Source organism: Lathamus discolor, chromosome 3 (genome assembly GCF_037157495.1).
Source record: "Lathamus discolor isolate bLatDis1 chromosome 3, bLatDis1.hap1, whole genome shotgun sequence".
Lineage (NCBI taxonomy): Eukaryota > Metazoa > Chordata > Aves > Psittaciformes > Psittacidae > Lathamus > Lathamus discolor.
The window spans coordinates 100,624,123-100,696,211 of NC_088886.1; the positions used below are offsets into that span (position 1 = coordinate 100,624,123).

Here is a 72,089-nt window from a genome sequence, read left to right on the forward strand (position 1 = left end):
GGAGCGGGACACGCGGCCACGCCATGGGCGTCACCCACTCCCGGCACTCAGGAGGCCCCGCTGCGGCCAAGGTGGAGGCTTTAAAGAGCCCACGTCCCTTCCGGGCGCCTCCGCCGCGGGTGGGCGTGACGTGCCAGGGGCGCCGGTGCCCACCGGGAGCCGCCAGCGTCGCGCTGCCGGGAGGCCGTCTGTCAGCCAGCGGGGCGGCGGCTTCCCCGGCTTGCCGCGAGGGGGCGCCAGGTGGGCGAGGTAGAGCGCTTGGGGGCTTGTCGCCATGGGCGGTTGTGGAGTGAGCGTTAACCGAGAAACCGTTATTTGCGGCGGCCGAACACTTCTGAACAGATCCGTTTCTGAACGGAGATCACCTCTTGGCCTTGGTGGCAGAGCAGGAAGGTGACAAAGTTGTAGGAGCGGTTCGGCTGAGCGCCGGGGGAGCAGGTATTCGGGGGGCCCCGGGCGTTACGCATCTGGGTGCCCTCAGGGAAGAAATGGCGGCGGCGGCAGCGGGAAGGGAGGCCGGGGAAGGGCTGTGCCCTCCGGAGGGACCTGGAACGTTCCGGAAGGCGGAGCGGGAGGTGGGTGATGCCCCGGCTTCCCGGCACTCCTCACAGGGGGCGCTGGGTTCCTCGAGTGCCGGTGGTCGGGAGAGGTAGGCAGGAAACTGGTGATGTGCCCAAGCTCAGGGAAAGCTCTTAAGCATGTGCGTAAATGCTTTGCGGGCTTGGATCCTGAAGCTTTCACCTCCACTTACTCACCGCCAGAACACGTAAAATTTGTTTTACCCTTAGGAAAAGTGGAAGAGACTTCTTTTCTCCTCCAGTGGTTCACTGGTGTTGATAGGCAGTGGTCGTTTCAATTGAGCGGTAAACTTAAAAGGACAGCCTAAGAGAAGCCAAAGGATTTGGAAGAGCATTTTCCAAAAGTACAGAATAAAAAGGTAATTGCCCACCTGAATTAAAAATACTTAGCCTTGTGGCCGCTTTGTATGACTGCGCTTTGTCAAGATCCAAGCTACCTGCTACATACATTCCTCTATTCAGTGTTATTACATTTACGTGATTTTCTTTAAATATGCCCCCAAAGGTATCTTCCGGAAAGACGGCTGTTTTCTCAGTGCCATGAGTAAGCCACTGCTTTACGAGTTTGTTAAAGAGAACAACCAACAACAAACCTCAAAACTGAAACAGCACACCCAGTTCTCAAGCACATAGCCACTCGAACCTGACCCATCCGTGTTGCCTGGGACTTGCACAGGAGCACGAACCCCCTGGGCAGGGGAAGCTCGCCGCCCAGGCTCCTCCTGTAACGGGGGCTGCCGCCCTGGCGAGAGGGCTGTGGAGGGCACGCGTGCATTCCCGGGGCCGCGCTTGCGGCTGCCCGACGAGCGGTTCCCCGCTGCCGGTGCGCGGCCCCGTCAGCACCAGGGACAGGCGCCGCTCCCTGGAGCGCGCCTCAGCCGGTAGTGGCCGCGACGCTCTGCGGGGCGCGCAGCCGCCAGCGCTCCTCGGCCTGTGCGGAGCGCAGTGGCAAGATAGCCTTCCTTACTCGGGGTCTCGGGTGGTGGCGCTTAACAAAACCTTTGTCGTGTAAGAGTCCGTCTCAAGAGTAAACCCAACCACTGTGAACACTTCCTCAGCGCACTTAAAAGACTCTTAGTTGAGGTTTAGTATTTATTGCCTTAAGGAAACTAGTCTTTTTATGCCACATGTACACCGTGATGCACATTAAGTGGGCTCTTTTGATCTGATACACAGGATGCACAGACCAGGCCAGGAAATCATAATCTAAATTATCTCTGTGTTTATACTTGGCCAAAGTTCATATTCAAATGGATTGTGACTTAATGGTAGTTACAGAAATATTCCACTGACAAGTCAGCTTACATCCCCAGAGAAAACATTTTGCATCTTGTGAAATGCCTGCATACATTGCTTTTCATGGAGCATTGAAGTTATCAATGTTACCACAAGAAGAATGCAGTTTACATGACAGGTTTGTTACATCTAAGGCAATGCACAAATAGAGCAGATCAGCTTTACCATGGATTATAAAACCAAAATCCTTGCAACTGTTGTTGGGTTTTGGAGGGGTGGAGTGTTTGTGGGGTTTTGTAGGTTTTTTTGACTTGTTGTTGGTTGGTTGTGTTTTTTTTCCCAAAAAACCATCACAAAACAGAAAATAAGGGATGGTTGTAGTGGAAGAAAAGCATACCATAGTATGTGCATACTCAGTTTTACAGATCACTTACTTTTTAACAGCATATTAGATACTACTTTTCTCAAAATCGTTCATAGATAAAATTATACATGTCATTAGGGAAAAAAGTGATTATGCTGACAGCAGTATATTTAGTTTGGTTTTTAATAAAGCAATTAGAAAATTGATTTTAAAGTGGCTGTTTGTGGCCACTGGTGCCTTGAGCCATGGAAATACCAAAGGATTTTTTTAGAATTGCTTCTTACTATACCATTTCCAGAACTATGAACAATTGCCTGTTAGATCAGTCCTGAGACAGCAGTGAAATTGTGTGGTTAAGAAATTTACTCAAATCAATTTATCTAAATATTGCATATCTTTGTTTACAATGGTGATGCTAATCAATTCTGATGATGATAGATACATCCATATCTACAAATTTATAAAAACAATGGATATTTGCAGGCTGTAACTGTGCAATGAGGTGCCTTTCAAGTCAGTGATTATTTGATTCCAAAGTTGGTATAAGGAAAGACCTAAATGTCTTTTACTTTTCTGTGAGAAAGCTTCAGAACTCCAAGAGGTATTTTGTTTTTCAGCCTTGAATAAAGCTTTTACCCTGCTGTAAGCCTCCCTCTTATTTATGTTCATACCCGGTTTGCATCAAGGCTCTTTGATTCTCTTTAGGAAGATTAGGTGGGAATAAATGAGGTCAGAATCTGATTTGATTTTCTGTGGCACATGGCTAGGCACTTCTGTGTGCTCTGTACTAGTTTCATCATATTCTGTATGCATGTGCATTTAAAACCCTCCTTAGACCTTCAGTAGCATATTTAAGGGGTAGGAGTTTTGATTGTCAGAGGCTTTTTGCAGTGGGATCTGTGTTAATGAGTATCAGGATGAAAATACATGCTTTATTATCCTTTGAGTTAGTTGTAGCTCTTTGTCATCCTTTGAATTCCTCATTGACTCTGCTGTCTCTTAGAAGCCCTCTTTACATAACAAAAGCTGCAAAATGACCACAAGTAGTTCTCCTGCAGATTAATAAACCTTGTAACATAAATGATAACTTAAGCTGGAAAACACCATCCAGATGGAGGGAAATTATGTCTATTTTATTATGAATAGGGTGATGATCTGTTAGATTATTCCATTCTACATGTAAAAAAAAAAAAAATCATATTTAGATTTAAGGGTTTATACCTGAATCTTTACAAGGCCTTTAGCAACCTGATTTTCTGCTCCCTGCTCCCATCATCAATGAAGATGACTGCACATTGGCACATAATCCTGTTCTGATAAGTGGCAGATCAGTTCTGCTTCAGAATTTTATTTGTTTGAAACAGGGTGGAATCCAATGCATGTTGCTCATTAAGTCACTCACAGCCAGGGAATTTTGAAAGTATGCTAAGTGCTCTCTAAAAGAGCCTACGAACTTCTTCTCAAAAACTTGTGCATGTATTTTGAGGGGGAAAAAAAAATCCTCTATTCTCTTTTTCAAGCAAGGACTAGTAATAGTATTAAACTTGCACTTTAAATAATGTTTAGAAAATATGTTGCTGCCCTACCAATGGCCTTGGAATAGTTCTGTGAAACACCTTCAGGATCACCACTTATTTTGCAGAAATTTTACAGAAAATCTTAGGGAAATGTAGCAAGCACAGCTCAGGAGAGAATCATATTTTTAAAGCGATTCTACTTTGGTAATTTTACCCTTGTAAGACAGAGATCCATCATTCCTATTTTCAGTCTTATTTTAGCAGTTTCACAAAGTTCCTAATACTGGCCACACAGAAGAGCAAACAAACAAGCAAACAAAATTATCAAAACATCAAGCTGTTACATAGAGTTCAATAAAACTCTGTGAATTGCACCTCTATAGTTTTACTTAAACAAAAAAGAAGTCTCTTCATGTGGTAACTTTGGACTGTTCCTGTCATTTCGCTGAGCTACATGATTAGCATAACATTCCTAGTACAGGGTAAAAACAGAGTTATAGCAGTAGGTAGTTCAAGGTGGACTGTCAGCAGGATGAACCCCAGTAACCCAGGCTGCTTTCATACTTGGGGCCAATCCAGCCTCAAAATGTCAGTGTTGACTACACAAATCTTGTGCTCCCATTTTAGGCAGAAGAAAAGCTGGAATTCTCTTTAAATTTAAACTTGATTTATTTTCAGTTACTTTGTCTAAATAAATGTCAGCCTCTTAATTCTAGCTCACTGTTCAACTGTAAGTATTCAGTTGTAAATGCATGCTATTTGTATGAAGGTACAGGTGAATCTCTTTGCACCTGTTTCACTCAATATCTCTCTGCGTTTCTCAGTTGTAGTCTGATTAATCCATCATTGCATCTTTCTTAAAACAGGTACTGCTAATCCTCTTTTTGAGTATGGAAAAAGGTTAGTTTGCAATCTTCATGCAAAACCTTCCTAATTTTGCCTTGCAGCAGACTAAGTGATATGGTCATTTACAGATAAACTTGGGCACTGCAGTAAATTGAATTGTCAAGCTCACAAAGGGAGTTAATGCCTTACTCGTGCTCAAAACTGATTATCTTGGATACTTACCACAAAGCAGTGTCAGCTGAGTATAAGTCTTGTTCAGTTTGGTTACTTGGTGCCTTGATCTCATTATTTGTTCAGTTGAGCCTGTTGATTTATTGAAACAGTTTTAATTGTGATGTCTGAAGACCAGGATAAACTTACTTGAGAAAACTGTGAGCGAGTTGTCTCTTCCAAATAAGGGCTTAACTCAAGTACCATTTCCTTCAGCACTAAAAAGTTGAGCATGAAAATACATACCCAGAGCTTTTTAAAAAAGATATATACAGAGGGATATATGAACTCTAGATTATCCAAATGAAGAAAGACTGCCCAGCTCACCTACTTTAACAAACAAGAGTTAACAAATACTTTGCTACTGATACAGTCACTACATCCAGGCAGTAAAGGAGGAACATAATGACCCACACTTTTCTGAGAATTTTTCATTTAACTGTAAATAGAACATGGCACAGCAGCTTTTCTCACAGTGGCCTACAAGTAGTGCTTTAGCCACGTTGTAGTTACAGATAAATATAATGATTTAAAAATAAATCTAGTCACTGGAGAGTCACTGCTCTATATGGGTATTTTTCAGAGAGTAGCATCTTGGTGCCCCACCTCTCAACAACGAACAGAATTTTCCTGGAATTTCAAGCATAAAGTAAATTTGTTTCACACCACAGCTCAACAGATAACACGGCGTAAACTATTATAGTAGCAGTATGTCTGTTAAAATGGAAAGAGAACAAGTTAGATTGAAACCTAGCACAACAGTTTTCATTTAATACATTTATGCTAGCAATCTGTCCTGTCAGTTGCATAAATCTATGCAAGAGAATATGTGCAAAAGCAAACGTGCTATTCAACATCAGTTTGGAGACTGTAGCCAAATGCTCCAATAAAATACAATGACAGAACTGCTTCATATTAGGATTTGGATATTTAATAATTATTTAACCAAAGTTGTCTCAGTTTCATTCATTCTTCCATTCCTTTCTCAGTGTTTTAAGTTGTACTGGGCATAAGGGAAGAACTGAACTCAGAGCAAGAAGGGCAGGGTGAGGGAATGTGCTAGCTGACTTAGCTTGATTCTCCCACATGGTAATTTTTTTGTTATTTGAAAGGTGTGTAGGAAGACTGTTTCTCAGTCGAGAGGAAGAAAGATTAGGAATGTCTTGAGGGTGAGATGTGAAATGTACAGGTCATGTAAGACAGGAACTAGCAAATCAGCTATGTAATTTGCACCTGCCCAATGTTTTCATGCAGTTGGTAGAATGAGGACTGGGAGAGAAAGGCACACCATGTCAAAAGACTGTTCTTGACTGCCTCCATTCAATCACAATAAGTGAAATAAACAGTTTTAATAATTAGCTTTACTGGCAATTTCAATAATAAGTTTACTTAGGGTTAGCTAAGCTTTCCAACAGAGTTTCAGTGGCCTATGGGAGGACAAATGGGATACAAATTCAGGATCCTGTTATAAGAGTAACCCCATTTGATTCCCCCATGTTTAAAGGAATGCATAGATTAACAAGAACAGAGTTCCAAGACAAGTCAATAGGAATGTCTTATTCCAATTATCTTATTTTGTTCCTGAGCTCTTTCCTTTATGTGTTGGATATCAGTTGTAGAGGGACCAGAATGGAAGTTCCAATGAAATGTGTGCTCTGTGACAAGCTTTTTTCTTTTGATGAGATCTTTCAAATTGAGAACAAGTAAACTAATAATAATCAAATTATTAATGAAGTCAAATAATTCTGCTGGAACCAATGTTTCTTAAGTAGAACCAATCCACTAGCTCTTGAAGGAAGGAAGCAGAGAAAAGACATCTGAGTTACTCACATGTTGAAACAGAAACAATATGGTGTCCTCTTGACTTGTCAAATCAATATTTTGAGTGTAATTTGCACTGAATGTGTAATAGCTGTGACTGTGTCAACTGAACCACACAGCTTGGTGTCACCGGCAAGCTTGCTGAGGGTGTGCTCAATCCCACTGTCCATGTCGCTGGCAAAGATGTTGAACAGGATCAGTCCCAACACCGACCCCTGAGGGATACCACTCATTACCTGTCTCCAGCCGGACATCAAGCCATTGACCACAACTCTTTGCGTGCGGCCATCCAGCCAGTTCTTTATCCACCAAGTGGTCCATCCATCAAATTGATGTCTCTCCAATTTAGAGACAAGGACATAGTGCAAGATGGTGTCAAATGCTTTGCGCAAATCCAGGTAGGTGATGTCAACTGCTCTACCCCTGTCCATCAGTTCCATAGCCCCATCATAAAAGGCCACCAAATTGGTCAGGCAGGATTTCCCCGTAGTGAAGCCATGCTGGCTGTCACCAAGCACCTCATTGTTTTTCGTGTGCCTTAGCATGCTTTCCAGGAAAATCTGCTCCAAGATTTTGCCAGGCACAGAGGTGAGACTGACTGGTCTGTAATTCCCCAGGTCATCCATTTTCACCTTCTTAAAAATGGGGGTTATATTTCCCTTTTTCTAGTCATCGAGAACTTCACGTGACTGTCATAGTTTTTCAAATATGATGGCAAGTGGCTTAGCAGCTTCATTTGCCAGCTCCCTCAGGACCCGCGGTTGGATTTCATCAGGTCCCATGGACTTGTGTACGTTCAGGTTGTTAAGATGGTCTCGAACCAGATCCTCTCCTACAGTTGGCCTGGGTCTTCATTCTCAAAGTCCCAGCATCTGCCTTGCAAGACTTGGGTGGTGTGGTCAGAGCATTTGCCAGTGAAGACTGAGGCAAAGAAGTCATTAAGAACCTCAGATTCTCCAAATCCAGTGTAGCCAGTTCTCCCCTTAGCTTCCGGAGTGGGCCCACATTATCCTTAGTCTGTCTTCTGTTTGCTACATACGTATAGAAGCCTTTCCTGTTACCTTTCACATCCCTTGCCAGACTCAGTTCAAACTGGGCCTTAGCTTTCCTGGCCTGGTCTCTAGCTTCCTGGACAATATCCTTGTATGCTTCCCAGGCTGCCTGTCCTTGCTTCGTTCACCTTATATAAGCTGCTTTTTCCCCCTTCCTTCTCAGCAGCTCCTTATCCATCCATGGAGGCCTGTTGGCCCTCTTGCCTCATTTCCTTCTTTGTCAGGATGCAATGCTCCTGAGCTTGTAGCAGGTGATCCTTGAATCTCAGCCAACAGCCTTGGGCTCCCCTGCCCTCTATGACTTTATCCCATGGAGCCTTACTCAGAGGTTCCTTAAGAGGCCAGAGTCTGCTCTCTTGAAGTCCAGGGCAGTGAGCTTGCTGCACACTCTTCTCAGTGTCCTGAGAATCTCCAGCTCAACCATCTCATGGTCACTACAGCTAAGGCCACCCTGGAGCGTCATATTTCCAACCAGCCATCCCTGTTTGTGAGCACGAGGTCAAGCATGGCACCTCTCCGTGTTGGCTCCTCTGTTACTTGCAAGAAGAAGTTGTCTTCCACGCAGACAAGGATCCTGGATTGCTTGTTCTGGCCTATACCCTTGCTCCAGCAGATGAAAGGATGGCTGAAGTACAAGGGTCTGCAAGCGTGAGGCTGCTCCTATCTATCAATAGAGTGCTTCATCCACAGAGTTCTCCTGATCAGGTGGTCTGTAACAGATCCCTGCAGTGATATCTGCCATTGCTGTTCTCACTTTGACCCTGACCCACAAGCTCTCTGTTGACTCATGACTTGTCCCCAGACAAAGTTCCATACTCTCCAGCCTACCACTGACATAAATGTCTACTCCCCCTCCTCATCTGCCTGGCCTGTCTATCCTGAAGAGCCTATAACCTTCCATTCCAATACTCCAGTCAGAGGAGCCATCCCACCATGTTTTTGTGATGTCATTGATATCATATCCCTGTAGCCATGTACACATCTCTAATTCCTCTTGTTTATTCCCCATACTATACCCTTGAGATTGGGTCAGGCCAATAGATGGATACCTCTGTACTCTTCAAAGTAGGGTCACCTACTACTATGACCCGCAGCTTTTTTCGGGAGGCACCAGTAGTGATCATCTTCACTGGTGCATCAGCTGATTGCTGATTTGGTGTGGTGGGTGTTTCCTCATTAGCCCCCTGCAGAACTGTGAAGCTGTTCTGGGTGAGGATGTCAGATTTTAAAGGAAGCCCCTTGCTTTTAATTGTGATGGGGTTTTGTGGTTTGGGGTTTTTTCGGGGGGGTGGGGGTGTTTGTTTGGTTTTGGGGTGGTTTGTTTTTTTTTTACTAGTCCCCAGCTTCCTGGATTACTGCCCTCCTTGTCTTTATGCACTGTGGTGGACCCCTGCACAGTTCGGGCCTGGAGCAAGCAGTCCAGCTCCTTCTCCGCTTCCCTGACATCTTTCTGCTGCTGACAGCGCCTCGCAGCTCAGCCCCTGCTGCAGGAAGACCTCCCCCAGAGCGCACCGAGTGCAGCCCTGCCCATGGCGCACCCTCCCCTCACGAGACCAGCGCAGGCACTCCGCGCCCCGAGCTCCGCGCTGCAGCCTCCCCTCTCACCGGCTCTGTCTGCTGCCGGCGCTGCCACAGCCGGGGCAGCCAGAGCAGCGCTCCCAGATCGGGCGCGGGCCCTGGGACGCACCCTCAGCATTCAGCTCCCTGCTCACTCGCGGTGCCGGCACCAACCGCCGCGCCACACACCGAGCCCGCGCTGCCTGGGGCGGGGTTTACCCGCTCAGGCCGGGGCCGGCCCTCCTGGCACCGCCCCCTGTGAGCTCCTGCTCGCCTCAGCGAGGTTGCCGGCCCCTGGGCAAGGCCCGGCGGGGACTTGAGGCTCCCTCGGTGGGGGGGTGTCTCTGCTCAGAACGGAGGTTCCTGGACGCGACATTTTCCGTCGTTCCGGGGTTGAAGGCTCCTCTCTGCAGACACCTCGGCAAACGAAATGCTACTATTGTGAAAATCTGAAGCAAGTAATCACTAAGACGCAAAGTTGTTAGTAGGGGATGTTGCTTTATTGCCGTGGGGCTTTCCACTTTAACATTTTTAACTGAGAAATTCATTGATTTGAGATCCCTGTGAAGTGGTTTAACTGCCATGATTTTCTGTTCAGGAAATACTCCTCAACAGTGGGTGAGAAATTACATCTCTCTGAAACCCGGTTTCCATCAGGTTCCACATTGAGTGGCTGAATCGTTATGCTGTAAATCTTTACTGGTATGCTACCTGTATAGCTAATTTAAGCCCAGAGTTTTAGGTTTCCCAGAAATGGCTGCCAGTGATGCTGGGCAGTCAACAGTGTTATTTTGAAAATTCCTGCAATAATTTCACTTTTAAGAGCTGGAATTCAGGCATCTCAAACTACTGCCGTGTTCATGACTTGCTCTAATAAGGAATTGCCTTTGTCCTGTGACCCAGTAAAAATGGAGCAGGTCCAGCTGTGATGGTGATTCTTTCTGTTTCAGGAAACAGCACAATGAAGGGAAGCTGCAAGATTCAGCTCTGTAATGCATGCTGCGGCCTCCTTAGCCCTGTCTCTGAAATCACTATGGTCTGGCTCCTACACAGGAGAAAAAGTCAAGGAGGGTTGAGTCATGAAAGAAGCAAGGAGAAATCTGACACAGATGGTAACTCTAAGTTCCTTTTCTGATAGTGGCCCACAATGGGAAAAAAAAGAGGCATGTTTCATATGAAGTTACTGTTGTGCAACACTTCTGGATCCCCTAGCTTATTTACAGTCACTTTATTTTGATGCAGTGCTAATGGCTATTCTGAATTGTGTTTGCTTTTTTGCTTTTTTTGCCTTTGCCCATCCTCTAACATGATAATTTGGGGTAAAGCAAGAATTAAAGTGGGTGTGATTTACTGGAATGAAGTTTTACATGATGTTTCATGGAGTTTTCATGGTTTTAATTCCTTTAGTTGAAATAAATGGTCTCTGCAGTGCGCAAAGAGAACAGCTTTTACTGCATGAAACTTATTTTTGATCTGGCTGAACTTAATGTTCCAGGACCTGAAAGATTGATGTGTCTTTTTCAGAGGAATGGTTTTCAGAAGGACTCTATATAGTGAATATGACCAACCACTGAGCTGCCTGATGTTGCTACTGTCTCAACTCTGTCCTTCATTGGGTTTTCTCTTCTTCACTGAGCAGCAGCAGAAAGTGAGTTTTAACCAGTGTGTCTGTAAAACAGCACTTTTACACATTAAGGGTTCTGCCATGTGCTTCTGTTACTCAGACTTCTGCTGAGGACAGCAGCATTGAAAGGATTAATATTTTTAAGTAACTGTCAGAGGATTATCATAAATCCAGACTCCATCTGTGTACATAAGGTGGAATCATACATGGTTTCTTTAAAAGCCAGGAGGGGGCTGTGTTTAATTAATACTGGCTTTAGTACCTGAGGGCACTGAGGACTGCTTGGAAAGGGGTACAAAGGTACGTCTGGGCATATGTAATTAATTTTTAAAGAACGGGGGCTTTTGAAGGAAGTGCTGTTACATTAGAAGTACACTTTGTCTGTGATTCTTCAGGAATGGCACTGTGTGGAAGGGTATAGATTTTCCACTCTGTTTTTCCAGTCAGTGGAAAAAATAGCAATTGTAAGTATGCCAGTTAAGTGTCCCACGGCCTATTCGGGAAATGTCCTTTTTGAAACTTTACATGGGAGAGGTTGTGCTGTCCAGTGAAGTAATCTCATATTTTTGCATCAGTTTCTTCTGTGTACATCTTCTTGCATACTTGTGGAAGTCACAGTGAAGTCTAAATGTTGAGGGAAATTAACAATGCCTTTGTTTTTACATTGTGGAGTAAAACATGCTTCACAAAAATTCCCCTTAGCGACTTTTTTTATGTATGTGTCAATTTTTTTAGGGGCTGAAGCTAATTATTTAGAACAAGGTAGTATGCTGAAGTTGGGTCGTAATACTGAAAAGAGATACTTTGTGAGGAGAAGGAAACATGAATTCATATAATGCAACATATACTGCAACTGCACTATCATAAAATTTCCCATTACTAACGCAGGAGATTGCTATCTCCAGGATTAACTGTAATATTAGTATATCACATACAAATCCATAAAGGAAAACACCAAACAGACTAATGGAATAAGAGGCACATGATGAGCTTTACTTTCAAGTTATGTCTGTGTTTGTGTGTTGTGACTGTAACCTGAGCTGCAGCTCACTCTGCTTTACAGCATGCTAAGACCTGACTCAAGCCTGATAAAGTTAAAAAGGATGTTTTTACAAATTCTACTTATCTTTTTAGTTACAGTCATCATTAGAAGATCTACTTTGGCTGGTTTTGCTTTGAATTTCTGTGCTTCCGAGTCACAGATCTGGTTGATTATGACTGACTGTATATTGTAGCAGCCCAAATGAAAATGAGTTTTAAAAAGGTTCTCACACAACTCTTCGGCAAGAGTTGGTTAAAATTTTCCTGATAGTGATTAGGAGAATCTTTGGTCTTAAATCTGTATCAATATTGCTGGTTTTGTGAGTTTATAAATTGTAAGAATTTAAAAAAAATAACCCCAACACAAGGGTAGAGAGCAAAAGTTCACTGTAGAGAGGAATGAATCCCTTTCAATTCTTCTCAGCAGCTGGTCCTACTACTTACCCTTAGTTTCAGGTGAATCTTAATCTTGAGAGACAATTTCATTGCCAAAAAGTGCTTGTAGATAATATGTCAACCAGCCACTGTGAGGCTAGCTTTGCACTCTAATATCATGAGATCCTGACATCTCTATACGCAGTGAGGTGATACCAGTGTTTGGAAAATGTACTAGCCTTTTCCTACACTGATGTGACTCTTGCAGCATTTGGTTTGCTTTGCAAGCTGGGTATATAGAATTCCTGTGCTATGTGTCCAGCAGAGCCCTGCTGCTGGTAGGAATGCTGTAACTAAAAGAAGTGTTTTCCTTAAAAAAAAACAAAACAAAACAAAAAAGCCCCACCAGCTTCTTACTGCTGTTTGTGCTTTATATTAGGCTGTTAAGATAGATTTGCTCTATAGAAACTTTTCTGGCTTTATTGAGCTTATACTGATGATGTATGTGGTCTACTGTCTTTAGAAGGGATGTAAATAGGACAACATATAAACCTTGACAACTGTGAACTTTGTGTTAAGGCTATAAATTTGATGGGGGTAAGGAAGGTATAGTAATCTTTTTGTTCTGCATGAAACATTTAGTGTATGGGATTATGGCCCATGTGTAGGGTTGCTATGGATGACTACTAATAATTTACTTCTTTGTTTTAAGCCTGCTTTTATATAAAGCTATTTATAGCATGGAACTCCTCACATTGCTATGACATTAACAACTGCAAGACTAAAAGCACAAGTGTTTGAGCTGGGATACCTGTTGCTCAGCCGGTGAAATACCATTGTCTGATACTAACATTGCTTTGCAGATAAGGGCCCTCTCTCAATAGAGTCTTGTGCAAATGGTGGTTTCAGAAGCAGAGACAGATGCCCTGTCAGAGTTACTGAGATGGTGATATCTTTTACTGAGGGATCAGAGCATGAGGGCCACCTTGGCATGAGGCAGCACCTCTTGGAGTGACCTAAGGGAAGAATGGCACAGTCACACTGAGGAAAATGGAATACATGTGACTTACCCATATTATAACCTGAAGAGCTGTAGAAACACCCATACAGCATTGGAGGTACCTTTGTTTTTTTCTGAATGTCAAGACTGCTGTTGCTTTTGAATATGACTTCAGGAAAAATACTTTTGCTACTCTGTCTTAGCCGAAAATGTGTGAAAATTTAATCAATGTCATGTGCTATGATGATGCTTTCTAGCCCAGTGGTGGATGCGTAACAGTTTCCAAAAGTGTGGGAAATGAGGCTGTAAACTGCAAAACATAGGGACTAATATCGCTGGCAGTACATGAAAATTTGAAAGACTGGCAACTTGCGACTGCTGCCTTACACAGTATTTCAATCTTGACCTGCAATAGCCTTTTATTACACTGGCTTTGGGCACCTTCATTGCAGGACCACCAATAGTGACCAATTGCTGCTCAGTTTTGCAGAATTGCTTGGATGATCAAACATTTTCACTTGTTGACCCAAGTCTCAATTAGAGCTTAAGCCCATGCTGATGAAGAGCTTGTCTGTTAAATCAGAACGCTGCTTGCTATTACCTTTGCCAGCAGGCTGCTCTATGAACAGCTGCTGTGGTACAAAAGGCCAAAGAGAAGCACCTCAGTTTGCCCTAGTCCTTTCACACCCCCAAGTCACTGGAACATACCCAAGCTACAGGCAGTCTTTCCAGTGCGGAACAGGCTGTACAGTTGACTCGAACTGAAACGTGAATCATCTCAGTCCTAAATTATTTTAATCCAGTCATCTGTGTTAAATGGTGTAAAGAGACAGCAAAGCAGAAAGAATGGTTGCCAAGTAGAGGATACAGGACACAAATAAAGCTGCTTAGATGAGATGAAATATGAACTAATAATGATTTATTCCAAATGCCACTGGGATTATAGTGGGAATCACTTGGAGAGATACTCAGGTGAAATGAATTTTGTAGGCTATCCCCTGAATGATTATTCCAGTTTCAGTAGAGGCAAAGGCAAGGCAAAGCTGTTAGTTACACTGGGAGTACACACAAGAGTTTTGAAGTGCTCCCAAATAAATTCTCCCTAATTAATATAGGCTTTTCAAGCCTCCTGTAAGTAGACAAGCACAAACAGCTGTAGTTCTTTTTATAGATACAAACTAATCTCTAGTACATGTTGGAGTTGAAGGATGTAGAGAGCAACATGCTGTGGATTCGTAAGGCTTTTCTAGCCATGGAAGTATTCTTTTTATATCCTCTAAAAGTAGAAGGGAATGCAGAAGAGTGCAGAGTATAGTCTTCAAGAATCCTACTTGGAAATAAAGTCATGACAAGAGCAAAGGGTCTAGCTCTTAATGACACATACCACACACTTCTTATTAACATGTGAAAGAACATGTGTGAATTTTGACCGACTTTCTTGACAGATTCAGCTTTTTGTGACCCATATGAAATGGGCAGCATTCACTACCATTTCTTCCCAGTTTCCACTTGTGTGAATGGTCTTCATGAAAAAGGATAGGAAGAATTATGTGCTTCATGGTTTTTAAAATAATTTTAAATGCCTAAGCAATAACTTACAATAAAATCCCTTAGCCTTGATAAATATCTTTGAGCATTCTTCCTGTTTGAAGATGATACGTTTTCTCTCTCTTTATTGCTAACTGTATGTATTTTCAGTTTAATATTGTCCTCTGCCTGGAGACAATATCCGGTTTTGGTAGGTGAAGGGAGGAACTGTAATAGCTCCTTTCCATCTCTAATGCCCATGATTTTATTTACATAAAAGCGTCCTGGATTTTGAACAGTTTGTTTCTTTTGGCAGTTTATTACCAGCCTGAATGTCCCACTTTTTCATGATCTAACATTTGGCTGCCGCAGAAGTCATTATCACCTCCATTTTTACTTTTAATAACCTTGCTTTTAATAAACCCAGGTTTGAAGTAAATTTCCAAAACTTCCCTTCTAAACAATGCCCCAGATCTTCTAGAACCCACTGGTTACTTTTTTTTCTCCTCAAAGGAATAAGCTGGTTACACTTTTATTGATCTTATGGCTTTTTCTGGTGTGACATAGGAAGAACTGATTTACTTAGGGCAAAATTACTTGCTGGGTTCTCTCCATTATTGTAACCAAAGGGAGAACTAACTACTAAAGGGCTCATGGGGAAGAACTGTTTCAATAGCTCTTTGTGCCCTATGCTTTTTGGCTCAGAAGTTATATATCCCCACTGTGGACTGACTGTACCTCATAACTCTTGTGATATAGACTGCTATGGATTCCAAATGAATTTTGTCCATTTATTCTCATGCACTAGAAGGAGCACTGGGGAGAAGCAGAAAATCACTGTTTCACAGAACTCTTCTCTTTTGATTTCAGAGGAAATAAGTACAAACTCACAAACAAAGTCACTGTGGGGAAAAACCTCTGCTATAAGAATACTGCTGTTTAGAGAAGGGAAAAATGAAAATGCTGAAGTGGGGATGGTGTGGATTCCACACATCTCTAGAACAACTATTTTTAGGCAACTAACCCTTACCCTCCCAAGATTTGCTTTAAAAAAGCACTTCTAAAGGTAAACCACTTTGAAGTATTAGAAGGCAGATATATAGACTTATCCATAAGACATTTCAGTACAAAAATTGCTTTGAATTCTGCATTCATCTCATGAAACCTGCTAAAGGAAAGTTGGAAGGAGTTTCCTAATACTTTCTCATGGCTCTGGGGAGGTTAGCTAAGAGTGGGTTAAACTGGTCCCTTAAGTGAGTGTTGGAAAAAGAAGCCAAGTATGGAAAGAACCATAGCGCCATCCTTGGTGTTACTCCTTTCTCTTTTCACAGAATCTCAGAAATGAAAATCAAGATCTGAGACCAAATTACTGCTCAAGTGCATTGTGTTTCAATTGGATTGTAGAAGAAAATGAGGGAAAGTATGTCATTTATTATAGAAGAGAGCACTGACTGTGTATTCAAGTTTTCATTTGGTTGAGGAACTTCACAATAATGAAGAAACCATCTTCAAGAAGTAGTGTACATTTTTTCCCAAACCTCTCAGCTTTAGCTCTGTAGTAGCTTTGAAGTTAAACTACACTAAGTGAACAATGGCCAGTTTCGAATCTCATATTTCCCTTTCCTCCCTAGTTAATCCCAGGAGGCTTACGGGTAAGACCCATGCAGTGGTGGGGTATACCTGAGCACAGTAAAATCCAAGTGAAAGAAATTGTTTCATGAGCTGCACAAAAATGAAATAATAAAATTACAGTGTGACTCAGATCAAGAAGTGAACCACTGGAGAAAGTTTTGACACTGAAAAGCTTACTCCTCTTGCTTTTATCCTTGTTTGTCTTGTATTGTGTCTTTGCAGGAGCATCAGAGCAATGTAGGAAGGTATTCTGGATTCAGCTGGTCTGTAGTTGTTGCAGAGGTATTGGCTAAGGTGACATTCTGGCTTGCACCACTCACTAGGCTGTTGGACTTTTTGTTTGCTTGTGGCTGTTGATCTTAGGGTACAGGAAACCAGAGTGGTATCCAGAAGGAAGCTCTACTCCTTGGACATTGCTGTATGTTATTGTGATGCTGGGTATCTGCGCTGCAGGTGATCCAGAGCGAGACTGTCCTTTTCTTTGTTCAATACCATTCAGGCTTTCAGCTCTCTAAAGGATGCAAGGATTTAAAAGGTACTAACATCATGAATATCTACAAGGAGATCAGGTTGCATCATCTGTGAAAAAGTGGCATATATTTAGATAAGCACTTTGCCAATCTGCATCACTAGCTAAAAAATAAAGATGGAGAATGAAGTAGATCTGAATATTTTTATAGTATTTCCTGAACCACTTATGAGGAAAAAAAATGTTTAACAAATTAACATACTAAAGCATAGACTTTTCATTTGCTACTTAAGAGCTGGTCTACTTTGATAAAAGACCAAGCTAATGACAGCACATTTGGCTACAATGACAGCACATTTGACTACAAACAGAAGTGCTGTGAATATGCTCAGACAGACTATGAATTCAAGTAAGTAAGGAGTCCCTCCATAAAGAGGGACTATTTAGGTTCTCTGGGGCAACAGGTGATATGAAATGCAGTGATAGCAGCATGGATGGTTGAAGAGGAAAGTGAACTAGAGAATGAAGTGAAAAGGGGAATTGAGGGAGAGATTAATTAGCATTTTTTGGCAATAGCAGTGTTATGTCTCACTTTCACAGGACCAAAAAATGAGAGTGTTAGGATGGAGATAGCAATAGCTGGTAGGGATCACTGCTAACAGTAAGATATAGTTTAAGATTTTTAGATTACATTTGGCTTAATGCTGTAAAGAAAAAACTGGTTTGTTTACGTCTGTCAAGCATTTTCTCTTATTTCCCTGACTTCTGTAAAGAACTAAGGCAAGTTGACTCACTCGTGGCTGATGTCCAAAAAACCTAAAGTTTACCAGTATTCTGTAGCTTTATAGACACTATATAGTGTCTACAGACACTATAGTGTCTATAGCTATATAGACAGTAACACAATATCCTACTGAATAGGTAATATGGCGTGTTTCAAAAACTTACCTTGATTTCCTCCAAGTTGCATTTTTTAGATGTTTGCTGCTACAACATTAAATAGTTAAAAATGTCACTTGGTACAGCAGTACTTGCCACAAGACTACAGCTGTCTCAGAGGTACAGTCATCAGAATGGCTGTCTCAGCTTACTTTGCATATTATTTATATAAAGATGGCACAAAATTAATGCTTCCATGCTCCACTAAGGAAATCACAGACCTCATCATAAGACCTATTGAATGAAGGAAAATATTCAAGTTCCTTGAAGAAGCAAGACTTAAGGAGATCATTGTGGTACATGTGTTCTCCTTCTGCTTAGTTTCAGCAATGATCTACACTTTTTGGTAATATTTTCTATATTCTGCTGGGAGTAGACTGGGTTGTCACTAGGTTTTGTTCACTTGGTTAGTTAGACCCATGCCAAATATTAAAATAATAATTCTTACAGTAGGTGTAGCAGTGTACTCTGTGACATTCAGTTCCACCATGGATATGTTATCAGAATCTACAGCTGTCTGAAAAATAAACACAGATAAGAAAGACATAAATGACATATAGGTATGTCACAATATTTTACATACATGAAATTAAAAGTATAGTTAAAAAAAAAGGGAGACAACAGAGGACTGACAGAAAAGTAGTGATATGCTAAAGATAGCCTTGGTTTTTATCTCTCACCATGTGTGTCCTTTTGATAGCAAATGGCGAGACAACAGGATTGGCCAAGTGATTTGGACAGTGAAATACAAATGTTACTGAATACACACTTAAAACCAAACACAAGGCAACATACCATTCCGATGCTAAGTTCACTAAAAGAGCACCGTTGCTTGTCAGAAGTGCAACAAAAACAGCTGAATAATGAACCAGGGTGGAAATAAAAAGTTGATGACTTTTCACAGCTTCTTAAGTCTTCACTTACTGTGTTAGCTCATAGGTTATCCTCATCTTCTTGGCAGGACCCTTCATGCTTAATTATGGTAAAATGTGCAGATTTGTTAACCTACCAGTTGTTAGAGAATTTAGATATTACACAGTCTATTACCTTATCACAAATCCCAGAATCAAGGCTCTTCAGTTTAGGTTTCATTCTTACGTCAGTAGTTTGAATTGTGCCTTTACCCATTTCGTAGGAAATCTGACTGCCAGCAAGTCTGGAGAGCATATTGGGGGTATCAGTTCCTGTGTCAGTACAGCCCTAAAATGAAAACAGCAAAAGTAATCTTGAGTTCCTTAGACTTCCATCAATTTGCCCCAAGAGAACTAGTTTTACCTAGACAGGAATTGTAGAATAAGCAGAAATTGTATAAAAGGCATTTCACATATGTTATGCCATGCGTGACTTCACAAAATCTTTGCTTATAAGATGTACAAACAGAACTATCAAGTCTTCTTAGTCTAAAATTCAGCTTACTTCTTTTTCCTTTCCTTCTTTTTTTTTATAATTCTTTTTTTTTTTTTTTACTCCAGAGGATGCACTGCAGATTTTCAAACAAAATAATGTTTTGTTATAGTCTGTTGTTGAAACTTCTCTGATGCACATTTTAGCTCTGAAGAGACAGTATTTCCATAGTAGTACCCAAATAGAAAGCACAGGGCCAAAGGAGGAATTAGGAATTAGGGCCAAAGTTTCCAAAGTAGCTTGGGTGGAAGCAGAAATAAATGGAAGGAAATTATCAGGGACTGTAGAATCAGTGCTTCATTTGTTTCATGAACAAGCTCTGATTTTCCAAACTTAAAAGGATTTTTTAGAAGAGCTTAGCAAAATAACCAGGAGGACAATCTGAACATTTCTTTTCCTGCTGGAGCACATGAGGTTGGGCTCAGCTATTTTTTGGATTGCAACATTTTAAAAAATGTATACTTTGCTTCCCATTCCATGCATAGAGTGTAGTAGCACATACAGTCTGATTCGATGGAATTTCAAAGTGGAAGAAACTTTATCTTCTGAGCATCTGTTTTGGAGTTGGATGTATTTCATTGCAAAGAACTTACTGGAAATTGTTTCCTTAGAATTTTCCAAGGTGCAGAATATCTTTGCATCCACAGGAGTAAAAAAAAAAAAAAAACAAAAACAAAAAAACAAACCTATAAAGCTAATTTATTGTCTTACAGTTTGATGACCAGCCTTGACATAAAATACATGGCAGCATATGTACTGCCTTTTTGAATTGTGGGTGTATATCTAGAAAGCTTAGATCTTAACTGAGCCACAGATGGTACCAAACAAAATCCAAAATAAATTATCCGTGAGCATCAAGGCAATTTTGTTTGGTTTAAACTTGAGCCCTTGTTTCTGTTCTGTACTTCAGCTAAACTGATACACTTACTAATAAATCATTGTTCTATGGTCAAATCAAATAGTTAAGGGAAACATATTCTTTTCAGAAAATCTTGACTCTATCACTGTTCTGAACAATATCTAGACTTACTCAGTGTTTACAGAAAATTCCAGACTGAAGCATGCCAATTGCTTGAAATTTTTTACTTCTGAGTAACTACTTTGTACCCAGTTTCGTACTTTTTGTTCTCCGCTGTTTTACCTTGAGTATTAAGAGCTGCTTTCCTAAGCAAAAAAGAATTGTTGAATTGCTTGTATGTTTTCCCCTTGCCCAGTAATGATAGTAGTACAAACCCACACAATGTTACTGAAGGAGTTTGTTAGGTTTTTTAAGAATCAGGATTTACAATCTAAAAGATTCAATATTGACATGTTCTTTTTTTATTAGCCAGTGACTAATATCATGTGAGTGGTGGCTACTAGCCAGTAGAATTTAATTTTGATTAGACCGGAGAAATCAAAGTGCCAGTGTTAAAAACAACTGACAGAATTCAGCGCTTGTCTGGATTAGATACACATATTACCTTGGCTATGAAAAAGAATCACCAAGAAAATTATGGCTTTTCATATACTTGGAAATGTCATTTAAAACACCTGCAATGAGTAACTGAAGTGTAACTAAGAGTGTAAAGAGTAACTAAGTAACTAAAGTGCTTAGTTAGTAAGGTAGCTTTGGATTGCAAGAGAGAGTTTAAGATGCTGAATATTTTCTGTTTCCTGCTGCTGTGCAAAACACTGTGTTTCATTTAGACTGGCAGCAGCAAGCTGTTGAGATGATGAGAATGATTCTGTAATGGATTTACTGATTTGTCTAAATCTCATGATTAATATGTTTCCAAATATATCCCACTTCACTTTCAGAAAACGTTACTGTTTCATTACAACCTTGCTTTCACTAGAGAACTGTTTAGTGACTAGCAGTTTGTTTTTCGTTTGTGTCCAGACTGCAAATCTATGATCAGACAAGTACTCCCTTGAAGTATGAGCAGATTTTCAAGGGTGCTCTGACTTGAAGCATCCCTTTCTAAAATTCCTGTTGTTATGCCTTTCCACTCTTCCTTCAGTGTCACCAACCATCAAGAGTACAAAGATCTACATTCTGCTTTTATACTTCAGCCTTCTGTCTTATATTTCACTTTGTCCTTCTGCTTTCTCTGGAGCTCTTGTAATAAGCACCATAATGCATTTAATCTAAAGAATGTACCAATTTGAAGGACTCTGTGTGAAAATTAATTACTTTGCAATTAAAAATGGGTGTATGGGAAGCGTCTCCCTTACTGATTCACTGTCAGAGAGAGAAGACAGTCGCCTTTTTCCTTTTTGCGGCCCGCTTATCTCAGAAGACTGGCTGGTTACGGTCGCTCGTCTGGAGGAGGGATAACTGCTGAAAGACTGTGATTCTTTAGGAGAAACTCTCAGCAGGGATCCAAGACAAGGAACATATGTTGCAATGGCTGTTCTAATGGATGAGAGGTAGAACCAGTCAAATTTTTTTCTGTTAGCACAAACTTCAGTCATCATAAACAATGCATTTATTCAGAGGGATGAGCTAATGCTGCATAGCCTGGAAAATTGCCGAGTACAAAAAGTTTTCCAGATATCCAGTATCTCATTTACAATCACCCTGCGAGATCACTTATTCACAGTGTTCTGCAGAACTAAAATTTTTTGCTTGGCAGGGATAAGAGCATTAAAGTATAACTCTTTGGACTGAAGGGAGCTATTAAAACGATGTTTTGTCTGCTTTCAGCTTAATCGGGGCAAAAATAGTTTCTGTCCCTTTAAACTGAACCCTGCAGAAGTACCACATAATGAATTATTTTAATCTTCCCCTAAGCAGCTCTTCTAGCTTCCTCTTACACATCTGTTTGCCAGCTATCTGTAAAGTTGTATGAAATGTGTAGTTATATTAAAATATTTCTTTCCTCATATGCAGCGTAAGGACACTCTTTTGCCTAGCTTTCTTCTTCCTCCCAACATTCCACAGTTAGATGTGCATGCCCACCTCTTCTCTATTCAGTTCCGCAGTAGGTCTTTGTAAAGTGTATATATTGCTTTGCTGCCATCCATCAGATCTCACAGCCTGCATCTGAACTTGATATGGTAATGACCCTAGATGTTACAGCTCAGAAGAAATACTGTCTGAAAAATGAAAGCTTGAAGAAAGCTGGGGGATGTACAGAGTAGGGAAGAGGTGGTTTGACTTCAAATTGCATCTCTCATTGGCCTGGTTAACAAACTGCTATTTGCAACAGTGATAAATGTCTGTAGTTCTCATGAAGATAATTTTAAAAATGATGGTGCTTTCCTTTGAGGTGGGGAAGGTCTTTATATTTTATCATGTAATCTGTAAGTACAGATCAGTATCCGTAAACGTCTCTAACTCCTATCTGCATAGTAACTTGCTCCAAGTACAAATTCTACTGAAAATATGGCATTAAGAAGTTTTCTAAGGGAGGGTAAGGCTGTCTTGCAGAGGTAAAATGAGCAGGTGAAGGAGAGTTCAGATTCTAGTCCTTAAAGTGACAGTTATTGTCTGATTTTCTTTGCTATATTGAAATGAACTTACAAGAGTGAACTTACCTGTATTTGGGGTGAATGATGGCATAAATGATGGGGTTATGGATGACAGAAGCTTTGGCAATCACAGCTGGTATGGAGTTTGTGAAGGGTGTTAGGACATGAGAATACCTAGAGTAATGCAAATGCATTATATATTTAGTACTGAGTTCTGTGTAGTCTATGCAGTTATACACTGACAAGACAGTGCTTTATTAATGTTCCAGAGAGAATAAAAGGGGGATTTCCATACCCAGTGAGAGAACAAATTTTACATCCTTTGTCTGTAATGTTTAACAGCATTACATTTCTAAGAAACATGTCTAATTACATTTCTGAGAAACACTATATTCTTGGGACTTCTCTTGCAGTACTTCACTGCTGTGACTCAGGATGGTGGTAATTCCCATGCTGACAAAGCCAGCATTCCCTAGTGAAAAAGTCAGCCTTCAGTGTGAACATACATTGATCAGCGCTTCTCTGTTCCAAACTCAGCAGATATACTTGACCACAGATAAATTTGTTGTTACTAGGTAAGTGTTCAGAATGAAGCATTATAGGGAAAGATAACTGAAAATCTATTTTTCTACTAAAACTTTGTTTTTTTCTGATCTGAATTAAAAAATGAAGGGGAAGTATTTTTCTGAACTGAACAGTTAGGGGAAATATTTTTAGGTGTCATATGTCACACTCATGTTATTGTGGCCATGGATATGTACAGGTGATATGACTCTAAAGGATAAAAGAATTATGATGCCATGCTGCTATCAGCCAGATAGTTTTTGAAGGTAGCTTGAAGTAGCCCTTAAGGTTTTGGTCAGGAGAAATTCAATAGAACAACTCAGACCACAATAACAATAACATTTCTTAGGCAGTTTCTAGCAGGCAAATTTTCCATAGACCTGCTTGGAGGCTATAAATATCTCTTTCTGCACTGGTAGAAAGAGTTCTAAGTGAAGTGGTCCAGTAAGTCAGTCTTTCCTCCCAGTAATAATAGCCTTTCTGTATCACTGCTCCTCTTCCTGGGAACACAGTCTAAGCTCCATCTTTCCATTAGCCTTACATTCCTATATGATTGGAGAAAACAGGTTTTCCTCTCAATCCTCTCTCAGAAGGTCTTTCATATGCATGCTGCAAACAAACAACAGAATTGCATATGTACGTGGCAGCTCATTTTTCTGCTGAAGAAATTTTTCATCATGCTATGCAAATATTTATGCTCTGTGATGAGGTAGAAATGGCTTGCTAATGGTGATACAGGAATCATTTTGTCAGCTGCCTGAATGTTGAGATGTCATTTCACCTCTAATTTAAGGCTTTTTTTCTGATAAGCATGTTCTCCATATACAATTTTTAACATGGTTTCTCCTAATCATACATTTAAAACATTGGTTAGAGGTGTAGTTCTTCAGAGATTCTGGAGAACAAACAACAGCATAGCCTTGCTGGAAAGCAGTTTTTGACCCTGAGATGAGAGAGATGATGCTTTGGTAAGACTGATGGAGAGGTCATAGTGACAAAGGCTGAGAAATAGTGACAAAGGCTTTTGTTTAAGCTAACGATTCCCAGAAATACAACCTGTAGAACAGCAATATTAGTGAACCAGAGTATTTTCTAAAGAAATTAAGGTACTTCCGTAATTTTGAGTATGTTAAAAAAACCAAACAAAACAAAACAAAACAAAAAAACCCAAAAAACCCCAAAAAACTACCGAATAAAGCTGTGTTGCTCACCAGATGTCTTCATGAGCAAAATTTGCAAATGCTCATTTGTCACATACTGTAGTTACAAAATTGTCCATTTGTTCATGTTTTGTCAGTGTGAGACATGGGCTAGAAGTCAAGTTCAGCAGGCACTTGATCATCCTAAGGTAGATGCTGAATCATACAGGACAGTGTGACATTACTACATAGCTGAAATCTGGAGCTTAAAGCATCTTCTAATTTTTTAATTATTTTTTGTTGGGAGGCAGCAGCTTAGAGCAAGTAGTTCTGCAGTGTAGTTGTGCTTCATTGCTCTGTTTTCTTGCTCCTTCTCTCTCTCTATCTGGTCACATGTGACCAGTGATGGGTACTGCTGAGTACCTAAGTGCCCCTGTGATAGGAAATGGGATGCTGGGGCACATCCTAAGGGTTTGTGTTTCTGAGTGAGGAATGTATTTACCTTCACAGAGAAAATGTTTGCTGCTGCTTGGAATTGCCCCTGTAGATACAAAGGAGGAGAATCCTCTTACCATTTTTTCTTAGGTATAAGATTTTAGAAATCCTATGTTTAGGAAGCTGCCTTCCTAAACCATGTTTGAAAAGGGGCCCTGCAATGGCCTCTTCCTCAAGTGTGTAACAAAAATCAACCCTGCATCCCAGAATGCTTTGTCATACGTATATTTATCCTGTGTGTCAATTTTAGGAAAACCTACTTTTTATTTCTGACTTGAGAAATACAGATACGAGTGCCTTGTACTATCATAGGAGTCTTCCACTTGAGGATTTGCAGCTGACAAGACTTTCTAAAGCAGGTAGTCACAACATTTTACAAAGACCAAACTGAAACACAGGAAAATTCACAGGTTAACATGGGAGAAATAATTGCGTAGAGCCAAGGCATGTGGACTCCCAATCCGTTACTTACACTGGGTTGTATCAATTATAGTCTGGTATCAGGCTATGTACAGATACAGTATTAATTGTATCATACTTTTGTTGAAATTACTGCATAGAATGCTGACAACTAAATAGATGAAAACATGCTTAGGTTGTTTATATTTATGATCTTTAATATCCAGCATGAAAAAGCTCCCCAGTGCAAGTATATACTAATTTTGAACTTGCTTATCATGTAAGCAATTTCAGCACTTTGATGTAGGACAATAAAATGAATAGACTTTTGTAAGTAAAAGAATTGGAGAAGGAAAAGAGAATCAATTCCTAGGTGGATTTTTGGGGCCCCTTGTTTACCATTTTGGTGCTAAATAAATTTCAGATGTTTCAAATATCCTAGTGCAGAGAATCTGCATTCAGGAGTCATCAGCACAGTAATGTTATGTTGTCAGTAACAGTCTTCCTTTTTTTTTCATAATTTTCTTTCTAAGTCAAACTAAGAAAACAGAGTTAGCATGTGCCTCATTTGTTAAATGTCACTCCTAAATACGTGAATGTTTTGGCTGCACTTCAGGCATTAAAACTGACAAGTAGCTTTGACTTTCGTCTGTTTTCTAGTTTTACACCTTTTGTTTTCACTGAATATTCCTTTGTTGATACATTCATAATTACCCAGCAAAAGCTACCAGAGCAACAACAGAGTATGGTGACCAGGAAATGACATAAAGCAAGATGACAATCAGTGCAATTTTGGCCATCTTCCACTCATTTTTCATCCTCTGATACTGTTTCTGGAACTCTTTATTTCCATGTTTGCATCCAAAAGCTTGAATAGACCTAGGGGAAATAAACATAGTAGGGAATTGAGCAAATGGCTTCATAAAGTGTGGCAGCAAGTACTCTTATGCTGGTTTATGCTAAATGTCATGCACTTTTAATGTGTGTTAATGTATATACGTGACCAGTCCTTTCATTGCACTTTCATTGCACTAATCAGTGGCAAATTCATATGTGCTTCAGTAAAGAAAATAGTCCCATACCAGAAGAATTTCCATATAAATTGGGTATTCAAGCACTGAACAATGCTGTGTTAAATATCATTAGAGAAGTCTTTGCTTCTATAGGTCCGATTTTGCTACCTTACTCTCACTTTGTGCTTCTGAGCTGTGTGACTAGATATGCTGATATCTACAGGACAGATACCTACAGATTACAAATGTAGTGGCAGACATTGACCTTTATTTTTACAACAATAGCTTTTCTTTCAAAGGCCTTTAATTAAATGGTTTACCTCTTTTCACCCTTTGTCAAACTTGTAGTTTAATTTGACCTATTTTTTGTGGAATAGTTGTTGATACACTGTTGTTAGGTGTCTGATATTCTTCTAGTGTTTCTTTTGGTTGGTTAATTTCTGTGCTTCTTTCTCATCCTTCAGATTTCTATTGCTGCTACTCATACCATTTCCTGCAGTATTATCCAATATACTGAACAGCTCTGGCTTAAATTCAGGAATGGGCCTTCTAAGCATCATGCTTCTTACCATGTTGACTGTTGACAGAATTCTTGTTTGGTTTCCTTTTTCAGTCATGCATACAAATTAAAAGTGAAAATCTTCCCAATTTTCTTTTCTCAATCTTTGTTTCAAGAAAATAAGCAGGCAATGAAATGGAAGGATAAAAGCTTAAAGCTGTTGGCTACTTACTTGTTGGCCTTCTTGATAGCCTCAAATATAAAGACATAGCTGTATATGATAGCAATCAACGGAATGAAAAAGACAAAGCAGAAAAGCAGCATTGTGTATGCACGGACGGATGGTGTCAAAGTCATGTAGTCCCAGGAACAGGAGGTCATCAGACCCTCAGGAACATATGCACCTAGGAAGAAAGACAAGAAAATGCATAAGCCATGACGTGATTCTTCCTCTGTGTACAGAAGTAAAAGAAAGAAACTCAGAATAGCATGGGATTTAGTCCCATTCTCATAAAGGGGAAAAGAGTCTTAAAGGGCACACAATTCTTTGTTCAAAGCACTTCTTTTTATTTTCTTTTACTCTGTTGCCCTATTGTATTTATGTTTAGAAGTCTAAGGCTTCATATGAGAAAGCTGAATAATTTTGTTTCATAGAATCATAGAATGGTTTGAGTTGGAAAGGACCTGAAGATCATCTAGTTCCAACTCCCCTGCCATGGGCAGGGACACCTTGCGCTAAACTTTGTTGCCCAAGGCTTTGTCCAGCCTGGACTTGAACGCTTCCAGGGATGGAGCTTCACAGCTTTCTTGGGCAACCTGTTCCAGTGCCTCACCACCCTCACAGTAAAGAGCTTCTTCCTTATATCTAATCTAAATCTCCCCTGTTGAAGTTTGAACACATTACCCTTTGTCCTATTGCTACAGTCCCTGATAAAGAGTCCCTCTCCAGCATCCTTGTAGGCCCCCTTCAGATATTGGAAGGCTGCTATGAGATCCAGACTGAACAAACCCAACTTTGCCAGCCTGTCTTCGTATAGGAGGTGATCCCTCCCCCTTATTATCCTCATGACACTTCTGTTTTGATTTTTTTTTCATTAAAGAATTATAAACACATAGGTGAACTTTATTTTGCAGTTAAGGGAACAACCAGGAAAGCAAAGACTGCCTTCAGTACTTGTAGTGCCTGGGGTGTTTCCCGTGGTGAAAATGAACCAGGTGTACAAGCAGACTTCATCACTGCAATGAATCCTTCATTTATCTCCTCTCTCCTCTCCAGTGAGTTTTTTGTTCTCCTTCACCAATGAAAGAATATTCCTGACCACCCCCCATGCCTGGCTCTATCTCTATTTTCAGTGTTCACTCCTCGTTCACAAGCTTGACATTCATCAAACAAGTTTATAAGTCATCTGGAAACATCCAGGACCCAACTGGGTGGTCCTCATCTCCTGCTGGCAATTTAGTTTCCATTTGCCAGGTGCCTGTCTTGCCACGGGCTTGTTCCTGACAACTTCAACGAAGTTTTCTGAATATACGTTTTCAAGTGTAGCTCCAGGTCCACAATAATGTCTGTTCCTTGGAGAATGTTCCTGTCTTGTTGGCAATGGTTACCTCCAAACATGAATCAAAAGTCCCCAGAGAAGTGTGAGAAGATATTTCCATGGGAGCTCTGGTGCCTATCCTTCAGTCCTCCTCATGGTATGCATTATACTGCTTCCTCTTCTTTTCATCTGACAGCACCTTATAGGCAGTCCCCAGGTCCTGGAACTTTTGTGTCCAGGAGTTGTCAGGGTTCTTGTCAGGATGGAGCTGCAGCACCAGTTTCTGGTAGGCCTTCTTGATGTCCTTGATGGAGGTCCTGCAGGATATCCCCAGGATCTTGCAGAAATCCCTCATGGTGGCAGCCTTCCCACAAGAGGCAGAGCAGCGGGAGGCAGAAGCAGCCAAGCCAGCTAAGGGCCATGGCGCAGCAACCAGGCCTGCCGGGGGAGGCAGCAGGGAGAGGGAGCAGCATTTCAGTTCCTGAATATTGTTTAAAGCTCAACATAGTCAAAGGGCATCTCTCCAAATACTTCAGTGGATCTTGGATTGGACCTGCATTGTTTTTAATCTCCCTTTCCTGTCAAATTGCTGTCTTCCCAAGGAGTGAAAAGAAACTGATTGCTACAGCTACCAGTTTTTTAAGCTTGTGCAGCCATGAGAAATTTACTGTGCAAAGGAGTTATTGTGCAGATCAAACTTATTTTATCATGAGGTATAGTTCCGTACAAAGAAAAAAATATCATACATACATAATATTCTGCCTGATATAAAATATAAACTCCTTAAAGGAACTGTGTCAAACTGTTAAGTAAAAAAATTGTCACCAGCAGTGTCTTCTTAACTTTATATTTTAATTTTCACTGTTTTCTGTAATATTTTCTGTTGAACTGTTAAAAGTATTGCGCCAGATGTGCTCAGATACATCTAACTGAAGTATGAGAGTTAGTACTGTGGGTGCTAATAGAATCTAATTACAAGATAACAACACGGTTCAAGCAACTATTTTACCTTCTCCAATTAAGAATCTAGAATCTAAGACTACACTGTCATTTTGACATTCTAATAGCTACTCATTCAACTAAAGGCTGCTTCTCCCAGTACTGCAGTTTGCCTGTTTAAACATACTTCATGTTTATGGGTGACCAGAATGACAATAACAAGACAATAACAAAATTCTGCTGAAATACTACTCAGTAGCTGAGTTGGTTGCAGAATCCTTTGGGAAGGTCAAACATTGCTGTGTTCTCACCTCAGCTGAGCTGACACATTCTCTTCTGGAATTAGGAAGCACAATAACGGGCTAGAGGTTTGAATGATGAGTTCATTCTAACTTACTGACTGAAACAGATGACTCACAGGAAACAAATAATGGTAGAGAGATGGATTAAAATGAGGAAGAATAACACAAACTCTATTTGTTACAAGTTGCAAGGATCAATATGCTGCATTTGTATTCCAGTTTGCAGGGATAAGATTCACATTTACAAAAGCAAATTACTTACTAAATGACATCCTTATTGAAAGCCATAGTGAAGATACCAATGGCTAAGTGGAGAATGGAACCAAAACCAAGTGCAATCTGCCCATCTAGAATATAGTCAAGACTTACTGAAGATGTGCTTGGAAAAAATACTCAGATTATATTCCTCTTTTATGTGAATTATTTCACTTATATTTCATTGGATTTGGTTCAGTGGAAATAGGTATGGGAGAACAGGTGGCTGCATCCTGCCAAGGCCAGTTTTGGAACTGGTTTTATCTACTGTTCTTTATTCAGTAAAGAATGAGCTTAAGGAAGAGTGCCATTGTCATATAATATGCTGTAATACACTTTTTTTCACCTTTTTGATTAGAGATCTTTAGTTTCAATACATATTTTATCAGTTTTCTTCAAATCTATTTGTTCAAGCCTAATATGCAAGCATTAACCCTTTTCTATACCTGTAACTGGTCTTTAATCCAATGCTATGAGGAAAAAAAAAAAAAACATTTTATTCCATTTAACTTACTCCATCCAAAGAAAGGCGGGAGGCTCCAAGCCAAAGAGTACAGCCAGACTCCTACCAGGATTATTAAGGCCTTCTTCTTAGACATCACTCCAACAGAAGCCAGAGGTTTCGTGATGACAAAATATCTGTCCAAGGCAATCACCATCAAAGTGATCATAGATGTAATGCCAAAAAGAGCTCCGCAGAAGGCATACAGCTCACAGCCTTTCAATGAAGATGAGAGAAGTAGCAGTGAAATTAATCTACCATGCTAATTAATTTCTGGGATAGTTCAAGACTGTGTTTCTTGTGAACGAATGTCTTCTGTAATTTGTAAAGCAATGGAAGTTCACTTTTCCTGCAGTTGGAATGCTGCCTCAAAGCTGCTGTCTATCTTGCCAATTACATTATTTGTGGAGATAAACTTCAAAGATTTTGTTTGCTTGAATTGCTGGAGACAGTGACACTTAACATGTTTTCACTCACTGATTTCTGATGTTTCTAGTGGGATAATTGTAACGGTCCATTAGTAGCTTGTTTAACTCCAGGTCTACTGCAGCTCCAGTAGAAATGGATGTTTTTTTAACAATGGGTTATAGCTACTTTGGTATCATAGAACCATTTACATTTCAAGGTCAGCATAGCTGAAGTAAATATGCAGACCATGAATATATTAATGAGTGATTCTGCTGAAGTAAATATGGAGACTATGAATACATTAATGAATTATTTTAATTATTGAAACAGCCTAGTGATTAAAAGCAGTGGTTTGGGTTTTTATTTTAACATGTATACTTGAACCCTTTGTGGAACTAAAAAAACTGTGGTTTTGGTCATCAGAGATCAAAATAGCAACATTACTTCTCTGACCTTCCCATCTGTTGATACCTGTTCAAGAAGCAAGAATGAAGGCACCTTCATTCCACATCTTTCTGCACAGGAAATGTTGTGTTATTTCTGTTGTGAAAACTCACTTTTGCCAAGCTTTCTTGTCTGACTTCGCCAAGTGCAAGTCCCAGAGCAGGTTATTTAGAAGAGCTTTTAAGCTGGTGTGTTATGGAATGGTGTTGCTCGTAACTTTGGAGCTAAGGTTTGACATAACTGGGGAAGAATTCTGGCAAGAAGGCTAGTCCTGTGCCTTATGTTGACAATGTTACCTTTGTATCTACCTCATGTATGTCATTTTCCTCTCCCTGATGGGACTGTATTTATTGCACACTGGCAAAAATGTTCAAAGAAACATTTGTGTCAACACTGAAACAATGTTGAAAAATGTTCTCAACATTTCAAGGGCACCTGAGGATAAGGAAATAATAGTTTAGCTGCCACTATGATAGAACATACTTTGTGATAATCTTATAAAGAATATATACAAACCTTTCTCACCAAAAATCCAGCGTTTGTGGAGGCTGTTGATGAAAAAAACTGGAGACTGTGTAATGGACATCAGCAAGTCACTAATAGCTAGATTGATGATGAATATGTTGGCTGGAGTCTGAAGGCTCCTACTCCTAAAGAGAGCAGAAGAAATATTGCTAAACACTGCTGCACTGTTAATTACATTGTTGCTCTTTCCTGTGAGGTTTGTCAGCTTCACAAATACCAATGCACACTATATGCAGTAAGCTAGAGCAGGGTGCTTCTCATTTCATTCACAAAAGAACATAAGCAAGGCTGTTTTATACCTTTATACTCCTGTGCACTTCAGAGGATTCACATCTCAGTGACGGGGATAAACTGTACTGTTCTTTAAATATTCTGACCCAGTGCACTGCATGTCCGTGATTAACAGGAAATTACAGTGATGTACTCTATGGATTTCTGGATCTAGGTCATTTTAAGCAGTGGGAGGGGAGTGCATTTCCCACTACTGATAAGACCAGCAGTGACAAATACAGGGATTAAGCAAACTCACATGTACCTCATCAAGCATTTTGGTTTACATCCATTCTTCTCTGTGACACTCATTTCACTGCCCAGACACTGACTTTAAACAGGTCAATAGCCATCCTTCAGTGTATCCTGCCTGTATATGTTATTCACAGTATTGTAGTATAGTGTTCTAAAGGGTGCACATAAAAGCTCAACTGAGAGCTTCTCAGTTTGAGGTCTCTGTGTAACATCTGAGCTCCTTTCTCTAATTTTCAATCTGAGACACAATTGAAAAATACCAGCATAAATGATGAATTCTTTGCACTGATCCAGAATCAATTGATAGGGCTACTGTAACCTATTTGCAATTTAGGAGCAAGGAGTTATTATTAGGAGATGCTTATGGGCCACTTGTATTTGTTCAGTAGTCTGCAAAGTTACTGAATATATTTCTGTTTCAGGCAGCTGCTTGTCTTACAGTTTGCCATTACTTGAGACTGCTTTGTAGGCATCTGATGTGTTCTCCAAACTTCTGATGTATTTATTACTTTGCAATCAATATCCCTTTCTGTCTTTGTAATGTCTTCAAATTAAGACAAATGTCCTTCAGTGGAACTGCAACTGCCATGACTAGATTTCCTGCATGGGACCAGACAAAGAGCTAAGCAGCTCAAGTACTTTATCCTCATATATATGGTCTGCATGCCAACGCCTATTCTGTTTTTAAGGGCATATCATATTGTTCACACTGAAGTGTTGGTATCTACTATGAATGCACATACTGAAACCTGCCATTTAATGCACCACATAAATATAGGCTTGACACCTAGCCTACTTTCACCCACACTCCAGTGATTCAAGTTAACACAGCCAAATTATCATATAATTGCTGTTATTTTAGTTTATTACATTTGTTCCCAAAGATCAGTGATGAAGTAGAAGCTCACTGGCCTGGACATCGTGCCAATGCTCTGCCCAAGTGTGACAAAACAGAAACAGGATGGAAGAACAGGAATGGTGAAAGTATCACATCGTTGTCAGAGATCCAGTTTCCTTCAGATATAAAAGCTGGAATGTGGCTTTAGTTAAAAGGAAATAAGCCAAGTGTTAGAATATGTGAAAACAAGAGACATGACAGTAAGGAACAGAGTGGGAAAAGAAACTGAGTAGTAAGCAGCACTTCTAAAATAGAGAAGATACGTGGGAGACACAGGTGCAAAACATCCCATCAGTCCAGTGCAGACATAATTCAGTCAATAGAAGAAAAAAAAAAAAAATCACTGGGTGGTTTCTGCTTTGGCTGCTTTTCTATTGCTTGACATATCTGGGTGATTCTTTGCAGTTTTACTAAGAGTTTTCCTGTGGCTATGGTTAATGGGAGGGAGTCAGAGAGAAATGGCAGGTTGTCATTTTTTTTCCTACAGCAATGTCTCTTAGTGCATTTTACTACGTCTGGATGGTAGTCTGGTGGTACATTGACTGTGCTGCATTTGCAGAGCACAGTCAAGGTACTGTTAATGTTCATAAATCTGAGTATTTTTTAAAAAAATCTGAAAGACAGATACCTGCAGAAAACATAGAAGACCAGGAAATTACCCAGAGTTCCTGTGATTCCCACAATAAGAACAACTACTCCAATTGTATAGTGGGCATGGTCTGGGACATCCACTGTAGGAAAGGCACCAGGCACATCTTGCACTGTCATCTTCTGTGGAGTAAGCAAGAAGTCAGAGGTATATCAGACTTTACTGAATAAACTGGTGTGTGCTTCTCTAGAGGAGGAAACGGTCAAGAATGCAAAAAAGCAGCAAGCAAAAAAAAAGCTAATTGCTCTTAAGTCACATTTACTGTTGATCATCTTCAGGAGACAAATATGCCATCAGCAGTGCAAAGTCAAAGGGCTGTTTATATTTTTACTGTTGGTTTAGAATTTTGATGAAGGAAGGCAATCAATTTTCTCCCAATAGAAAGATAAGGATATAGAGAACTAAAAAGAGACAGGAGGGGACCCTTTTCATTCCATCTGACATCAAGTAATGCAGTGCTAAACAAGCAAGTTTTCTGTAGTTTTCATTTCAGGGGAGTTTCTGTACCTGTGAAGTACGATTTCTGTTTCCCTCTGACATCACTGGCTAGACTTCTCTAACTAGAAATGATCTTCTGTGGATGAATGTGCATTTATTTCTTTAGTAGTATGGCTATTTCATTTCTCCTGCTGAATAACACTGAATTGTTAGCTGCCCTCAAGACTCAGTTACTAAAAGCCTGACAACATTCAGCAAGAGTTCCTTGGAAACTAAATTAAGGATCAGAAAAACTAAACCACAAATCCTTCATACGTTATGCATGGTTTCCATACCAGTTCTATTTTCGCTCTAAACTGAATTAAGGTATTTTCCTGTCTGTGAAGTATGTGACAAATCACTTGATGAAAGCACATGTGTCTTAATCAGCTAATAACTCACAGCAAAATCAGTAGCCAAGTCTGAAGACTACAGCATTTTAAACAATAATTTAAAAACATTTTTTGGTTACATAACAGGAGCCATGAACACATTTTAAGCTGAGTGACCCCAGATTAGTAATGAAGCAAACAATAAGGCTGCATCCAGGTAGCAGGATGACCTGATAGACCTTGAAGAGAACAGCTGTCCAAACCATCACTGGTCTGCTGCCTTTTGCCATAAGGTCAGGCAGGGAGACTTAAACACTCACTTCTGTGCAACTGCCACTGTCCTCAACGTGTCTTAGCATCAGCTCCAACCACCTAATGGTTGACAAATACCAAGTCCTGTCCTCACTCATCTGCATGGACAGATCCTGTCTGTTCTTCATAGCCAGGCTTACCTCATCAAGGGTGGCAGTCACTATGGAATAGCATGCCAATGCCACTGCTCATACCTCAAGCCTGTAAGATGCAGCCATGGCATTCCTCAGCCACTGAGCTACAAGAATCACACAAGGATTGAGAAATGCATGGGAAATGTTTTGAATCATTTGTAGCCTCCCTACTATGAACACTGTCAACTTAGCTGTGGCCTAGGATCCAGGACAAGTGAATTGCCTATATCAAGGTCTGTACCTTTATCAAGCTTAAATAGTGCTATGAGGCTGTATATGTTCTTTTGAATTGTAAATACTGGCAGGTGGTGGTACAGCTGTCATGTGCAGTCATTCCTTCCCAGGAAAAGGAAAATTGCTGGTAGGAAAGGAGGAAAGCGCACATGGGTAGATATGAAGTTCTCCCTTTTATGCTGCAGTTGTTTATGCAGTAGTTGGTATTTGCAGTCAGAGTGCAACTCAGAAATGCCTTTGACAATACCCCAGTTATCAAAGGAAATGGTTATTTTCAGACAATAGAGGCAGACATTACTTCTGAATACATCTGTGAGATTGGGCAGAAATTATGAGAGTGTATATTTAAAACAAGGCTGGCAATAGCAGGAGGTGAACCCCAGGACTGTTTGGAACTCTGGAAGAGGTTGTCTTTGCTTGTATGCTGAAGATGTGCCCAGAGCAATCCTCAAGAACTAGAAAGCACTCCCTGGGTTTCTGCATTAGCAGCAATAAAATGCTGGACAAATAACCTGATCTTAGAGAAAGGAGAGGTGGATATGACTGTTACTGTAATTGGAGCAAAAGGCTGAAGTTGATATACTAACTGAATCATGGCATTTGTTGTTCAGGTTCCTGTAACAAATTGTAGGTTGGCGTCACATCAACAACAGTGGGCATCTTGCCTAGTTAGAAATTGCTGTGCTTAACACACTGCCAGTAAAATAACCCCAAAAATCCCACACTAATAGCAAGTGGAGAGGGAGATAAAAGTGTTTCAAATAAATGAGATTGGGTGTTCCTTGGTTTGTTTTGGTTTTGGTTTGTTTTTTTTTTTCCTTAGGCTTGTGGCTCAAACATATTTTAACCGCTGTTCTAAAGAGAGCTCATGATGATTATTAATGGAATGGAGATTTCTGATGTTATTTTCCTGTAGCTGTCCATTTAATCAGAACTGGATCAAGGTAGGAGAAATGAAACAACTAGAGGAGCTAGTTTTGGCTACAAAGAACAGATTAAAGTGGTTTTAATTTGAATTGAATTTATGGAGAACTAAGGACAAGGAAAAATTTAAAAGGTAAATATAAATACACAGAGAAATCACAAGAGAGAAAAGGTTATTTAAGGGACAGTAGAAGACTTTGAAATTACTTGCTCAGGAATAAAACAAGTTCAGAATCAACAAAAATATCAAGTGTGAAAAAAATAAAGGAATAATGTAGTGGAGCCATGATAGAACATAAGTAATACTAAACATATGGGAGGAATAAATATATGTGAGGAAAGTGGAATAAATTCACATTTTAGTGTGGACTTCCTGTTGGCCTGGGATTTTTACCACAGGGTCCAATTCTGACTGTTCTCTAAGAGGGAAAAGTCATATATTAAAAAAAGTAATTTCAGTGGTTTTGTTGGAAATATAGAGCTGCTTCAAAGTTTCTTTAAGGCAGAGAAAGGTACTGGTTGACTGACAAGGCATAAATAAGACCTGACCACTTCAAGTTCGTCACTAAGTTGCATGCATACTGCTTCCTTACTAGAAAAGGAAAACTCCTGCCTGTATCACTCTTAGTTGCAGATCTTCTACATTGTACTTCAAAATAAAGGACAAGGAGAAAAATATAGTGCTTGAAGAAATCAGGTCAGCAGGATAATCAAGAAATCAGGCAATTCCCAAAGCTTTTTTCTATTCAATTTCTCCAGCAGATGGGCCTTATTTAGCCTCTGTCTTCTGTTTTCACCACATGGTATGAGTATTTGGTTGGCAGGGGAGAATAAAACCCCACTGTTGCAATCTCCACTGTAGCAATTGTCCTTTGAGAATACTCTGAACAAGTATTCCAATTGCATTGATAATACACAGCATTGTTGCCTTGCATTTTTGTTCTATTCAGAATTCTTTCTAGAATCACCTCCAAATGAAGATAAGAAAAAAACCCAGGCAAAACCAACACTTCATTATTCCTCTTCCAAGTGATACGAAAACACAGTTTATTTAATGTTAGGTGGTTCAAAACATCACCAAATGCACAAAGAAACTAAATTGGAAGCTAAGAGGTTAGACATTTTCCAGTGGATGGACAAATGGACCACAGCTTTCCTGAGTCAACAAGATACTTGCACCTGAGGCTCTAGACCACTGGGTGCCAGTATACCCACAGACCAGCTGTGCTGCGGGTGGCTTGGGTCGGTATTCATTCTGTAGGAAGCAATTCATTGGGAAGCACCAACTTCCTGAGAGTCAATATAAACATTGCACATTTCTCAAGCAAGCATAAAATGGTCATGGAAGCTGTAGAGGACATCAAGGTAGTAACTGTAATGTAACAAAATTTCCTTACAGTAAGTACTGAAACTCAGTTGGAGAACATATCGTAGCCAAGGACAGCATTTTAGTCAACCTGAAAAGCAAGGTTTATAGTACTGTTTGAGTATGTGAAAAATGGCCTTTCGCTAGAACAGTAAAAGAATTTGTGTTCTTAATCTCCAATAGGCATATAATTTATTATTTATTTACACCATAGTTTTGCATAATCAGATGGATAATTTTGGTGTGATCAGGAACTTGGGAAGTGCCACACTGATTCAGAGCACCATTCCTGACAAAACACTAGCCTGTCTTTAGCCACAACTGGGTGTTTCAAAGAGCTTCAAAACATGCATAGTGAACAGTGGTGTGGGAATTTAATTTTCAGTATAGAGCCTTAGCAGTTAATTTATACCCTAAAGCAGGCTTAATGTCCATTTGAAAGGATAATCTTAGAGGAGGATATTTTTATTCTCCAGATATAGGTGTAATCCTTTTCTAAATCCTACTCATCGTTTGCCTCAATAGAAATAGAGTTAGTGGCAAGAAGTTACGAGGTTATGAAGTTGCCTTACATTAGTGTATTTCTTTCCAGCAGGTTTAAGTATATCTTTGTGAAAACACTAGAATAGAGGGAAACAGCTAGGTTTAATGCAGTCTACTTTCTTAAAATGTTCACTGTTCTCCCTAAGGAAATGCTGGTCTACTGCCTGCAACAAAACAGCTAAAACAGAGCTGACCATGTTTTCAGTTACCATTCAGTAAACTTGACTGAGACTTACAAATTTAAGATGCTTTTTGGGAGTTTGGAGAAGAGGAAGAGTTTGATAGATAAATAGTTCTAAGTCCTTTCTGTTCTGGCCTTCTCTGTGGAGGCTGCAGCACAACATGGAGCCTCATTCTGTATCTATGGCTTGTTGCCCCAGGTGGTTACAAGGGAAGCAGAATTCTTTCTGGAGGGCCAATTCGAGGAGCAGCCTGCTTCTTCAGGAAGAGAGCAGGGCACTGTCATTTCTGCTAGGGCTTGGTGCAAGCAGAGTGTTGTGGGTTAAGCACTGAACCCAGGACAGAGAAAGGGGTAAAAATGAATCAGCCACAGAGAACATCAGTGTAGGGAGGAACTTGAATTTCACCATGAAGTTTGTTAAGACCCTGCAAGACACTGGTCTGAAGAGAGTTAAAAGGCTAAAGGAATTCCTTTGCAGTCCAGGACAAAACAGTGATTACTAAGTGATTTGCCCAGGTTAGAAGGAATTCTAGATCAGATATAAAACCCAAGAATATTTGACACCTGCATCTATTCTGTCTTGGGAATCTGTTTGTTATACACATTTTCATAAAGAGACAACTCTTTAAATAGTTATTTTGTAATTTACTAAAAAAAACCCAAACAAGCAAAAAAAAAAAAAACAACAAAAAAACAAACCCACCCAAAACCAAAACACAACAAACCAACACAAACCAAAAAAAACAAACCAGCTTAGAATAACTTCTAGCAGAGAACATACCATTTTCTAGAGGACAACACGCAAACAATGCAGTTCAACTATTACTGTGGAAAAAAAACCAAACCAACTGTTTTCAAAGTAAGAACAAGGTCATATCACTTAACTAACTAGCCACTTGGAAATGTTGATTGTTGAAGTTCTACTAAAGCTAACAGTGTTGATGGTAGGAGCAAGGCCATGAATGTAAATACTTGTACTGAACATAAAACCATGTTCGATACAGCCCACTCCTCACGTTCTCCCAATGGCAAGAGTATAAAGCAAGGTTTAGTTTATACTTACAGGGAAAGCAGAAATCCTCATAAGGTCATTCGGGGATTTGAACATATTTCAATGCTGGTTCTGACTGATTAATTGATTTTTATTTTTGTGTGTGTGACATTGTCTCAAAAGCCAGGAACAGAAAAGACTAGGACAAGGACATTTTTCAGCTGCCTCTGCCTGGACATTGGATGGATTGTATCTAATTTGGTGTAAAACAACACAAGGAAAGGGGCATAGGGACTACTATGTCACTGCTTTTATGAATTCATTTGGCTTCAAACTGTAGGCATTGGTCTTGCAGCTTGAAAGTTTCAATGGAACAGAGCCCAGTTCCAAAACATAACAAGTTTTGACAGTCCCACATTGATTTTGACAATGTATCAAGTTTCTTTGTTCTTAATTTTCCTACAAATACAGGTAATGAAGTGGCTTATTTACACAGTAGGACTTCTACAACCAATGGTAGCATTAGGCCTTTTACATTACAGCAAATCATACAGTTTAGAAAAATTATCAGAATAGCAATACTGTCATTTCCTAGGGTTTCTAGGTGCAGTGTTGGTACTGCCTACCTACAAGGGACTTCAAACAACTGGTAACACTTATTTTTCTTTACAGTTCCTTGCCCTGATTTCTGAGCTTGCCTCTATAGGCACTTGCTCTGTGATGACAGGCAGCACAAACAGGAGTGTAATCCCACCTCAATTATGGTTTCAGCAGGGTGACACCAATTGCTAAGCCCTCTTTCCAGTAGACAGCAGGGCTTTCCATAGATGATGCTTTTCCTGTTGAGCAATTTGGATAGCAGATTTTGTATCCTATCTTCTGGATTTAATCTCAACCACAGGCAGCACTTATTGTTTTCAGTCCTGAAATTCTCTTAAACCAATCTTTGTGTCAAATTAAATTGCAAAACTTTGAAAATACACACACTTGGCCTAGAGAGAGGAAACAGACAGCTAATTATGTTTTTTCGGCAGAATAAGGAAAAAATCCATTTCTAATTTTCTGATGTAAGTCACTCTGTCCCCAGAATCCGTTTCCGTTTTAGCATGTGCTCTCCAGCCCCTGTTATCCCTGCCTGCTATGTTCTGCTATCCTCTTTCATATGTTATCCATTTAATTTAGTTTGTAAGCGCCTTGGCTCAGGACACTTCTCTGTTTATCTTTCTGTAAGACACTACACAAATCCAGTTTTTATTAAAAAATAAATAATCAGACTGCATTTTTACTATGAAAATACTAAAATATTTACTGATCCTTCATTACAAATTAGGATGAAACTGAAAAACCCAATCCAACATCCTGTATGCATAAAACCTTCTGGAGTGTTTGTGTTGAAACTTGAACACAGTTTTAAAGTGTCTACTGTGTTATGTGGGCCATGCCAAAATACCTGGTGTGACCACACAAAGAATTTAAGTTGCATTTCAGATTTGGAAAACTTTTAAAATTAGCTTGTTTAAAGTATTTTACTCTTTACTTTAAACAGACTTCTGTGTAAACCGCAGGTGAACAAAACTTTGTAATTCTAATAGTAGACTGAGATACACAGCAGGAAGAGGACTTTTGACTTTTTTGGTTTGGGCTTGTGGGTGGGAATGGAGAATACTTTTAGCCAGCCCAAAGGAATTTGATCCTGAAATGTCATCACAGTAGAGTCTCACCTTCACACCTCTAAGAAAATTTTCTTTCTGTTTAGCACTTAACAGGTGAGAAAGAGCTTTGATAGAACTTACCCGAAAGGACTTTTTAACATTTACACTCCACTGCACTTACAGACTGTTAGAGAAATTAGGGGGATTTCCATCTGGAATAGTAACACAAGAGAGCATTGTGTTTGACTACTAAACAGCTGTTTAATGCCCAAGAACCTGTTGTTTTGACAGTTCACAACATATTTGGTGTGCTTTGCCATTAGCCCTTCCTCCCTATCTTCTGCCCATGTAATTCTGCTGAAAAACCCTACTTCTACAGTCCTTTTTTTGTGGTAAATAGTTAAAGGAATGAAAAGAAGATTTTAAAGTTTTCATTATGTTGTACATTATTACATTACAGCAACAAATGTGTACATGCACCTTAAATATCCATTTACAGTTCTACAAATGCCAGCTTTGCCAGCAGAACTACTTGCTACAGCTTTTAGTGACAGAAGACACTTACTGTTGGGGCTCTAAGCGGCAGGTCCATCAGTGTGTAGGCATTGGCTTCCAAGTCATTCCTGGTGTTGAAGGACTCCACAATTTTGGTGCAGTTGGGGTCCTCAGAGGTACAAGAGATCTCCCTTTGAATGGGCTGACTATTCACATGAACAAAATCTAAGAAAAGGAAAGAAAGAAAAGCTCTCCTCTGAATTTAGTCAGCCAATTTGCCTTTTTATGTGTATGTAAAGCAGATTGTTAGATTCTCTGGAATAACGCGAGGTCCAGTTCAGAGTTTCCCACTAGAGCTTCAGATCGCTTCACTCCATCTTAAGTTTAGCAAAGGGCAGCAGCAGCAGCTTCCATTTAAATACAGGAGACAGCAGGGTCTGCACATGCCCAGTTTGAAGATTGTTCCATGCAGATTCCAGCTGTTCCATGCAGATTCCATGCTGACTTAAAAGTGCTGTTTTCTTTTTTGCCTTTGACAGTTATGTGTCTGAATTATAATGCTATATCCATATTATCCACATATGAAGACAAAGAAGTTAAAAGATTGACTTCGCTGTCTGTTGTAAATATCAGACTTTACTGTTCATTTTCACTGTATTGGTAAATTAGGTTTTTGCAGTCTGCTTTTAAAGAAGATGTATGTGTACAGTTCTGCTGAAATTGGAGGAACTCAGATTCTGATATTTAACAATGTGCTTATGTGCACTTCTGTCTTGTAGAATTTAGGTCACAGTTGGTCCACTTCTAAAAATAAACTAAAAATAGGGATAAAATCCACTGACATCATCTTTTTCGGCTCTTCAGTTAAAAAAATAAATAAATAAAAACACAAAACTGCAGGCAAATACCTTAGGCAGAGAACAGCAAATAACCACTTCTTTCGAGTCGTCTGCTTTCTTGTACAGTTGTGATTAGTTAGCGTGTACATGAACAGATTCTTCCTCACACAAATCTTCCTTTGCACTGCACTATGCAAAGAGATGTGAATTGCTGTATTCGCAGTTGAAGGCCCATTACTGTGGTAAAGTGAAGTTTAATTGCAATAGAGAATTAAGCACAGAGTGTGAAAAAGCTGTTGCAGCAGATACTGCAACCTGTATATCATAGAGTTTAGGCCTTCCACCCACTGTCAAAAGGACCCAAATGAAAGCTATTAGCTTCATTGCAGTTGATAATAGAAACAGATGGTGTGGACTGTTCCTGGAGGCCCTTGTGAGAAGGTACCAGTAGGATCTGTATTCCTCCACCTCTGCATGGATTCCCATTCTCTCGTACTTTTTCTTAAATTAGCACTTGCTCAATATAACCTTAAACTGGGGGAAAATGGATTGCATTTCTTTGCATGAACAGGTGCTGTGCCTCTGTATCGAAGGCACTCGTCTACAGTGGTGCAATTACCTTTCCTTGATAGTCATTCAAGGCATGTAGCATTTACTTTGTGTCACCAGGCCACTGAACATTAATCAGAGGAGACGCTTCTTAGACTCTACAGGCACTCAAACTGTGAGATCTTAAAAATAATTATTAGGAGACTTGTTGTGAAAGGCAGAGAGATTTCATTGATTATCTCTGCCCTTCAGTGTTAGGTAGACACGACCAAGCCAGATTTAAACTATCTATCTGTGGCAGAACTGATCCCGGAGGTGGCTAATCACCTGACAGTTTTCAACATTGTCAGTGTTTGAAATTTTGTGTTCATTTCCTAGGGTGTGCTCTTCCCCTTTTCTCTGTGCGTGACATCGGACACTTGAATATCAGGGCAATAGTGGATATGATATTAATGGTATGAACTTCAGAAGACATTCATGTGAACTCCAAATCCATCCCTTTATTCCTGGATACACAGTGTTTGCATGCAGCACGCTCTAGGTGTGAAGCAGGAAACAATGGTGTTGGACATCTTGACAGGAGACTTTTGGAAGGTAATTTTGCATTTTACTACTAAAAAGGCATGAGTCATTACAGAAAGCCACAACATGAAACTGTCAAACACTTGTGCTTTCTTCAAATTAAGCTTATCGAAGGAATAGAGCAGAAAATATATTTTCATTATGAAATGCAAAGAAAAAAGGCAGTGGGAGATTTGTGTGAACTTCATGTTCAGAGAAGTTCCATACAGCTACATTGTGCTCTTATCAAACTGATAAGATACAAAGTTTGAGACATATAATCTTCAAGGACAGGCATAAATACTAGGGCAGAGGTGTTCTCTGACTTGGCATTCTAATTTTCTTTGCTCAAATCCACTTAGTTTTCTGCTTTATGTCTTAGTCTTCGCAATGCCAACACTCATTCTCTTTACATACAGCTTGTACATTTTTTTCTTTTCCCTTGGTCACAGATTACATTTTTTCTTCCATCTTATTTCCTCTCATCTTAATAACAACTCAGTGCACTGAAAATATTTCCTTTCCAATTAGCCTGGAAACATTCAATTTTTGTTATTGTTGGGGGAACCCATAATATGTCTGTCAGAGTAATCAAATCATGGAATAAATGTAGTCTTTTTAAAAGTAAATCGGACATTATAGAAAATATGTATCTTCTTGATTCATTAGATTTGGTGGTGTCATAATTTCCAGATAGAATAATTAGATTAGTACAGCAGTTCTCAAGAGTATATTATAAAAGAATATGCATTATGAAGGAGAGAAAGAAAGTTTTCCCAGTGAGATGTGTATGCTAGTACAAAGATTTGATTTGATATCCTTCCTTAGCCTCTGGGGCCTGTTTTTGTGAATGGTAAGCATTTGCAAGCTAGAGGTGAAATTATTTCTGAAAATTGGACCCTAACACTAAGATTCATGTCCAATGGAAATGTTCTCATATGATTACAGTTGTCTGATCCTGTGTTACAGCCAATTGCTGGAGGCGATTCAGCTGACCTATTTTCTGTGCAATGCATCAGCTTCCATGGAAGGAAGTCATGTTCTAGAACTGCAGAAGGTGTGAAGCATGAGACATCTCATTCTCTGTACCTAGGGTATGGGAATTCAGACAAAGACATAAAATAGCAAATCATTCACAGAACTTTTCTCTCAGATTTGCTTTTAGTTTTTATGCAGTGTTTGGTTTATATGCAAGTATTACACTGCAAATAAAAGACAGACTAGGGACAATGTGGGCCTTCTCTGGAAGCTATCAGGAGAACTAGCTACCCTGGATTTGGAGAATCTGAGGTTCTTAATGACTTCTTTGCCTCAGTCTTCACTGGCAAATGCTCTGACCACACCACCCAAGTCTTGCAAGGCAGACGCAGGGACTGTGAGAATGAAGACCCTAGGCCAACTGTAAGAGAGGATCTGGTTCGAGACCATCTTTACAACCTGAACGTACACAAGTCCATGGGACCTGATGAAATCCATCCGTGGGTCCTGAGGGAGCTGGCAAATGAAGTTGCTAAGCCACTGGCCATCGTATTTGAAAAATCATGGCAGTCAGGTGAAGTTCCTGATAACTGGATAAAGGGAAATATAACCCCCATTTTCAAGAAAGGGAAAATGGATGACCTGGGGAATCACAGACAAGTCAGTCTCACCTCTGTGCCTGGCAAAATCTTGGAGCAGATTCTCCTGGAAGGCATGCTAAGGCACATGAAAAACAACAAGGTGCTTGGTGACAGCCAGCATGGCTTCACTAAGGGGAAATCCTGCCTGACCAATTTGGTGGCTTTTTATGATGGGGCTACAGAACTGATGGACAGGGGTAGAGCAGTTGTTGTCATCTACCTGGACTCGTGCAAAGCGTTCGACACTGTCCCGCATGACATCCTTGTCTCTAAATTGGAGAGACATCAATTTGATGGATGGACCACTCGGTGGAAAAAGAACTGGCTGGATGGCCACATGCAGAGTTGTGGTCAGTGGCTTAATGTCCGGCTGGAGACCGGTAACGAGTGGTGTCCCTCAGGGATCGGTGTTGGGACCAGTCTTGTTTAACATCTTCCTTGCTGACAAGGACAGTGGGATTGAGTGCGCCTTCAGCAAGTTTGCCGATGACACCAAGCTGTGTGGTTCCGTTGATACACTGGAGGGAAGGGATGCCATCCAGAGGGACCTTGACACGCTTGTGAGTTGGGCTGATGCCAACCTTATGAAGTTTAACCATGCCACGTGCAAGGCCCTACACCTGGGTAGGAGCAATCCCAGGCACAGCTACAGGTTGGGCAGAGAAGAGATTCAGAGCAGCCCTGCAGAGAAGGACTTGGGGGTGTTGGTTGATGAGAAAATGAACATGAGCCGGCAGCATGCGCTCGCAGCCCAGAAAGCCAACCGTATCGTGGGCTGCATCAAAAGGAGCGTGACCAGCAGGTCGAAGGAGGTGATCCTGCCCCTCTACTCTGCTCTTGTGAGACCTCACCTGGAGTATTGTGTGCAGTTCTGGTGTCCTCAACATAAAAAGGACATGGAACTGCTGGAACAAGTCCAGAGGAGGGCCACGAGGATGATCAGGGGACTGGAGCACCTCCCATATGAAGATAGGGTGAGAAAGTTGGGGCTGTTCAGCCTGGAGAAGAGAAGGCTGCGTGGAGACCTCCTAGCATCCTTCCAGTATCTGAAGAGGGCCTATAGGGATGCTGGGGAGGGACTCTTCATTAGGGACTGTAGTGACAGGACAAGGGGTAACGGGTTCAAACTTAAACAGGGGAGGTTTAGATTGGATATAAGGAGGAAATTCTTTCCTGTTAGGGTGGTGAGGCACTGAAATGGGCTGCCCAGGGAGGTTGTGAATGCTCCATCCCTGGTGGTGTTCAAGAGCCTTGGGTGACATGGTTTAGTGGGAGGTGCTGCTGCCCATGGCAGGGGGGTTGGAACTAGATGATCTTAAGTTCCTTTCCAACCCTAACCATTCTATGATTCTATGATTAAATCAGAATGACTCAAATTCTTTCACTGAGCAATAACTTTTCCTTTAAGGTTATCTCACTTAAAGTTATCAGAACACTAGACTTACAGATCTGGAGGGAAATTTGATCTCTGGCTCTCCCTTGTTTATTCTCTACCAAAAGCTTAGCTCTGTTGTATCCCTGGAAAACTTAATGAAGGAAATGTATCAGTTCATGACACCAGGTATTTACTAAAGGTATCCAGCTCATTCTAAAGTTTTCAGATATTTCTGCCATTGTTATGTGTGAAACATGCCAGAAGCCCACCTGGCTTATGGCCCAGGTCTGAATTACCCTCCACTCACTTCTGGATAAAAGAAAACATGCCTAGAATTCATCTTTGAGTCCTGTCACATTGAAGTATGGTGAGAACATCCTTCCCTGTTTTAGACTCCTGACATTCACCTGCTCCTCTATGGTGGGTTGACCCTGGCTGGATGTCAGGTGCTCACAAAGCCACTCTGTCACTCTCCTCCTCAGCAGGGGAAGGAGGGGAGGAAATAAGATGGAAAAAACTTGTGGATCAAGATACAGGCAATTTAATGAAACAAAAGCAGAGGCAAAACATGGAAGCAAATAAAAACAAAATATTTATTCTCTACTTTCCATCAGCAGGCAATGTCCAGCTATTTCCTGGGAAGTAAGGCTTCAATACACATAGTGATTGCTACACTAAACATCGTAAAAAATGCTCCACTTCCTCCTTTCTCTTGGCTGTTACTCCTGAGCAGACATTATATGGTATGGAGTATCTCTTTGGTCAGTTTGGGTCAGCTGTCCTGGCTGTTCTCTCTCCTGGGATCTTACCCACGCCTAGCCTACTGGTGAGGTGGGAATGTTGGAGGGACAGCCTTGAGGCTGTGAGACTAGCCAAAACACTGGTGCCCTGTCAACACCATTATAGCTACCAGCACAAAGCACAGCACTATGAGTGCTGCTATGGGGAAAATTAACTCCATTTCAGCCAGACCAAATACAACCCCTTGATACTGATAATTAACTTCTGTTCATAGCTTTTTATAAACTACAGACAGAAGTAGCAGAAAGAGCCATTCCACAAAACTGAGAAAATTGCCTAACAAGACAAGGGAAAGATAATACATGGGTAAAATGTAATTAAAGTCCAAATGAGCTTAGGAGTTCTTTCACAGTGAGTGAAAGGGATCAGTGTCCTCTTCTTTGTCTGAGAGCTCTGCATGGGATTAGGTTTTAACTGATCTGCAGGAATACAGAATGGACTGAAAGAACAGGTAATTTGCTGCTTAAAAGATAAGCAGGCTGCTGTTGGAGAGTTAGAAGACCAGGGGTATGGTCAGCCAAACATTAATGTCCCTGAGACATACTTACACCTGGGCTTCCTTTAGTTTTCCAAAAGGTTACCCAGATTTAGTTTTCCAAAAGATTACCTAGGTTTCCAAGGGCAGCATAAGGAAAGTGGAGTAGACTACTCAGTCATAGGAAAGATAAAGTCCCACTTGTCTTTGACACAAACAAGATACTATGCAGATATAGTTCTGACACTTGGGTTACCACAAATGAAGAATGCACAAGGGGAGGAAGTTGGGTGTTTCTGAGGCTTAATACTAAGTTGTGTGATTTTTTTTCTCCATTATGACAGGGAGAATGATAGTGATGACCCCTGTAAAACATCTTGGGGATAAAAAAGCTGCCGTCAAAATACGCTCTGCTTGCCTTCTAGACACACCAGATCTTCCTGTAAGTCTTGGGATGGAGGGAGGAATTACCAATTTTTCACTTGAGAGCCTAACCATTTCCAGTATCTGCCTTTCAAATGCAATACCACATTATAAAATCTGAGTCCCTTGTAGCCTTCCTTGCACATTCCCTCCTGTACACAAGTTGTAAGTCCTGGGTATCCCGTGTGGTATTGCTTGTCAGTGGCAGTAACATCTGAAAACATATTTCCTGAGAGACCTACTTTTGTACTGGTACCTGCAGGAAACTTGTCTGCTTAGATATGCAGGTGAAAACTGATTGCTCATTTTATACAGAAATCTGGTTTCAACCATCTGTGTTCTTTTGCCTTTTAACAACTAAGATTTCTCAGGTGGGATCTCTCCCACTTCCTAGTGTTTCCCAGACAGTGTACTCCAATTTTGGCACCCCAAATAACAGAGCAGGGAGAGAGTTGTGTAATACATATCTTCTTTGTGCTCTATTAATCACAGAAATTAAATTTAGTTATTCATGCCTGGAGTAACTTGGTGAGGGGATATGGAGGCAAGAATATCCTTTGTAAATAAAATGGTTAAACTGAGCACAAAGTTCTGTCTTAACTTTTTGGGATCACAGTCTTGGGACTACCCAAAAATCAACAGACAAAATAGAAGACCGTAAATCAAATCAACATGGTTTCTGCTCAGCTGTAGAGTGAATAATTCACCTTATAGGTTGTTCTGATTTTAGGGGTTAGCCAAGATCTGCAGTGAACAGCAAAAGCACAAACTGCAGGGTGCAGCCAGCAAGCATGTAGCACTGTGGAGCTGTTTAGCCTCACAGCAGGAGAGTGAGAATCCCAGGGCTGGACTGAATATAGAAGAGCCAGACCAGGAAGGATGGTTTAGAAAAGTCCATTCAAACACAAGTTCTTTTTCCAAGACTTACAAAAAAAAAAAAAAAAAAAATTAAAAGTCTTTTCCACTGGGATGAAAAGATTATATAAGTGATCCCTTCAACAGCATGAATTTAGCTCTGTAACATGGCATTAAACTGCCACTCTATGGCAAGACCCAATCCAGCAGGTGTTCTGCCTTAGTTTCCCTGGGAGTATTTCCAGCTTACTTTAGTGCTTTATGTCTTCTAGGCCAGGTAGCTTGAAAAGGTCAGCCCACCTCTGTCCTCTTGTCCTTCCTCACAGAGTCTGAAGACAAAGTAATCACACTGAGAGGTCTCCAGATCAGCCAAGTTGAAAAATCTTACCTTGTTTTGTGGGCTGAGCTCTTGAATTAATCCTTCACTATCTCCTAAGGCTTAACCTCTTTGCAAAGCCTACCCTTCTCAAGAGAACTCTGGTTTGCCAAACATTTCTCAAATAATTTCACCTGGAAGCTTCCCTACTTCCAGTTCCCAAATAAGAGCTCTCACATATCCAGTCCTTTTCACACATGTGAAATAAAGCTGATTGTGCTGTGCAGGTGCAGTCTAGTGCCTACTGTAGGCAGGGACAAATCATACTTTTAAGATGACAGAAAAGTTGCTGTATCCTTGCAAAGAGAACAAACTCCCCATCCTTCTGGCAATAATTAGATGCGAAACTTAAACTTCTGTTACTACTCTTTTGCCCATAATAAATCAGGTCTGTACGACAACTTAGTTTGCAGTGGGCTGAAATGTGGGGTCAGCACGTGGTGGTTTCCAAACTGCCTTGTCTTTGCTGGAAGTAAGCATTATGAAATATTTGCTTATGCAGAGATCCAGCAGAACAGTGTGTTCCTGAGGTAGGGTAGGACTCAGATAAAACGAAGAGCATTGATAGAAAAGGGGAGAGAAATATTTGCAGAGAAATTCTATTTATCAAGCATTTTCCCCCAGTCAAGTAGTGACTGCCACTAGCGGTCCACACAGTGGCCAGTGACAGACAGCAGTGCCAGGTTTGGGTCAGCATTAATAGAGAGCTTGTACTGCTTACAGGAAGAACAATTGGTATTTTTTTATTATTATTGTTTGTTTTTTCTTAATCTTATATGCTTATGTAGTAGTTAATTCTGAAACAGAAAGAACTCCCTGACTAGAGCCTGTCACAGGGAGGGGCTGCAGAAATATCTTGATAAGTAAGATAGAGGAGAGTAAAGGAGACTGTCTGATGAAAAGACTAAGGGAAGAGGAATAATAAGAAGCAATTTGTACCCACACACAGCAATCAAAATGAAAACCCTGGGGTTTGAGAAATAATAGTTCCTGATAACCAGAAGGTAAACAAAGTGTGATCTCACTTGGTATTACGAATTATCATCTTTGTCCTTAGATAGTAGAACAATTGTCTTCAAACTATACTCAGAGAATATATATACTGCCCCGATGGTTATACAGCTGTTTTTCCTGGTACATACTGTCTTGGTTTACAACATCCCTGTGAAAGAAATCCTGTCCTTTCTAGAAATACCATGGGATATTCTGAAAAAAACCCCACAACCAACCATCAAACCAACTGCACTGACTGCAGCTTAAGTCTCAGTAGCTTTCAGTTATTGCAGGTACCCTGTGCTTTGCTGTTCTAGAATGCACTGTGCCCATTGCTTTCAGGAATTTGGGCAGGATGAGGAGGGATCACTCACTAACATCACTGAATTTTCAAAATCTTGTATTTGAATTGTTTCTGAAAACAGCCTGAAGAGTAGGTGCAAATTAAGAATACCAGATTATATTTTAGCCAAGTCTGTAAGAGTTTTCCATGCAAGTGTCCTGCCCAAGATAAAATGGCCAACAACAACTGAAACAGAAGCAGGATTTGGCTCAGACTACAACCATTAAATATTTGTGCAGGAAATTCTGTCATGATCATTAAGAGATGTTATGAGGCTTTTGTTCCTGCTGCAAGTTGAAACCTTGCACAAAAAATCCAAAATCAAACAGACCTAATGCTTCAGCTAGAGAAGAGAATCTATGGCAGTTTTATAATCAGAACTTTTCAGTGTACAGCAGTGTAAAACCATATGCCCATTTCTTTATAAACTATTCTGCTAGTGCTGCCATCCAGCCTGTCATCACCTTGGACTTTGATTTCCCAAGCATTCACGAGGCCTCTAAATGAACAGATTCTTCTTTGTTTAACTCTGCAGTGTGGCCTTTATTAATATCTGCTCTGCTAAATGCCTCCTCTGGATCCTTACTAACTTCTGTTTCAGTTGCTATGACATGCTTTTTCTCTGCCCTTAATTAATGGAATGCACAGGGCAGTTATCACAGGGCTGCAGACAGGGTGAAAGTGTGCCAGTGCAGCTGTGTCCAGCTCAGTCTGAGCCCTTTTTAACTTGATCCTGTTTCTCTCCTAGCCCATTGCTTTGACTGTCATTGCTATGCATCCCCTTCTTTGACCCCACTTTTCTATGAAATCAGATATATATTGTTGGTCTTCACTTCTAAGGGCCTCCATGGATTACCTATCTCCCTCTTACATACCATCTTTCAGACAGCATTGGCTTGCTTGCTCTCACATTCTGTCAGACAGTGATGCTCATTTCCATCATTTACTGAACATAGTTTCCAACATGCATGATTTGCTTGTCTTTATGCGGTTCCTTATGCTGGTGGCAATGGCAATAGGAGACACTGACAATAGTCAGGCAGCAGGCACACGGAGCCTGCTGGCCGTATTGTCAGCTGTGACCTATATTGTATTATTGTTACCTGCTACTTTCCTGCCAGTATGCCTCCACTTCTTGTCTCCCTATACTTTAATAACAAGCTCTTTGGAGCAGAGACTTTTTATTCTGTGCTGATGTAATGCTTTGATTTGCCTAACATTTCTAGGCATGAGAGTAATGTGAACATGGTGGGCTTTTATTCTCTGGTAGTGTCATGAATTTCCTTAACAACTATATTCTGCTTAATTTGGTGGTGATTAGTTTGTTCAGTAGTGAGTTGGTGAATAGTTCAGTATGGTTACAATAAAAAGTCATCAGAAGCTCGTGGTTTTGTTTAAATAAAAATGTGGACATCTGAAGATTGTTTTCAGAGTTTAAAAAGCGAAAGAGAAAGCCTTCTGAATAAATAAACATCTCAAAAGCAAACCTATGTGAACTCAAGTGATAAAAACCACTGGCACTGATCTGTAGAAAGCCAAACTATTATTTCTCACTTTACTTTTATAATGCTGCCTGCTCCATATGGAACTGGCAATCCTGTTCATGACTTGCAGATGATGCTGCCCCCACAGCTGAATAGTAATTTTGTGGCACAGCAGACAAACATAGACAAATGTCTTCTCTACGTACTGTCAGAATTTTTCACTGAAAAATATCCTGAAATTCATATATGTGATTGGGAAAGCTGGACACTGCATGCTTTCTGCTTTTTTGAGATGGCTACAAATGCACTTGAAACACCAAATAACGTTAAAACACGCATCCTTGAATATGGACTTAATTTCTGGGCCTCATTCTCCAAAGCAGTTGAGCTATTTTGCACACGACCATACAGTTACCTCCTTGTACAAACTGAAACTTCAGAATGCCACCAGTAGAAAGTGACTGACCTCTCCCTGTATAAACAAACAAGTGGTTCCTATTATGAGGGACATCAGATTTAGACAGACCTTATCTCACTTCTGAGTGAATGATTCAGCTACTTCTTTTCCTAGTAAGAAAATCAGTGTACTCTTTTCTAAGAAGAATTTCCGTAGCGGGACTTAAAACTGCAGAACACCCCAATAAAGAACAGACTTTTAGAGGCAATTTTCCAAAGAACGGACATTTAGAGGCATTTTTCCCTATTTCTGTTTGTTTACAGAAATGTTTTTTTTTTTGCATCTTTTTACCCTATTTTGCAGCTTTAGTAACAGAATGTAATCTACTGAGAGTAAAATTCTCATCCTCTCTTGCTCCCCTTAAAAGATCTCCACCCAGCCAAAAAGTTAGGCCCTTGCCCTTAATACACAAATATTTTACTAAAGAAATGCATTGCTGCTGCCTTTGCTCCATAAAAACAATAGAAGCACAGTCTTGTTGCAGCATTCTGAAATTAGATACCAAAGAAACTCAAACCTATTTCCTGACCATAAACATTTCACCTTTGAGGAACAGTATACCTTTTAGGACTCAGTTTTACAGTTCTCCAAAATAGATATTCCACAGAACATACTGTAAGCTTCCAGGTCTAATTGTCCTTACAGAATTAAACAGTTTTGTATTTTTATAATGGATCTACTCCTCAGATAGCATAAGTCAACATAGCTCTACTAACAGCTCTTACTGCTGGAGGACCTGATAAAAAGCAACTGAAAGCTAGTATGTAAATTGGCTAAGAAAGATTCTGCCACAGGAACAGTTTCCAAGCGCTGTACAGATGCCAAAGCATCTTTCTTTCCTAGCAATACTTGTTACTTGACGAGAGTCTGGTTTCTTGTGGCCAAGAAGGCAAATGGCATCTTAGGGTGCATTAGAAAGGGTGTGGTTAGTAGGTCAAGAGAGGTTCTCCTCCCCCTCTACTCAGCCTTGGTGAGGCCGCATCTGGAATATTGCGTCCAGTTCTGGGCCCCTCTGTTCAAGAAGGACAGGGAATTGCTTGAAGGAGTCCAGCGCAGAGCCACAAAGATGATTAAGGGGGTGGAACATCTCCCTTATGAGGAGAGGCTGAGGGAGCTGGGTCTCTTTAGCTTGGAGAAGAGGAGACTGAGGGGTGACCTCATCAATGTTTACAAATATGTAAAGGGTAGGTGTCAGGATGATGGAGCTAGGCTTTTTTCAGTGATATCCAGTGATAGGACAAGGGGCAATGGGTGTAAGCTGGAACATAGGAAGTTCCACATTAACATCAGGAAGAACTTCTTTACTGTAAGAGTGACAGAGCACTGGAACAGGTTGCCCAGGGGGGTTGTGGAGTCTCCTACACTGGAGATATTCAAGGCCCGCCTGGACAAGTTCCTGTGTGATGTACTGTAGGTTACCCTGCTCTTGCAGGGGGGTTGGACTAGATGATCTTTTTAGGTCCCTTCCAACCCTTGGGATTCTGTGATTCTGTGATTCTGGATGAGCCCTCCAGAGCTGCTTTACAATGAGAAAACAATGGAGGTCTTTTATTCCATTCACTGTCCTGATTTGAGCACTACAGGACTCATTCTCCAGAGGAACTTTTTGGTAATATAACAAGTGACTTGGTTCCCCCACAACTCCAGTTCAATACCTGTAGAGCAGAAAAAGTAGCATTTCTTTTCTCATGGGAATGTTTTGAGATGGTCAAACAGTCCTGAATACCTATTTACTCTCTGGCCATTTATTTAGGATTTTAATTTGGAATCTTCTGACATTTGGGAAGATCAGAGGAAAAGATCTCATGAGTGATTTTTTAAATTTTTTTTTATTATAATTTATCTGTTGCATTAGAGAAAGATGTTAGTATTTAATAAGTATCTCTAAGAACAGAAGAGTTTGAGAATGACCATTTTGAATCAGCACAAAGGTCTGTCTAACCTAACATCCAGTGGCTGAAAGCAGCATGCTGGAAGAGAGTGCAAGAATATGGTGAGATTTCCCTAGAATACTCTTTCAGTTTCTAACAGTATGCAGCTCAGCAAACCTGTGCCTCTCAAACCGTATCTCAGTGATCTAAATCAAACATTGATTGGGCTTTTTGGGTTTGTAAAAGGATTCTGAATATAACTAAGAATATAGTTTCAAGTTGTCAACATAGAAGTCAGAAGAAAGGCTGCAGTCTGAGCCATGAAGTTATTTTGGTCCAAACCAAATTACTCTTTAGTTTGAGCAGAAGCACAGAAATCTGAAAGCTAACGCAGTCTCTCTTGGAAAGCTTTGTATAATTTAAAACACAGTCATACTACAACACCAGTTTTCATCTCAGCTCAGCAGCTTTCTTCATGATATGCAAGTGTCTTTCAAAAAAGTTGCCTGAATAAACCAGCTGAGACACAAGCTCCCTTTCCCTCCTTTCCCCTAATGATTGGAAGAGAAATCAATCTTCTTAAACTGGATTTTTCGTTCACAGATTGTAATGCAATGTTTTTTGTTTTGGTTTGGCTTGGTTTGGTTTTAATAGATCCTAAATAACCTTATTAAAAGTTCTGATTTTCAAGGTTTGATGATCAGAACTCTAATATTCACATTATAGAGAAGTGCATGCAACTGAAGCACCCAGAATAACTAGTTGAAGATTTAGGAACATGTTTTTTGTATGAGAATTAGGCTGTTAGAACTGAGAGGCTGAATAAAACCAGAAATGTAGCAGAGTAATGCAACATTAACCTCCATTATGTTGGGAATAGTTTCTAATCACTGCTATTTCTCAGGCTTTTCTTGTGCTTTGATGATGCTTCTATTGAATTTCTTACCTCCAGTCATTAGACATTACTGCAGTGAAAGACTCTTCATGATTCACTGAGTGCAGAAAAAAATGGAGGGGAGACTTATAGAAGAGCAACTATTTTGCATTCTCCAACCATTACCCAACAGGGTAAAGCATTGCACTGGGGCCAAGTTCTGAATTTTTGTTACCTAGTAGAGTTAATATATATGATCCCCAAATGGAAGGTGTTTTGCAAATTTTGCTTAATGATCAGTATTGAGAGGTCATATTAGAGATCATTCTATGAGAAATATTAACCCACAGGGAACTCGGTCTTTCAGGCCTTTAATGATCATCTGTGTTCATGCATGCTGGAGAGGGACTCTTCATGAGGGACTTCAGCGTTAGGACAAGGGGTAATGGGTTTAAACTTAAACAGGGAAAGTTCAGGTTAGATATAAGGAAGTTCTTTACTGTGAGGGTAGTGAGGCACTGGAATGGGCTGCCCAAAGAAGTGGTAAATACTCCATCCCTGGCAGTGGTCAAGGCCAGGTTTGGACAGAGCCTTGGGTGAGATGGTCTAGTGTGAAGTGTCCCTGCCCATAGCAGGGGGATTGGAACTAGATGATCTTGAAACCCAAACCATTCTATGATTCTAGGATGCTATGGTTTTGAAGTGCTGGTTCTGGCATTTCAACTATATAAGTGAGGTCACTTAATGCCGTTTTCTGAAACTGCATATATAGGAATCAAAGATGATGATGGTCTTCTTTGCAGGGTACTTAGCTAACTAAACTCTGAGGAATTATTTGCAATTTGTTTTTAATTTTGAAAGCTGCTGCTTTTACCTACCCCGCCAACCTGTTACCACACATTAGTTTGTGTGTCTGAAAATGATCTAATTTTTCCAATTAAGACAGCTCATCTAATGAAAGATATTTACATACAGAGCTTGCACAACCTGTCTTTACATTGTAACAATTACAGCAAATGCCAACAGAAGTAATGGCATGTTTTCCTGACTTGATAGCATCTCTCCCCAGAATTCATGAAAATACACCAGAAACATAAAACACAAGAGTACCATCATTAAAAACGAAGGGTGTGTTGTGTGGAGAAACACAGGAGAGGGGCTGCATTACAGATATCATTTGCAACTCATTTTCCAGTGTCATAATGAATTGTTTCTCCATTGAACAGAGGTCTGCTTTGGTGGAAGGACATTAAATACAACAGTGGGCAATGTGTGTGACAAACAGAGTAAAGCACAAACCATTTGGTCCTCTGTAAGAGTGAAGGGACTGTGTTTCAGTAAAAGAATTGGGAATCATAATGCAGGGCTTTAGGAGACTGTGACAAAATATTTGAAGAAGGAAAATTCCAGCTTTACTATGGAGTTGCAGACACTCCATATACCAGTGATGGTACATTTTGCTGTCTGTCATTGGGTTTAGGTTTTACAAGTACACAAGTATCTCATTTCAGTTGACTTGTACAAATGGTACCTGGAATTCAGCAACTGGGCTGGATTATTTAAGATTTATACCATTTCTCTAGGAATAACTGTTTCCAGTCACATGTAGCTAGCAACTTATATGATGATGTATGAGCCAAGATGAAACTCAGCAGTTTCCTTTGATAGTGCTGGCTGGCTCTGTATTGTTAAAAGGACTTCAAATATTAGTACTCCGGTTAGCAATTTATATGATGAAATGTAATGATGACTGTGGCATGAAAATGCTCATTTAACAGAGTTTTTTATTTTCCCCAGCTAAAAATATGTTTGAAAAATAACTGTTGTAAAAGTTTCTCTATGATATACTAGTGACTGGTCAGGACTGAGTACCAAAAAAAGGTCTGTAACTCATATTCCTCGTATCTGCAATGTGCAGGTGTTCTTGGAAGTATGGGTGTCCCTCTTCAGCTGAAGACAATAATTATAGCATGATACTGATTTAAGATTTACTATTTTAAGATGAAAAGAGTAGGAGTATCTACATATTGGACTTGCATAGCAAGAGAAATAAAGTAAAAGCAGTATAATTATTGTGACAATTTATGTGCAGATCAGCACTGTGTTCAGTGTCAAACTGAACCTGAATTTCAGGCGGGTTGTCCTCCTGCAGCACTTGGGTTCCTGTAGTTAAGGAGCATCTCAGCCTGACAGTTTGGTCTTCTCCAAACCAGAGCCATGCAGCCATGGCTGTGAAATAATGATTACCTTCTCAGGCCTGCCATCCTTCTCTGAACTGTTTCTTCTCAAGCATCTGATGCTTTTGTCTTGACTGAATGGGACAAAGAAGCCAAGTTTCCTCTTTGTCTTTCCTTTTTTAGGAAACAGTCACCGGTCTTCAATTACACAGTAGTCCAACTGTTTAGAAACTTCTACAATGGAGGGTTAAGGCAGAAACCTGCTAGACTGCAGTATCTAGAATTCTACCAGAAGTTTTGTTTACAACAGATGTTTGCCATGTTTTGCCAGAGGCTTGATCAGTTTACAGCTTTTCCTAAGCGTCAGTTGCTAGTACAAAAAGCAGGTACAAAAAAGCTGACATTTCTTCTGTCCTTTTTTAACAAATTGGGGTAAAGACATTATTTGTCATAAAGAACATAGTGTGAATTTCTCATTTCCCCTTTACTGAATCTCAGAAGCAAAGTACTGTGTTGCAACTGAAGTGGTCTCCAGGTAAAGTTTCTTCTGAGAAAATAATGATGCTCTAAATACAAATCTGGAATAATACTAGAGGGTTTTCAGCTGTGGCTTGGGCAATTTCTCATCAAGCCTAGATGATAGTTTATTCCTTTGCAATGTTAAACAGTTTATATTAAACAAAAGGAAAGTAATAGGGGAAGTGGTATATATTATGCAAGATGATGCTTTCTTAATCTCCAAAGTTGTTGTGGTGAGATGTGAAGATTTCTTTTCCTCTGTCCTATTTTACTTTTCTATTATTGTCAGCAAATTTGATGTCTTCTGCAAATTAAATAACTTATGTCCTTTTCATATAACTAGCCTCTGTATTGTAAGAAAGTATTCTCTGCCAAATGCTACTCATTCGGTTTTAAGCTTGTCTGCAAGCTGTACAGAGGCAAGCATTTACCTTGCTGATATGTAGCTTTCACATGGCTTTATTGCTTTTCATCTTACCCCATGTAAGAAGAAATCTCCAGCTAGGACCAGCACAAATGCTAATATCTGCTACTATGGAGCATACCCACTGGAAATTCCAGGAAAATCAGCTCTCAAGCTAAAGAATCTGTATCCACATTAAGGATAAATGACAGAAATATTTGGACACCTTCCAAGGCCCCTGTTAACAGCTTCCTGGCACTGTAAAAAGAATTACAATCACAGGAGATAAAATTCTTATGATTGACAAGAAATGCTGACGCAAAGGTAATGTAGATCTTAGAAAAGTGGGACGTCATCTTAAACACCCTCAGCCATTGGGAACTTAGTTGTCTTTTAGCTAGCTGTGTGCCCTCTTTAAACGCCTCCATCAAGTGACTCATCCCATACTGAGACAGATAGTCTAAGATTAGCCAGGACAAGCCACCCTCTAGGCCTGCCTTTGTCTATCTCTATACTACAGAGAGGGCACAGAGGACTAGCAGAAACAAGGTGTAAAACTCTTGCTAAGGTTAGCTGAGTTGAATCCACCCTCAGGACATAGCTATGGGAGAAATACACATGGGAAAGAAATATCATCATGCTGGGATCTGGCTTTTCTATTCATTAGTACTAGTGGATTCAAGAAACAGGACTTAGAATTATTATTTGGACTACTTCACATACCACTTCCGTGGCCTCTAATACTGTAATGTTGTACATTCAAACTATATGGGTGACCATGCTCTGTGTATCAAAAGACAGTAATTCGTAGGGAACAGTGGATTAGAATGCTACATTAAAAATCAAATCTCTTCTTAAATACATAAAGCCCTCAAAGTCTTCATGATGGGACAGTGACAGCAAAAATAAGTTGTAAGGGAGTTACTGCTGTAGTGAAAAAGGAAATAATACACAAGAATTGCTGCATCTGTTCCTAAAGTAATCATAAAGAATCTTCATGTCTGCAAGAAAAAGTAGTAAAAATCGGCAGTGCTGGAGCCAGTGAAATACTTTCCAAACAAGTCCTGTAAATAACAGAACTAATACAAGTACAGAGTCATGCATTGTGTCGTTTGAAAAACCACCTTGCTTTAACACATCTATTTTCATGTTTATGTGATGACTTATTTCAGTTGTTTGTCTATAGGAACGTGGTGTTTCTGAGTCTAAAAACAAGAGCTACTGCTGGAACTAAAGAATGAGGTCAGTTAACCTGCAGGGGTTAAGCCAGGCTAGGTACTAGGGAGGGACAAAATGACTTGTGTTATAACTGACAACGCAGTTGTGACATGGTGTGTGTTATTACTAAACAAATATGCAACAAACAAACCATTAGTTATAGAAGCCCTCAAGCTGCTGCAGGCACTCCTGATTTTTAACTGTATCTTTAGATCTCCTATTCATGGTCAAAATCAGTCTCTCTTTAGTAGGAGACAGGGAAGGCAATTTCATATGTGAGTTTACAGAGGTCAGCAAAGGCACTGGGGTGCAGCTTTCCTGCTGTGGAAAAGGACAGTTCACCATGTGCTTTTCAAGAGGGCACCCCAGCCCAACATTTGAAATCTGAATTTACCTGAGGGTCTGACATTCATTAATGGTGACACTGTCTTGTCATACAAGGGGACAAACCAGGTTTGAATAAGAATGGATCCTTGTATTCTGTCCATACCACAGAATTCCTTTGTTTGACCAAGGAGGAATACAATGAGACTGTGAGAAAATGAGAAATTATATATTAAGTGGCATTTTCTGTGTGGTTTCCAGGAGAGTGATAGAAAGAAATCCGATGTTTTGACTATTCCTTCTTGTTTGCTAGTAAGTTGGCAGCTAGAAATCCCAAAGCTTAGGGCATGCATTTTTCTGTAGTTATTTACCTGGGGGCAAATAGATATGTTCAAAATTAATATTGTTTATGTATTCATATTAATATAATTTAATAGCAAATGTATTTACCTCAAAGTCAAGGGCTTGTTCTCATAGGTCTGGAGATGGGGTTCAAAAGACTTCGCACTGATTATTCCTGACTTCTTGTTTTAGGATAGGCAAAGGAAAGCAAGAAAGAAGGAAAAAATATTCCTAATGGAAAGTGTTTGTAGTATTTCAAGATTCTGTTGGAGTCTTGAGGTCCAAAATGTCTTGGACAAGTGACAATTGTATTTCTAGCCATACACCCAGAAATACACTGCTTTGCAATCATATAGCTCTGACAGTACATGCTGAGTAGCTTATATACTTAGAGAGACAAAGTAGTTTTAATCTTTCATGGGTTGCGCCTTATATGGGAACAGGGTGCCTAAATGTCCTCCTGTGTATTCTGAAATCTCTTGTAAGGTCCAGGAGCTGGGGAAATAACCAACAAGAGGAAAACGTTAATGCTAACAGAAATCAGATAATAACCACTCTCCCCCTTCTGTTATATAATGTATTATCATTAGGTGATGAGTGAAAAGGTATTAGTGCCAAGGAAAGAATGAATTTGCATTGTATGAGGCAGGAGATAGACACCGTATAAATTCAGGATGCAACTTTACACTGACTGATTTATTTACCAGAAGACAGATACTACTCAACTGATTTAAATTAATTTCATTCTTCTTCTTTCACAGTCGTTACCAAGAAAACCTTTTTAACAACCTGTCCTCACCTGAGGAACTTTGTGCTCCACTTCATACAGAGTGCTTGGCTTTCAGTCTCCTTGCAGAAAAATAACGGCTATTAGGTAACAAGTTCTAACAGAAAAACACCACCCAGACATGGGAAACCAGGTACATTTCAAACTTCTGTACTGTAACTCTTCTTTTACAACCACCTGCAATATCTTTTATGTTAAAGTCCCAAGCTTTGATTTGCATAGGCATATGATGTTTGTATTGCTCTGTCCCAAAGCTGATGGAGCTGACACTTTATCATTTTTGAGAATTAACTTTGGTGACTAAATCTTACAGACATTCAATAACCTGGCATTGAGTAAGATTTCCCCCAAGCACCACAATACAGTACTTAAAAAATCAGACCTTGAAATAGCTCAGCATCACGCAGCCACTTGCTTACGCCATCCCTCCCTGCTCTCCGGGCAGGATGGTGAAGAGAATCGAAAGAATGTAAACCCTGTGGGTTGAGATAAGAACAGTCCAGTAACAAAGATATAATACAAAACTACTACTAATAATAATAATAATGATAATGATAAGGGAAATAACAAGGGGAGAGAATATAAAACTAAAAGGGGAAAGGGAAAAAACCCCAAGCAAAACAATAACCACAAGTGATGCCCCATACTATTGCTCACCACCCACTGACTGATACCCAGCCTGACCCGAGCAGTCATCATTCTGTTCTGGGTGTCTCACCCCAGTTTATATACTAGGCATGACATGCTGTGGTCTGGAATACCCCTTTGGCTAGTTTGGGTCAGGTGTCCTGTCTCTGCTCTGTCCTGGCTTCTTGTGTCCCTCCTCACTGGCAAAGCGTGAGAGACTGAAAAGTCCTTGATCTGGGTAAGTGCCACTGAGCAACAACTGAAGACATTGGTGTGTTATCAGTGTTGTTCTCAGACTAAAACCAAAACACAGCATTGCACCAGCTCCTAGGAAGAAAATTAGCTCTATCCCAGACAAAACCAAGACATATCTGCACAACAAAAATAGTAAGGGACTTAAAAGTGCAGGTGTTAAATACTATATTAATGACTGAAATGTCTGTGGTCTACCAAAGACCTATCAGACACAGGTAGAATAGCATGCAGAAAATAACCAAAGATACATAATCTGTACTGAACAGAGGTGCTGATGACTGAAGTGTATGTATTCGGTGTATAAAGTAATTCAAAAGTCAAAAGTGCAGAATAGGAACTGATAGCTAGGGGAACATGTACAATGTATATGTTACTAGTTAAAAAGGTAAGGGGTACTGGAATTTGTACCATTTGAGTACAAGAGACTGAAGAGCTGGATCTGGTTGTACGGGGCTTAGTCACAAACCCCGAGTGCACTGTACTGCTCTGAACGAAATGTGAGAAATACAGAATTGAGTAAACCCATACACCTGGACACTGCAAAGAATCTGGAACCTGGAAGTGGTGGGATGAGGAGCTGTCAAAGTGACTGAAGAACCTCCACATTGCCAACAGCAGACTAGTCCCTGGAGAGCAGTAGCAACCAGGCACAGAGCACCTTGTGGACAGTGGCCGAGTCAGGCTCTGAATGGAGCAATGAATGTGAAACACCACCCTGTTAACTTTTAAAAAAACACTGCTGCACATGGACGAGTTCTCCATTTTTTCAATTACCTTATACTTTCCATGTATAGTGCAAATTCCTCTTACATAGAAGGTAGATGGAAAGCACCTAACATTTAAGCAAGTATTAGAAAAACACAGTAAAGGAGAGAACAGTTCAGTGGCACAGAGGACAGACAAGCAGATGAATGAAAGGAGACACAGCAAGGCACTGAATAAAGAAAACAGAGACATTCATCTAACAACAGTAACAAGAGGTGACAGTCCTTTACTGTCTAGGAGCAGAAGTAAATCTACTTACAGCATTAATCAGTAATGCTTGAAATCAATAATACATAACAGACTAATGGATCTGAAAAGTCATTAGTGGTGTGGGAAGCTTACTTCCTAAAAGTAATCTGCATGAATATTAACATTAGAGCTAGTCAGAGAATGGATAATGTTGCCTGTGGAAAAACTGATATTATATCTTCAAGTGGTACGAGAAGCATAAATTCTGAGTTTTTTTCATGAAAAAAAATGTCAAAATAAGTCTCTTGGTAGTTCCCAATCAATATTTTTGCATGAAGCTTCTAAACTAAGAATACGTTTATTTCAAAAATATTGTGAAATAATACAGATATTCAGAGTTTTTTAAGGATTGCATTATTAAAATTATTGGGAAAATATCTAGTTGAACTGCATTTTGCTAATGGACAACTATTCAGAATTTTTGTAGTAAAGTTAACTAGCACAAGAAGTTAATGTGGGAAATAATGAAACACAGTGACTATGCCACATTGCTACCTTTCTGTTTAGCTTGATAAAAAGCCAAAAAACTTTATATATTGCATCTAGACTATTAGAAGTCTGTTCCATTACAGGAATGCATTGTTGCATGTTTTTTCTTACTCTTCAGACACAAAGAAAAAAACTGTAAGGGCTGTGATAAGACTAGTAAGTCAAATCAAATGATTTTTTTTAAGGAGTATCTACTGAGACCAAGTATATTGATCTTGTTAATGCTTTTGACATAACACTTATGTGAGAGGATTACAAATTTGTAAAGCAAGTCTGTCATAGAAATCATCTCTTCAAAGGAGGGACTCCTCTGGAAGAGCATCAGTACTTAGACAAGAATGGCCTTTGAATGTCCAATGCAGATGAAAAAGGTCTCTTCTGGGCTTTGCTCATCAAAAGACAGATATCCCTATTAACAAGTAGCATAGGAATAGAATGGGAGGAGGTATATTTCTCATTCCCTCCACCCAGGAATGGGAAAGAACTTCTAAGATAGCTTTCTATGAGAAAAAAAAAAAAAAAAGAGTTCTGAAATTCCATGTGAAATTTTTTTAAAAGCAACCAGCAGACATTTGAAACCTCCAAAAGTTAACATAAATGCTGATCATACTACTTTTCTCTTTACACTAAAGGCGATTTAGTAACTTAAGGCCCCACTTCTAGTTTGCTTTCTTTTGTTTTATCCCTTTGGTCCCTTTCTTTTCTTTCCATTTGTGCCTGTAAGTTGCTCTTTTATTGAAAGGCAGGTTGAAAACTGAGTGTGAGCTCTAACTGGAAATAACAAATGAGGTTAATTTCACTTTTAAAGCAAATTATATTAAAACTACTTTCAAAAACTGGGCAAGTTTCCAGAAGTGTTTATACATCATAAGGTATAAAATAAGACTGCAGAAGGTCTGTAAGAATCAGTGCGATAACTTAGTATTAACTGGTATCATTTAACCTCTATCAAATCTGATAAGGACATGAAGCTTATGGTAACTAAACTAAAACACATGCTAAGTCATATTGATTTTAATGTTATTTATGTGTGTGGTAGATTAAGGCATTGTTAGCTTTAACAGCCCCTTTGTTGGTTATGAAAGTAAATATTGATATGCCCACTTCATTGATTAGCACAGAACCTTCCTAAACAAGTGAATTATTTACAGCAGTCAAACCCTAGAAGTGCGGCTATAGTCCACTGCCCAAAGCATACTCTAGTAAAAACAAAACCTCTCAGGTGAGTTCTCAGTTGTAAGAGCTCCAGCCACCCCTGCACACACATGCATTAAATCCCATAACAGTCGGCACTGGAGAGGGGTCATGTTCTTTCAGCAGTTAGCATGTGAAAAGAAGAATCACTTTATATAGTATTGTACATACCAATCTACCAGTTTAGAAGATGTCATCCTAAGGGTTGGAGGCCTGTTGGAAAGAAATTGTGATTATAACTGGAAGAAATTAACAGTAGAATGATCTCAAAAAAATACACTCAGAGTATTATCCTGTGAAAGCTTGAGAGTTCAAGCAACAGTTCATTTACGCGTTACACCGTTCTTGTTGCACTATAAATATTGCCTTAGTGATGAAGTAATTCCTTTTCTTACCTTTTTCACTTTACTCAGTTCTTTTTCACCCCCACCCAATTTATCTTCCATTTCCATCCCATCCTTCATTTTCTTCCTTCTTTCAGTTTTCCCAAGTGGTATTTCTCATTGATTCTTTTTCTTACTTCTCCTTTCTTCATTTCAATCTTTCAGTCCATGTGGAAGAATAAATACTTAGTTTTGTGAGAAAATGGAAAAGCAAAAAGCAAGCTATTTTTCTTAACAGGGAAGTGATAGACCATACTTGCAGCAAACTAATCTCTGGAAGCCTAACAGTCATTGCTTGAAATAATTCAGAGTTTCATATCTGCCAGTCCCACTCTAATTTTGTGTTCAAGAGTCCTGTGCATGTCCAGCAAGCTAACAAGTACACAAACTTTGTAACAAGATCCTTAAAAAGCTTTCACTGCTATGTTTGGCGCAGACTTAGGACTTTTTGTTAGGTAATGAAGGAAACCTCCATTGCAGAGAATGACATTACTTAATGATAAGATGCGAACAAGGAAACATGGTTTTCCCCCACAGAGTAAAGGCATATTTCAGCATGTTGCTGCATATAATCCACTCATTGAATTACAATCATTTGGGAAACCCTGTGCTTACTCTGAAAGATAACTAACAGTTTAAAAAAGGTCCACACCCAGTGCTAGAAGAATGTAACTATGTAGATGCTATTTCATAGATACATCTGTTTTGCTAAATAGATATTGACCTGATGATTTGTAAATTAGATCTAAAATATCATCATTCTGGTTTTGGAAGTTAGATAAGGAGAATGGAGGTACTTTGTTTCAACAGATAGCATTAAGTTAAGGGGTGCTTTGGTGGTGCTTAGTGAACTACTAAAGAATCTGTTTTACAGTGTAATACAGTCTGTTGAACACTAAACAATGAAACTGGGTTTGTGCATGTTGTTCTTTCATTGGATAACATTGTTCAAATAAATGCAATCATGGCAAGATAAGCTATCTTCTGAGATAGGACTCAGGGTCTTACCTGTTTCACAAGAAACTACTTTCAAATAACCAATAAGGAAAGTGTGGGGGATAGCTTGTTCTGCATGAAATTAGAGGGCAAATTTTATTCCTTTGAATACAATTTCATTTGAATAGCTATTAATTTTTAATTTGAAAGCATTGATAAGGCACAATAACTTCAACGATAACCTATTTTATCACATGACAACCACAATGCCTTGTTTCAGTCTGTTCTACATCAGAACATTCAGTGTACATTTGTTACATTATAGGAAATGCCTTTTTTTTTAAGTGAAATGATAACTCCAAGTAAGAAAGACTTTCTGATATAGTACAGTAAAAACTGTTTTAGCAGAGCCCAAGTCTTTAGGAAGACTTCTTGCCCACTTGTTCATTTGTTCTGCATCTCATCCTCTGGAGTCACCACTCTCCTTTTTTTTGTTATAAGCTGTGATGAAAGGTATACAAGAACCTTCTGAATTTATAGAAAAATAATGTTGGACCTGTTCTTTCCCTTAATGGAACCTGTGGAAGTCCATGTTTCTCAAACTTCTCTCCTTCGGTTCTACTTCTGAAGTAATGTTTGTTATAATCTCAGTTGTATACTTCTTCTTATTATCTATTCTTACTATATTCTCAAGCAATACTCAGTGCTTGAAAAGCAAGTTACACCATGACTTACCTACCATTCATTAAAATTCTTACATTATGTGTTAGATTCTGATTAATCACTAAACAGATCTCTTAAGAAATTTTATTTCAAGAGAAGCACATGCTGTTTCTGTTACTTTTCCAAGCCACCTGTTCTACTGTGGCTGGAAATGGTTCAGCTTTTATGAAAAAATAGCATATGTTTTTCCTAGCCAGCTTATCAGTTTGATTATAGCAAGAGTTAAAAATAGCAGCAAAATAATTTATTAATTGTTGAGGAAAAGATTGAATATTCTGAAAGTACTGATCAGGAGAGCTGGGATATAAAAAATATCTGAAACATGAACCCCATGAACAGCATCTCAAAATCACTCATCCTTTAGAGAAGTTCCTCAGGTAGGAGTTGCAGTGAGATTCGTGACATCTTTATGAACAGTCTGGTTCAGCAGAGAAGGTCTGAGAACCATTGTTGTAATCCACAGTAAGCATCAACAACAGTTTCTATTCCTTCTCATAATATATTATTTTCTTATTTAAACTGTAAATTGTAATTAGCAAAGAGAGTGCCAGTTAGTCTGTTTGTAAAGGAACTTCGGGCACTGTCACAACAGTAGAGCTGTATAAAGCTCTGCTGTAGGAGTGCTGGTCTCTAGCTTAGTGATTGTCTTATCTGGCTATTGATTCCAGTCATGACTTACAGGCTGCCTTTCTGGCTTCGTAGGTTTGTCTTGTCTCTGTGGGGTCTGATGAGTGCTTAATAAGCTGTGTCTGACTCTGGCTGTTCTTACTGGACCAGACCTCATTTGTAGATCATTTTTCTCTTTTGACCTTGGACCTGCACCATTGCTACAACTTGCTGGATAACCTGGATACTTGATCAAATGTGCTGCTCTCTCTGGGTCTGCCTTATTCAGGTATTGAGGGCACTACCAGCCTTGTTACTGTGCCTAGCTCCTTGTCCATTAGGGAAGAGCTTGTCTTTGCTGCATCCTGACAAAATGAAGCTTAGCAGCTATAAAACTGATCTGTACGGCTTTTAGGCATCTTTAGAGACTATATTTCTATTCCATATAAACTTTCTCCTTAATGCTACTGTTAGCAATGCTTTACAGCTCACAGAAATGCCTCTGCATGTTCTCCTCAACTGCCCTTCAGGCTCTTCTTACAGTTTGTCATTTATGTAATGCATTTTCATACTGCTTCCTAGAGGCATGGTTCTTCCTTCCTGTGAAATGAACCGGTTCAGAGAACTGAAAACAAAGTGCAGCAGAAGTGAGTACTTTACATCAGAAAGCTGATGGAGGCTGAGCATGAGGAATGATGATACAGCTCTATTCTGGAGTTCTTAGATATGCCTATTAAATTATTTGCAGTGTTTTTCCTAGCTGTGCGGGTGTCAGAGGGTTGCTTTTACTGCTTGTGAAAGCAATTACAGGGCAATTGTTTTAGTGAAGATTACTTATTTGGTGCTTGAGGTAGTTTCTGTTGTCAAATCCCAGGAGTAAAATAATGACAGGACAATCCATATGGCATTGGATTACTTTGTGAGCATTTTGACTTTGTTCGTCTTACCTTAAAAATGTGAGAGGGCAAAGGTTTGATACAGAGCACCACAGGCCAAACTGCAACTCAGATGTAACCACTCCTGTTTTATCAGTCGGGTCCTGCTACCTTTTGTGAGGGAGGCCTGCCAAGCCAGATGCTGATCTCATAAAGCAGGCTACTGAGAAAAGGGAAGTAATAACATTCGCTTCTCCCCAGTGCAGCATTTCTCACCACAGAATGAACTCTTTTTAGTGAGAAGCTGTAACAGACTGCAAGGGTCAGCATGTTTGACATTCTAAGAGTGTCAAAAAAGGTGGTTTCATCCCACACAAAACCACACTGAAGAAAGACAAAAAGGGCACAAAGGCAAAAGCAGTATCTTCATCTTGTAGTTCAGAAATGGGACATAACGTAGACAGTTGTGTAAAGCCATTCAGGAAGTCCGTAACAGAAACAGAGGTTGTCTGAGTCCCAGTGTTGTCTAGACAACCTCTCTGTCCTTGCTTGCACAGAAAGCTATGTTATTCTAGGAAGCAAAAAAGAAATTATTTCTGCCTGCCTCATGGCTACTACCAGAAAGATGTTGGCTGTTCAGTAGCAGAGTCTATGTTTGAGGGTGTGAATTTGCAGAGGAATGAAAAAGCTGCAAGCAGAACGTAACTGCTGGTTATAACTGCCTGGCGGCTGGGGAGTGGACTGATGTGGCAGCAGGGACAGCCCAGTCAGATGGGGATTATGGCAGCAGAATCTACTTCAGCAACATAAGTATGCAAAACAGACCAGATGCTGTTTACAGCATGTGGAAATTATTTATTAACATTCTTAGATACTAATGATAATAACCTTAGGTGTTGTTACAGGAAATACTTGAAGTATAAGAAGTATTTATTATTTAGTCAACCCTGTCTGACTCTACCAGATACCCTAGAAAGGGCAAGAAAGGAAAATTATATCCTATTCTTGCCTTCTGGAGATACAGGAATCTGTTTTCAGCATAGGACTTGCATATCAACTAAGTTTCTTTTGCATCAGTGTGGAGGAAGATCCTGTGTTAGGCAGGAAAATTACTTATTTTCCCCTCACATCTACATTTCTCACAGCCTTAACATTCTTCCACCTTCCTCTTCTTAGAGGCTGTCTGCATCTGGTTGTTAAATCACTTTTGCCCCACAGGGAACTGCTTTTTTCACAATGCTCTGTATACTATTTACACAATAAGTGATTTGTCATAGAACTATGATCACAGGAATTAGTGTTCAGCCTAAATCACCTGTCTTTCTAGTATATCAAGACTAGTGTATTTCAAAGGATACTGCTGTGTGCTTAGCCTTCATGATGTCCTGTGGCTTCCTTAGAGACTTTCTTCAACTCTTGCAACCTTCTACAGGTCAGAGCCTCCTGGGCACTGGTGGCCTTTGGTGCTTCCCTTAGGAAGGCAGTGCCACAGCCTGTAAATGTTCTGCTAACTTGTTCTAAGAAAGCTTTAAAATCTTCTGCTTTGTGGCAAACACTTCCCTGATCCCCTTTCCTACCATAATGCTAATGGTCCTTGGCAGAGCAGGGCACTGGCTTCTCATGTTTTCAGGCTCCAATGCCCTGTGTAAGGGATCCAGAAGTAAAGAGGGGCTGTGCAAACCCTAAATGGTGCATGGACATGATGCAGCCTTGCGAAGCTTTATATGGAAACACTATTTGAGGCAGGAGGCACTGTAGTCAGGCAACTTTGAGGCCTTTCACTAGCATGCTCCATTGCACCACATTAATGTATGTAGCTTTGTCATAACAGTATTGTAAGGAACAGTCCTGCATCTGACAGAGGAAAATGGTTAAACAAAAGAGAAGTGCAACTTTTTTACCTTGTAGACCTTTAGGTTACAGGTTGCCATGTTGAGTTTTTTCCAAGGAAGAGTGACAAGAGTATAAAATACAAAAAACCTACCCATTAAGGAATGACAAGTTGGGTGTTAACTTTGGCTAACAGCTTTTATTTAAAATATGTAGGAAACCCCAAGCTAAGAGCATGGGGTTTTGTCTTCATAGCTATTTTAATCTGAATTAAGAACATTTCTTAATAGTGTCTAGATTCATATGTATCTTATCTGCTCCTTAATTACTGATGTATTGTGAGCTATCAAGTAAATGCTAAATATGCATAGGCTTTCATATAAGGAAAGACAAGGGAAGTGGTAATATTCTGGCAGGTCAAAGCCTATTGTCATGGTTTAAACCCAACCACAAACCTCGTTCACTCACTCCCCCCTGCTTCTTGCCCTCCCCCTGCTCCTGGAGGAATGGAGAGGATAATCGAAAAGAATGCAACTCCCACGGGTTGAGATAAGAACAGTTCAGTAACTAAGGTATAACACAAACCACTGCTGCTACCACCAATAATAATAATGATAAAGGAAATAACAAGAGGAAAGAATACAACACCTCAACACCAGCCGACCAATAACTCGCCCCACTCCCCACAGCCAAGCACCGACCAATATGTCCTCCAACCCTGCAGTCAACTCAGCCCTTCCGGGTAACTCCCAGTTACATCCTGGGCATGACGTGCTGTGGTTTAGGTCAGGTGTCCTGTCTCTGCTTCCTCCCAGCTTTCCCTCCTCCCTGGCAGAGCATGAGGCTCAGACCAAACATTTGAGCAGCAACTAAAAACATTGGCGTTATCAGCTCTCTTCCCAGGCCAGAAAATGAAAACACAGCACGGCACTAGCTACTAAGAAGGAGAAAAATGACTGCCACTGCTGAACCCAGGACACCTATTTACAGAGTAACTTGTGGGTACACTTGTCTAACAGAGCCATTCAAACCTACTGAATAGAAGTAATTCCCACTGATACTAAGAGCTGGTTTAGGGTCACGATCTACATGGACATTTTCCAAGCCACAAATTATATAACTGAAGAGGTTGGGAGCAAGCAGTGTATTTAGATACTCAGAGTTATCACAGTACAAGACACTGTTTTTATAAGGAGATGACTGTAAATGCAGTTCAGTAAAAGAGGATTGACTGTGCTCCCTTTTGAAACATAATTACTTTAGTTAACTCCTTTCCTGAAAGAAAAATCGAATGTTTGTGGGAGTCTTTTGGAGGTGAAAAAGTGAAGTTTTTTATTAACATAGAAACATATTGTTATTAAATGTATGTGTTTTAAAATTATAAAGTAGTTTTACCAACTTGCAGTCAGCTAATGATGAATGCCTTCCCTGAGGGCTGTTAGTGGGAAGGTGTAAGTTTAAGTATTGGCTTGTATGAAGCCAAGCAATGTGGTTGTGGTGTGTCGCAGTGTGCACTAGGATAGTTTTTTGCTGCTGGTGATGTGCCCGTAAGGAAAGAGCAAAACTCTTAATCTAGTTTAGTTATTTATTTGGTTGTGCATGCTTCCCTTTAAAAAAACTGAACTCCAGCATCTTAGAAAAAACTAATGTGTTTCTACAGAAATAGCCAAAGAGTTGGGTGATGAAGAAATACGAGACTTGCATTCTCTAGGTCCATCCTTTCTCCTCCTAAGCACGTCAGAGAAACCAAGGTAGAAAATATAGAAGTAGGAAAGGAGGAGAAGGAAAATGATAAGAAGAAATGGATGTGAATGTGAAATGACAGGAATGGTGAAGAGATGAAACAGACTGAATAGGAATGATGATGGGAAAGACTGCACACTGTTTGCCTAAAAGTAATGGAGAAGTGTCTGGTTGGCTAGTTTTCACTCCCTGTCTTTATGATGATTACAGCTATGACTGTGCAGAAGGACTGACGTTTTGCAAGATGCTGTATGACCTGTTTTCTATAGCTGCTACTTGGCAAAGATACATATACGTGGCTGATCTGGGAGCCTCTACACTATGTCTGTAGTTGCTGTATTTGATAACTGTGCTCTTTGAACCTGT

At 39.9% G+C, this 72,089-nt stretch overlaps 1 protein-coding gene and 1 pseudogene across 1 annotated transcript; both read right to left on the reverse strand.

Moving 5' to 3' along the window:
- Positions 1 to 16,699: 16,699 nt before the first annotated feature.
- On the reverse strand, positions 16,700 to 41,592 carry OPN4 (opsin 4). Its single transcript, XM_065672817.1, has 12 exons — positions 41,454 to 41,592; positions 33,722 to 33,864; positions 31,662 to 31,795; positions 30,306 to 30,509; positions 26,990 to 27,161; positions 25,960 to 26,124; positions 22,715 to 22,822; positions 21,410 to 21,590; positions 18,836 to 18,988; positions 18,237 to 18,305; positions 17,798 to 17,836; positions 16,700 to 16,891 (listed from the first exon to the last, which is right to left on the reverse strand). The coding sequence occupies exons 1-12, from the start codon at positions 41,478 to 41,480 to the stop codon at positions 16,700 to 16,702; spliced, it is 1,587 nt and encodes a 528-aa protein (XP_065528889.1). The 5' UTR covers positions 41,481 to 41,592.
- LOC136011128 (dnaJ homolog subfamily B member 11-like) lies at positions 28,012 to 28,717 on the reverse strand (annotated as a pseudogene).
- Positions 41,593 to 72,089: the final 30,497 nt, after the last annotated feature.

Bases quoted from the DNA above. Each gene is read 5' to 3' on its own strand.
- OPN4 (XM_065672817.1), bottom strand. From the start codon at position 41,480: ATGGACCTGCCGCTTAGAGCCCCAACA. The intron at 22,823-25,959 runs GTAATTATGAAT...GCATTACTCTAG, and splicing joins GCTCTGGTAGCTTTTGCTGG to GTATTCTCATGTCCTAACAC. The intron at 21,591-22,714 runs GTAAGTTCACTC...CTCATCCATTAG, and splicing joins ATCATTCACCCCAAATACAG to AACAGCCATTGCAACATATG.